Raw genomic sequence first — 71,067 nt, 5'->3', positions numbered from 1 at the left:
GGTGGACTTCAAGTCTGGAAGGAACTAATACTGTTGCATTAATGAGCTATGTTGGTGGAAAAAATACTAAAAAAGTAGCAGACAAACGATTAATTCATTCTTGAACATAAAGTTGCAAAGTTTTATTGTTTTTGCATTAAAAAAAGTCTGATGAGGTTTTTTCAGCCACACAGAATCCATCAGCATCATCACTGAGAAATATCTGCAGACACAAAATGAATGAGCTAAAAACAGGCAACAAAAAAACGGCTGTAAGATTAATTTGTTTGCCTTCTTTAGCTGGTCATTAACCATCTAATTAACATTTTAATTAGCACAGCCAAAGCCCAATGAGGAGAGCAGACCAGACAACAGCTGCAGTCTGATGTGATAGATGGTTAATTAAAGGGTAAAACAGACTGATTAGTTTGACGACAGTTAAATCATCATCTGTGGGTCAGCAGCTCCGCTAATCCGCTTTAAACATCCTCACTTGTGTTTCAGACTTCTTGCTGGACAGTTAATGCTTCTGTTTTCTCCTAAAACCTTTTAATTGAACTTGGGAATGAACCCGTCAGCCTGCCGGGTCGAGCTGTTCTGGAGCTTGAACCCACCTTGGTCGCAGTACAGGCCGCCCCAGCCCTCCTTGCAGTTGCACTGCCAGGGCTGCTGGCAGGTCCCGTGGAGGCAGCCGGGGTGTCGGGCGCACTCGTCGCAGCGCTCGCCCTGCCAGCCCTGCCGGCACACACACTCCCCGGGAGAGCCGCAGAAACCGTGCTTCTCGCTGCACCCCGCGGCACAGATGGCTGATGGGAGGAGGAGAGGGAACACAGCGAGGGGGGGAGGGGGGGACGTCAAAGGAAGAGAGGGAAAGGGAGAAAGGGGGAGGAAGAAGGAGAGAATATTACTATGAGTGCATGTGTGTGTGTGTCTCATGTTCTTCGTTCGAATCACAAAACAACTCCCCTCCCCTCTCCGGGCCTCTCACACACACACACACACACACACACACACACACACACACACACACTAACTCCCCTACAAGTGCTTGTTAAGTACTAAACGAAGCAGCTGGCCTGCACAACAAAAGCAACACATGCCGTCTCTTTTCACGCAAGGCAGCGCACATTAAGCTCCAGCGCGTGTCCCTGTTAAAGCGGGCGGGCCGGGGGCCGACCGGGGGCCGACCGGGGGCCCATTGTTGAGCTCAAAACAAAAGGAGCAGACCTCAGAGCCAACACACACACACACACACACACACACACACACACACACACTGGAAACGACAGAAGCTCTAAGATCTTTTTTGTCCTGCTCAGCCACCAGGGCCAGCGACGGCGTTGACAACTGCTTGACTTAACAATTTCAAGGCCACTGGACAAAAAAATTGAAGCGCCAAGGGTCCCATTCTTCACCCCCCCACCTCCTCCCACCTCCACCTCCTCCCTCCTAATCTGAAGAAACGTTAGAATAGAAATGGAGGGAGAGGAGAGGAAGAGGAGGGGTCACACTACTGTTAAAACACATTTTGCAGCCAATTTTGGTGTCTTTTTGTTCATTTTTTTGCAGCACGCTGAACTCTGAACAGTCACTTCAGTCTGCAGCAAACACTGACTTGGATCAGAGTAATGAAACATTATACTGCACGAATATCACAGCGAGCCGCAGAGAAGTAAAAACACCACGAAGCAAGTCTCAACAAACTCATCACAACAAGCTGCACACAAACTTTAAACACTCCTCAGTATCGTACAGCCGCTTTACGTTCAAACTGAACTAACAAACTCATATCACAACAGCATGATGATGCCTTAAAGGACCATTCTGGTGTTTTTTTGGGCTTGAGATTTGAGAAGAAGTCAAACAGCAAACATGACACTTACGGTCGGAGCAGTACTCGCCCCCCCAGCCCTCCTGACAGTGGCGGTTCCCCTCGTTGTCGCAGGTGAAGTGTCCGAAGGTGTCGTTGCGGGGCCGGCAGTAGGCGGAGCAGGTCTCGCCGTAGTAGTGTTCATCGCACAGTACGTGGTAGGAGTAACGCAGCTCGCTCTGGTTGCCGAAGTGCACGTCCTGGGACCATTCCTCCCCGACTGTCAGCCTGCGGCGGGTCGCCAGCCGGCTGATGAGGTTGTTCTGGTTGTCTGGAGGAAGGAGGGAAGACATGACGTGTGTTTGTTGACATCCTGAGAATGTGTTGAAACACATCCTGCAGAAACCTGTCACACTATAATCCTGCTATCTGTCAGTGATCTGATATATCAGGCAGTATTGATTCTGTTCACTGAGCAGAAAACAGACTTACAGTTTTACAGTTAAAGTCTAAAGATTTAACACTAAAACATCCTTTGTGTCAGAAAACCAAACAACTGCAACTTTTAGAAATGAAACGTTTTAAAACTGCTTCATTAAAGTTGGTTTTCTTTCAGCAAACATGAGTTCTTGTCTCCAGGAGGTGTGTGAGTGTTTTCTGCGGGCGAGCAGCGCCTCTGTCGCCGCCTGGCGGTGGAGCAGCAGCACCGCAGCAGCAGCTTACCTGTAGATTCAAGTCCAGAAGACTCCGCGTTCCACGCTTCGATGATCAGAGAGAAAGTTCCCTGAAACAAATCAGAGAATCGATTAATGATCAGATCCATCAGATGTCCAATGGTTGCACATGCGTGTTCCTGTTCAGGCCTGCAGGACATATTTCCCTGGTTCAGTCATTTTAAAGTATCTCTGCGTCTAGAAAGTGAAAGAAATTCATATCGAGCGGGAGAAGTTGCTTATTAAGGAGATTACAGCCGGTGTCGGTGTGTAATGTGAGTGTGAGTGAGAACAGAGGCAGCTCACTGCAGGACTGAAGGTGCTCAACACCGACTTTTGGACAGAACGCGTGTGATTTTCGTCACCTACCGGCCACTTGAAGTGAAAAGGCACCCTGATGGGCGCGCTCTCGGAGATGGAGTTGGAGTCGGCGCTGAAGATCTCAGTGAGCGCGGTGCCGTAGGTGCACGGCGGCTCCGGGTTGATGACGTCCTGGGAATGCTTGAGACACACGCGGAAAAAAATCTGGCAGTCCCGGGAGGGGGAGCGACAGACACCGCGGGAGCTGGTGAAGGAGTCGATCTTCAGCTCGAAGACCCCGGAGGAGAGAGTCTGAGGGGAGAGGAGGAGGTGTTACACAGAATATCAGCTGATGCCAGAAAATACAGTGATATGGAAGAAAATGCGCCAACACACGCAAATAAGCAGAAACATGCACATGTGTACAGTCATTGCTGCAAATGTTAGAATAAAATGTGACTTTCTCATCGTATTTCTGCAGAAATCCAAGATATCTATGACCCCTGATTCTCTGCACCGCACCGCTCACTAGTAACATATCCATAAATATGTTAAATCAAATGAATAAGTATTAAAGTAATTTCGGTCCCGCAGAAATGAAGTAAAACCGGGAGAAAAGCTGTGCGTAAAAGCGCACGTCTCCAAACCTCCTCGCTCCCAGAAACCAGCAAAAAAAACAAACCACCGCTGTTGTATAATAAATAATAAATAAATAATGTGGACTCCTGTGAGTGTGCTGTCAGTGCAACTCACCGTCTGCGCTGAAACAAACAGCAGGAGACACAACAGGAACAAACGCGCCATGTCGGCACGGAGCGTCCAGGGCAGAAAGCGCCGGAGGTCCAAGGAAGGTGAAGAAGTGCGTAAAATCCAAACGGGTCCAAAAGGAAACGGAGAGTTGTAGAAATAAAAAAGTAAAAACTCTCCGGGATGGAATTAAAAACACAGGTTGAAGGTCAGAGGAGCAGTCAGTGTGTGTGTGAGTGTGTGTGTCAGCGGTCTGGTGAGAAAAAGGAAAGACACGAGAGCAAAGATCCGCTCGGCTGCTGAACTCTGGACTGTGGCAGCTGCGGTTCACCTCCGCTTTATACCGCGGAGGAAGAGAGGGGGGAGGAGGGGGAGGAGGGGGGAGGGGGCGCTGCAAAAAATATCCACCTGAAGAACAATCCCTCCTCCTCTGGAGAGCACGCGCTAATCCCTGTTCATTCAAACCGAAACCTTTTTCCAACGAGCGACACTTCTCGTCAGGCGGGAGGAGCGACAGCAGCCTGCGGGCAGGAATCACCGCAGCGCACACTTTTACTACAAGCCACCCGCACATTCCCATCAGAGCTGACAGGCTTCCAGGACTGTTGTTTTGTTCTGCATGTTTGTTTTATACATTTCCAGGCAGCTGCTGCTTTCTGTTCCTGACGTGCAGCGACATGACGCGTGCAGAAACAACCTGAGGATCACCGCAGTTCATCCTGTGCAGCCTGCAGCGTGCGTAATGTACACCGAAGTCAAGGTGGACGGGGGGCACATTTCTTACAGTGTGGAGAGCCAAGGAGTCTGTGGAGCCGTGCATGAGGAGGTGGCGGAGGAGGGGGAGGAGGGGGGCGGTGGGGGTGTAATAGGGGCCCCTGCTTTGATTCGCTTTCACCACCGAGGGGGCAATTACAGCGGGGCAATAGAACAAACTGTCAGGCGACAGCAGCAGCGGCCAAACGCTCCTTTTACTGCCTCCACCCGGTCACACACACACACACACACACACACACACACACACACACACACACACACACACGCTACTGTACGGAGGGTGTAGCTCAGAATGCCTCTTAAACTCTGGACTGTATATAAATGTACACACATTTACCAACACAGGTCAGAATATGAGTCAAATATAATGAAAGACTTTCAGCATGAAGAGTCAGAAATCATGATAATAAAAGTGAAATATTAAAGAAATAAAATATAAGAACGTCTTTGTACTGTAGCAGAGACGTAACGTTCCTAATAGAGGCGACACACTCACACACACACACACACACACACACACACACACACACACACACACACACACGTATTACAGTAATGATGGCAGACACGTGAACAATTAACGCGCTGAAAGAGGAGAAAGAGATTTAAGATCCAGTCAGATACATCTTTAAGTGTGTGTGTGTGTGTGTGTGTGTGTGTGTTGGGGGTCCCAGCTGTATGATAATGACCCCCCCTCTCCTCCTTCAGGGTGTGTAGCATGATGTCATTAACATGAAGCTCACTTCGTTATCAAACTGTGCAGTGAGGAGGGGGCGGGGCTCAGATCAGGTAGCGCAGAGTAACGTTACTCCGTTACTTTACTTCACTACATCTTAGAGGTGTACTCTTTACTGCACGACACTCATTTGGCAGCTATAGTTACAAGTTACGTTACATCTTTACATTACTAACATGACATACAATCATATAAATGTGTTATTTACCCGGGAATATAAAGTAATCCCATCAGCCTCTCTGTCTGTGTGAGGAGACAGGTGAGACAGGTGAGTCTCGGGGGGGCGTCTGACAAACTGTTGCTTTTTATTCTCTTGGCGCTCCCGACCCACCTCGCCCTCTATTGTCATTGTAATGAGTGCAGCGCGTGCCTCCGCCGGCTCTGACTTTACCCCCCCCCCCTAAACCCCACCCACGGCACGCTTCACACACACACACACACACACAACAAGCCTCCTATTGTCCGCGTGTTTGTATCCAGACGTGTGTGTGTGGCTCGAGACAAAAGCGACACACACATGAATAATATGATATGAGCCCGCACGCGCACCATAAACAAGCATTCAGAACAATGAATGAAAGTTGCCCTCGCGCGTGTCACCGCCTTTTGTTTACTAACAACAACAACATGCAGGTGTGTTTGTGTGTCACGTGGAGATGATCGCGACATAATGATCCGAAACTTCACCTGAAAAACACTCAATTTACAGCTCGAGTGTGTCGCTGCTGGGAGCTGCAGGCTGCACGCACAATTTAAAACTTAATTTAAATTCCTGCTTGAATAAACAAAAATTCGTCTCAATGTAACGTTTAAATCAACAGAGTTTATCATTAATATCTGACGACTACTGTACCAAAATAATCTATAACCTCATCGTGTCGTAGTCCACAGAACAGTTCTGGAGCTTCACAGTGAAACAGAGTTGCAGCATTCTGCTGAACAACTGAAGCAGCTGAGACTTGATTTAAAACAGAGAAACAACCAGAAACAATTAAAGAAACTCCATTAAAACTGAGCAGAATTAGCTGTTAGCACTTCCTGTTAGCAGTGAACATGTGGACGTACAGACAACCGTCACTGCATCACTGTGATACTGAAGAGAACTTAAAAACATGACTTTTCTAAGTCAGGTTCTGCACATGTGAGGAGCGTGTTTCCTCTTCGTGCTCCACATGACTTCACCTGACTCTCCATCAGCATGGAGGAGGTGATAAAACACCTCAGGTGAAGGTGTGTTTACAGTCTATACTGTACTCTGATGTCATCTAACTCACCTGTAAAGTGACACACTTTACGCGCCCCTCCGTCACACATTAATAACAGCTCTACCTGCGCAGCACGTGCGCCGCCCGCTCCCTGGAGAGCGCGGGGAGGGGGGCGCGTGCACACAAACACCAGGAAGCATCGCGCCATCAGCCGACAATATGCACAGATTCGATCCGAGGCCATCTGCTGATCGATCTGCTGCTGCTCCTCCTCCTCCTCCTCCTCCTGATCCGCCTCCACAGCATCAAACCAAGAGGGTTCATGATTTCTTTTAATTACGTTTTAATTGAAGCTTATGTTTTGTTTCTATACAGTGTTGTAATAAAATATATTAGCATAAAATGGAACTGATACTCATCTGTATCATCTCTAAATAATACAGCTGGGAACATGAAGTTACATTCAGTGTGCGGACCTCAGATTAAACTATGAGCCGGTATCTGATCATCAGAACCAGTGATTATTGAACACATCTGGTTCCTGGTGGTTTGCTGGAGGAAGGAAGGAAGAACTCAGAGACCGGATCGGATCAGATTTCTGCTTTTAGATCTTTTATTTCATAACATGAACGAAACACACGACCCACAGAGTCACAGAGTCACTGTGAGACTGCAGGACGGAGACTGAAAATCACCTTTTCCCTTTTTGGTTCTGGACCCTCTGGAGCATCATCACAGACTCCTGGTCCCGTCAGTGGTCCATGATCTGGTCGTCAGAACTTTGAAGGACTGAACTGAGATCCTGTCGGACTCTGATGACATCAGCCTGCAGATGTGTTTGATTTCTTCTCTCTGTTTCCAGTCTGAGAGGTTCCACTTTAGTGTTTCTATTAAAGTTCCTCCTGCTCACATCTTAATGTGGTTTTGCTCAGAACGTCCCACCCGGCGGCCCGGTGAGTTCTGGGTGTTCTGGAGGTGTGAAGCTGGGAACCAAGAGGCAGCGCGGAGCTTTACGAGTCAGAACCATTTACCTTCCAGCAGCTCGGGGAATGTTTAGCTGTCAGATGCTAACAGCAGGCTAGCACGAGCAGCAGACTGCAGGGACTGAAAAGTAGCACCATCAGCACCACCAGCACCATCAGCACCACCAACACCACCAGAACCACCAGCACCATCAGCACCACCAGCACCATCAGAACCACCAGCACCACCAGCACCACCAACACCACCAGCACCACCAACACCACCAGAACCATCAGCACCACCAGCACCATCAGCACCACCAACACCACCAGAACCACCAGCACCATCAGCACCACCAACACCACCAGAACCATCAGCACCACCAGCACCACCAACACCACCAGAACCATCAGTACCATCAACACCATCAACACCACCAGCACCATCAACACCACCAGCACCATCAGTACCATCAGCACCACCAACACCACCACCACATCATCGGCACCATCAACACCACCAGAACCACCAGCACCACCAGCACCATCAACAACACCAGCACCATCAGTACCATCAGCACCATCAGCTCCATCAGCACCACCAGCACCATCAACAACACCAGAACCACCAGCACCATCAACAACACCAGAACCACCAGCACCATCAACACCACCACATCATCGGCATCACCAGCACCACCAGCACCACCAGCACCATCAACACCACCAGCACCACCAGCACCATCAACACCACCAGCACCATCAACACCACCAGCACCATCAGCACCACCAGCACCATCAACAACACCAGCACCATCGGCACCATCAGCTCCATCAGCACCACCAGCACCATCAGCACCATCAGCTCCACCAGCACCGTCAACAACACCAACACCACCAGCACCATCAACACCACCAGCACCATCAACACCACCAGCACCATCAGTACCATCAGCACCACCAGCACCATCAACAACACCAGCACCATCGGCACCATCAGCTCCATCAGCACCACCAGCACCATCAGCTCCACCAGCACCGTCAACAACACCAACACCACCAGCACCATCAACACCACCAGCACCATCAACACCACCAGCACCATCAGTACCATCAGCACCACCAGCACCATCAACACCACCAGCACCATCAGTACCATCAGCACCACCAGCACCATCAACAACACCAGCACCATCGGCACCATCAGCTCCACCAGCACCACCAGCACCATCAGCACCACCAGCACCGTCAACAACACCAACACCACCAGCATCATCAGTACCACCAGCACCACCAGAACCACCAGCAGCATCAGCACCATCAGCTCCATCAGTATTTGTTTGTTAAATTCATATCTAACATGATCTTTGTATCTAAACACATTTATTTGATGGTAAATACTCGTTTTAAACTGTCTGTCAATCAAAGAGTTGCATTAAGTCCTTCACTCCGGAACAGCCAATCACCTTCCAGCTCCTGTCCCTTCAGCTGACAGGGGGCGGGACCAACATGAGCCTTGACTGACATCTCGCAGAGTGAGCTCGTCATCGTGTTCTGATGTTTATGAATTCACCCTCCGTTTGCCTCCTCTGCTCGATCTGCGCATGTCTGCACAGGTGTGAATCTTGACGCCTCGCGCGCATGTACGAGCCCCCTCCTTCACACCTCTGCAGACTTTCCCACGGCTTCGTCTCTGTGACCCCGCCCCCCTCCATCACCTCCACCCTCCTCCTCGCGGGGGCACGCGGCGCTCGCCGTGTGTTGTGTCACCTCAACAAAAGCTCGTGCCGCCTCTCGTCGGACCAGGTGGGCACGTGTTAGGAGACAAACGGTGGATGGAAAGACCGATAGATGAGTGGAGAGCAGAGTGACGTCACTGACGAGTGAAGAATACACGAGCGCAACAGAGACAAATACTTAGTAAAAAAGTAACGAGTAACTGAAGCTGTCAGGTAAATGTAGTGGAGTACAAAGCACTTACATGTTCAACTCAGACAGGTAGGTGTTAGCCCCGCCCCCCTCCCGGTTTCACGCGCTGGTGTCAAACGGCGTCATTAACATCACACACACACACACACACACATTAACATTTAGTTGTTATCACTGATTCAGGAGCTCACATTACATACTCCTCTTCCTGCAGTACTCGAGTAAATGTACTTAAGTTACAATCCAGTTACAGATTGGCCTGAACACTGTCTCATATCATAATCATTATTATTACTGATGCAACAACATCTTTAAAGATCAGTGCGTACGTATGAATTCATACTCTAAATATCACCAGAGTAGCTGCTAACTGCTAGTTAGCTCAGTTAGCCGTGCAGCTAGCAGTCCAGCCTGCAGCGGTCGATATATGATAATAATCAGTCTTAAGTGTGTCAGCTCAGAGACCACAGAGATCATGTCCTGGTGTTCCCGTGTCAGAGGTCTGTCCTGCTGGATTGAGCTGATCTGTAATAATTTGGCTCTTCAACACTTCTAATCTGTGAAAACAGGATTTATAAAGACACTTAAAACTCTGCAAACAGCCGCTGTAATCTCTGAGCTCCTCTGTTGTCTCTGAGCCTCAGCTGGAACCCGTCCTGAGCCGCTTTGCTTCAGACGCTCTGGATAAACAGGATCAGCTCACATGTGTTTGAGTGCGTTCAGCCTCCTTCAGCTCCAACAGAACCAGAGGAAACATCAGCGGTCCGGTCGGTTCATAGAGAACAGATTCCTCCAGGCGTTCTGTCCAACATGCAGTTTATGAGGCCGTAAGACTCGTTTATGATCCGTCATTAATTTCTGTTTTTGTTTGGATTGTGTGTTTTCACTTTCTCTGAAGTTGCTCCTGAATGTTTCTCTGTGCATGAAGCAGGTCGGCTGTTTGAAGCTCAGTCCTTCCTAAAAAGAAATCAAAAAGTAGCAACGATTCAAATTAAACAATACTTCAGGTTGTATTTGAAATTCTTTATGTTGCAACTTTGTATCTTTACTTGACTTTCTGTTTCATGCTGTGACGGTCTGCGCTCTGATCTGCTGAGGAGCAAAGATCACGTTGTAGCTCAAGATAGCCGTTATTTTATTTCATTGTCACAACACGACTGGAAATTTTCTGACGTCTTCTTAAAAATGTTCAGATGTGATGCAACAAACAGGACAGGACACGTCCCAAAGTCCCGCCAGAAATATTTGGCTTTGTTTCCACAAACGCAGCAGATAATATCCCCGACGTCTCGCAGAAATATCATGTTTCGACGCTACAGACGCGACTGAAGACGCCTCGATGTCTCCCAAGAAATATCCAACGACAAATGATCTGATACAGAATTAATAAAATGAAACTTGTTAAGAACCAGAATAACTCTGGTGGTTTGGTAAAGAGCCACAGCTGCTGGTGGAGCTGAGGAAACCCTCCCGCTGCTCCCGTTCTCATATCTGTGCCAACATCAGAACCATTATTTCCTCCCAACACACGACTTGTTTCCAAACCAGCCTGATGGGTTCAAGCGGCGCCCGGCGTCTTTTAATGGTGATAATGGTGCCGACACCTTCACGGCATGGAGAAACAGGTGGTGGTGAAGCTGAGAGCCAACAGAGAGGAGAGAAGAACAACAGATTTACAGGTTGAAGGCTCAGCAGGGCTCCGGCTTTAAATCCAGGAATGTGGAGGATTCCTGAGGTCTGGTCGGGTTTCAACTTTGGGTTTTTTCCGTGCGTTGTATCAAACATACACATGAGAACGTACAGAGGTCGCCTGTAAACTGTTTCTTTAACACGACGAGGAAAACAAACTCCTCTGATGAATGCTACTCACGTTAAATTTTAATATTCACAGTTCAACGAGTTCAAATAATCAGTTAGTCAAAAGAAATGAGATGAAATTGATTGTGATCCATCAACATTATGCGACATCTACATGAGCGTTCTCCTCTGAACCGGCTGTTCTCAGTGAAAGTCGTCTGTATTTGTGATTTTCATTAGAAACATTCAGCGAGGTGAAGGTCGGTTACAAGGGAAACTTTTCTGGTTGTAAACAGAGAGGGAAAATATTTACCTCACATGAAAGCAATTAAAATTATTCACTGCAAATCAACAGGCCCGCTGCCCGCAGAGCAAACTGTCTCCAAGTGTTGTTAACTTCCCTGTTGTATCATGTAACATGTAGAGCTGATGGTGAAATGCTAATGTTAGCTTGTAGCTAGTCCATCTGTCGTCTTTTCAGTCTCTGATCAATGAAGACGTGGTGAAAGTAAAACAATTTACACATTGAACACAGTAACGATGTTCAAGTTTCACACCCTGAGTGTGACATCAGAGGAAAATGGCCGCCGTGTGATTGTGGGGAATTATCGAATTGTCCAATAAATGCACGCACTTCCATATTTGTGATGTGTTTTTATTTTTCTTCAAATGGAACCAATGGTCAGACAGGAAGTCAGACAGGAAGTCAGACAGGAAGTCAGACAGTACACACATTGTTGGTTTGGGTCTTTTTTTACGTGATGTGTTGACAATAAGAAAACGCAGAATAACACCAGACAGAATGGAACAGACGAGGAGGAAGATCTTCGTGTCTTCTGTCCCACCAGTGGCTCGGCTGCCGGTCCAGTCTGTAGAGCCCAGACGTTCTCCCGTCTCCGTCAGCGCCGCCCGACACTCCGACAGCCTCACATATTCAATAAACTCTCCATTACACTATTTATTGTTTATTTCCATTTTTCTTTATAAACAATATTATTTGAACGGGATCTCCAGCAGCCCGTCAGCACGGTCGGAGACACACAGAGGAATACAAATAAAATAAAATACACATTCTGAAGGTTTGGACAGAGCACTGCTGATCTCAGGTCAGATCCTGTGAGTGGCGGGGCGCCAAGCCAGCCTGGAGTGGCGATAACAGCGCTGATCCTGGATCCGCCTCCAACCACCAACAACAAGAGTTCAGCCTGACCTGGATCCTCTGTCTCCTTATTTTTTAACCAATCAGCAGCTTGAGACGCATCAGGTGACACCAAGATGACCGAGGGAGGGGGCCGCCGACACCCCGCCTCCTACAAACCAGGAAGTGCCTCTCTCATTGGTGCAGAGGCCGGCCAATGTTCGAGCGCCACAGACCCGCCGACTGAGACGTGATTGGTTGCTTGTGACGCTCAGCTGCAGCACGCAGGTCTCCCCAGCCTCCCCCTCCGTCCTCCGGCCCCTCCCCTCACCTCGACGCAGATGGCGAGCCGGGCTGCGATTGGTGGAAGTGTGAGGGGGGCGGGGCTCACTGCTGCTTGGAGCGCCAGAACCGCGATGCGATGGTGCCGAGAGAGAGTCCCTGTTTCTTCTGCTGGGAGAGCTCGGCCAGACGCTGCTCCTCCTCCTGCACACAGACAGCCAATCACATGAGACCAGACCAGTCACATCAGAGACGGTCCAGGCAACGGAACCGGGGGGCGTTTGATTTCTCCACCCACCTGTGCCAGCTGAGCCTGTCTTCGTTTGAAGGCGTCGATGGGGTCGTCCTCCAGAGCGTAGTTCTCCAACACGGTGCGGACGTCGTCCACGCCGCTCAGAGCGATGGCTGAAAGAGAGCAGGAGGTCAAACACGTGTTCCCGTCACACATCATCAGACCGCCCATCGTTTTGTCGTTTGTTTGTTTGAGGATATTTTTGGTCATAATTAAAACGAGAAAATTAGAAGAGCTTAAATCAAATTTCCAGGAATTATCAGGCTGTGATTAAACCTCAACAGCCAGAGGAAACTGAAACATTTAAAATGTAAAATGATAAACTGAAAATGCAAAGTGAGGAAAAGGAAACATCTCGTGTGAAACTTGAACAGATGTCATCAGTGTTTGTGACTTTAGTCAGAGGTGTTTAAAAGGCTGATGGAGTCAAATCATTAAGAAAAACACAGTGGAGCTTTAAGTTTAACCAGAAGAATGATTTGGTTCTGATCTTTAACCTGCCAGCTCCAATAAACCTGCAGACTGAGACCTTCATTACACCACAAACTCAACATCTGATTCATGAGTTTTGGGGCTTTAGAGGAGCTGGTTCAGACACTCATGATTCTAAAATCCTGAACGGGGAATTTAAGATGAAACAACAACTATTAAAAACAAGTGAAAGAGCAAACAGAGCGCTGAAAGATGTTTTTGGCGTCTTACTTTTGAGAAAGTTGGCGAGGTCGTAGAGCGTTCGGTCCTCGGAGTTTCCGTCCCACTTCTTCAGCGCCATGCCGTTGAAGGGCTGCAGGCTGAACGCCTCCCGCTTACAGTCCACCACGATCACCTTACTGGTGTCCCGGTTCAGACACGACACGTCCTGAACACAACAGAGACAACAAGACGGGTCCAGATGTTAAACAGACAGAACAGAGAGGAGACCAGTCACAGATCTGAAACATTAAACGAACATTCAGTTTTATTTCACCACAGATAAACAAAATCTAAGAAAAATAAAATTAGAAACTTTGGGTTCCTCCTCCACCTCCTCCCTCCCTCCTCCTCCTCCTCCTCCTCCTCCTCCACCTCCTCCTCCTCCTCCACCTCCTCCTCCTCCTCCCCCCCCCATAATAAGCTGCAGGACCCTGCTGACCTTCTTAAAGCCTAATCAAATACACAACTTTATTATTATCTTAATGATCCTCAATATTCAAATTGGAAGCCGCAAAACACACACACACACACACACACACACACACACACACTTTCTCTGGTAGCTCCAGCTGGTGACTGTCAGTGTGTGTGTGTGTGTGTGTGTGTGTGTGTGTGTGTGTGTGTGTGTGTGAGACAGATGGAGAGGGACGCTGCTCGTTGTCTCTATCACCGGCCTCATCTGGTGCCCAGCCTCCACCCCAAAACACTGTGTGTGTGTGTGTGTGTGTGTGTGTGTGTGTGTGTGTGTGTGTGTAAACCTGAGCGGACACATTCAACCATCCTCCTCACAGCCAATGAATAATAGGCATCTGTCTTCCTTTGGAGTGTGTGTGTGTGTGTGTGTGTGTGTGTGTGTGTGTGTGTAACCTAAACTGAAGTGTCTGCACACACACAGTTGAACATTAATGACATTTAGGATCGTTCTCTCCTGTTTTCACTTCTGATGGTTTAATCCAGCGGGACGTCCACCTGCTCTGTGTTTCCTCTGAAGATGCTGAACTGAGATCAACACGTACATGTTGAGTAGGGGTGGTTAATCGGCCCAATTTCCCGATTCGATTCCGATTATTGAAGTTTCGATTACAAATCGATTTTCGATTATTAACGATTATCGATCCGATTTTCAATTATTAACGATTATTGATCTTCCATTTAACATCAGTCAGCTGCTGAATTATTTTACTTATCTTTTGAGTAACACCTCACAGCACCTTCAATATTGTATAGTGTAACTGTAATATCAAAATGATTATTTTTTACTTTGTTTTAAATGTAGTGTTTCACTGTTAAAAGAAAGTTGCCAAGCTCAGCAGCCGGACTCATGTTAGAAGCACTGTCGGTGACGAGAACCAGGTTGTGTTTCTCTGTTCCCCACTCGTCTGCCATTGCTTTGAGAAACTCACACATATTTGCGCTTGTGTGGCTATCATCCATAGCTCTCGTCTGAAGTACGTAGGTCATTAGCTTCCATTAACTGCTGACATAAGGAGCTGTAACGGTCACATGTGAGACTGTAGCTCTGGATGTCCAGGCATCGCAGGTTATTGCTGCCCTGTGAGCAGAGTTGAGGGACACTTGCACAGAAAGCTTTGTGTCCTTGTAAAGATTTGGAATTGTGAAAAAGCTCCGGGATGGAATAACATATCTTGGCTCCAGACTGTGGACCATGTAGCGGAAGCCAGTAAGAGGAGGACTCCAGTTTGTATTACTATTTAAAAAAAAAAAAAAAAAATGATTTAAAAAAAAAATTAAAATTTAAAAATTTTAAATCGATTTTTGGAAATTTAATAATCGAATCATAATCGTCAATGTTATAATCGCAATTAATCAATAATCGATTTTTTTCACCACCCCTAATGTTGAGATGATTCAGACCGTGAACACAGGATCTCATGAAGTTTCACTTTCACTGAAACGAGCCTCAGAGTTTGTCAAGTTAGCCTAATGCTAAGTGCTGTCGAGTGTTGCTCAGTAAACATCATGAAATGTACCTGCAGTCGTCTTCCGAGTTATTACAAGAGCTGAACACAACATGGCATCAGAAGCAGAGCGACTGTGAGCGACTGGAGTCACCCCGGCTATCAGCCCACCGTCTCTGCTAACATGGTAAATAAAAGGTTTAATAGGAAAGTTCAGCTTGTAGAAAAGGAGGGATGACACGCAGCAGAGCTTCAGGTCGGATTCACACTTTTTATATTAAAAAAAATAGAAGGTTCCAGTTCTGACAGGTTGAGGTGTGAAAGCGTGACGGCTGGACGATGTGGACCAAAAATAATAACAAGGTATTCTCTACAACTGTGACAGAAAATGTAAAGTATCGGTTCTCTTTGCTGCTTGAAAACACGACTGCAAAACATAAAAATGAAAACTGATCTAAAGGACTAACCCAGGACACAAACGACAGCACGAGTATAAAAATATGAATCAGTCCATTTAAAACTCTGTCTGGGGACTTAAAGCACTTAATAAAAACGTGTTTACAATCTATATTGTTCCGTGTTGCTGACATGTTGTATAAAGAAGGAGCTGTGCAGTCGTTGCTGCAGCGTCTGCTCCTCACAGCAGTAGATGTCGTTCCTGTTTCTGATCTCCACATGAGAGGCTGCAGCCACAGATGGCTCCTGCCAATAACATCACACAGCACATTTGACGAGAGGCATTTTCATACAAAGAGCGGAGAGAGAAGTGTGGCGCGCTGGAAGTTGTCGGGGCGCGACCTTTCATTGATGTTACCGAGTGTGTGTGAATGACTGCAGGCAGGAGGGCCGACCACCAGCCTGCACCAACCTCTGCTCTCACCTCTGCTCTCACCTCTGCACCAGCCTGCACCAACCTCTGCTCTCACCTCTGCTCTCACCTCTGCTCTCACCTCTGCTCTCAGCCGGGTTTGGATCACTTATCACAACAACACAACAAATGACTATCAAGCTATCGGTCGGTTACAGCTCGGACAGAACAGAACTTCACTCCAATCTTTAAATCTCTTCTCCTTCTTTTATTCCACTTCTTCTTCTCTCGTCATTATTATAACGATTATTATATGTGTTTAGTTTTAGGCTTGTCGTCTGTAACTGTTCTGTAATCTCATTAAAATAAGCTCTGACAGCAGCTGAAGAGGCTGCACGTGTCTGTGTTGTTGTGTGAGTCGGGGTGAGGACGGGGGGTGATCATTAAATATAAATAAATCAGTTTTCGATGTATAAACTCAACACGCGGCCGACGGGAGGATGAGAGGCACAGAAACCCGCTTTATCTCCTGACAGTAAACCCTGCGTGGACAGCAGGCCAGAATAAATACAACAAAGTTGGAAGGAAGACAGTTAATCCAACTGTTGTGTTGTGTTTCTTATCCCGGCAACAGCCAACAAACAATAAGACGTCTGATCCATCGGAGGATGGCCTGCAGCCGACGCTCAGATGCAGGCCAGCGAACAATAGCTGCATGTTGCAGAAGGGTCAACGCTGGAATTAATATCAGTGGAGCTGTTTGTGGTTATTACAACATTTCTGAACCCATATCAGACGATGGAGACAACACAGCTGGTACACAGAACATCCAGACTGTGGGAGGTAAACTGGAGCGTTCACAGATCTCAAGCTCAACATGAGAGAATGTTTGTGAAGTTTATCGTGTTGAATCTTTAGTGAGATAATTTGACTACTGACCACAAAACAAAATGTGAAGTTTGAGAGCAGAGGGAAGGCCACACTGTGAAACCATCAGTCCTTTCTCTACCTGCTCTGGTCAATCACGACCACAGACTCTCTTCATGGCGGACTCTGGTATTGTGCACACTTATTCAAAGAAGAGGAAGTGTCACAATTCAGTCAAAGGACACTGTGACATCACTCCAGCCGACGCCTCGATGTGGGCTGCGGTGACATCTCTCCATCGTTATCACGCCCTGACGAGCTTCCTTCTCTCCCTCAAACAAGACTATGAAGCGATTACGAGACTCGTGACCTCTACACTCTGGATGTTTAACAGTTAGAGCTCCGTTGTGCACACGCACACGAGTATTTCTAAAAGCTTTCTCTCCGCGTTTTTCCTTTCGTATGCACATTCAGAGCCGCGTTTACGATCTGCTTCCTGTTTACAACAACGCGCATTCCCAGTATACATGAGCGATCATGAGATGTAGTAAAAAATGATAAATGATTTGCACTGCTAACGCCAACATGTGTGCACCATCCTCGTTTTTCCTCCTCTCTCAGAATAAACAGCGGCGGCTGCAGTCACATGAATGTATCGCAGTGCTGACGTTTACTTTATAAAGAGTTTTTGTGCAGAAAACCCAGAAGAGCTTCAACAGAAAGTCTGTTTGCTGCAGACTTTCTGTGTTTCTGTGCGCTGAAGTGGAGTTAATGTTTCTGGATTATCGACGGCAGAGAAAGAACATCCACGCTCACAATCCAAACAACATTTTCAGTATCATGGGGTTAACTTTCTCTGGACATATGCAGCATTAATAACTCTCCCTCAGCATATGGAGCATTAATAACTCTCTCTTGGCATCTGTTGCATTCAGCTCTGTCTTGGCGTTATGGAGATGAGATGATAAGTGTGTCTTCTTGTTTCTGGGAAGTAGGTTAACCAGCTCCTTAAAACCACCAGACTGGTCGTCAATAACACACACAGAGATGACAGTTGGAGGGAGACAGAAGGAAGAAGAGGAGGAGGAGGAGGAGGAGGGGGAGGAAGAAAGGGGAGGAGGGGGTGAAGGGGGAGAAACATGAAGGAGGGAGTGAGAAGAAATGGAGCAAAGGAAATGAGGAGGAGGAGGAGAGGAAGGACGGCGGGGGTGAAGGAGGGTGAACGGGAGGTGAGATAAGAGGAAGAGCGGAGCGAGGGAGGGAGGCAGAAGGTTAATGAGGCCTGAGAGGGGAGACAGAGGGGAGACAGAGGGGAGGAGGAGGGAGGTCTATTGTGGCGACGAGGAGGAGGACAAATCAATGGCAGCGGCAGAAGGCAGCTAAAGAGAGGAGACACGGGGGGCGACGCAGCCTGTCGCTGTCACAGCGCTCAGGTGTCTGATGGAGAAACAACTTCGTCTATTTCAAACTAAACTAAGATTCCTCAGAAAACACGTTTTAGAGATAAACATGTTCAGATCAACAGGTCCAGCTGAGTATCAGAGTGTGTTTCCGATCAGGTTTTAATTTCATTCACATGTGTTAAACGGAGGATGAACAGAACTGGAGACTCGTTGTTTTGTCATGTGGAGTCAATGTGAATAAATCAAAACTTAGTTTGAGTACTTTTAATTAAGGCTTATTCAAAACAACTGCAACTATGTGTCAATACATAAAAGTGATGCATTTTTTATTTCCCTCCTGTAATCAATCACACATCCAGTTATTTATTTTATTCACTCAACACGATAGAAAAGCTGCATCTCCTCTGTGTTCACCTGACACTACGAACCGGTCTCAGAGAGTTTGAGTTGGACCCGGTTTGTTCTGCATGTTTCAGGCTGGTTCTAACAGGAGCTTTTTAAACGTGAGCTGATCATTAACTCTCAGCGATCAGGATGTTTTCATGTAGCAGCTGCGGCTGTTTAAACTCAGTTACACTAAACGTCCCCGAGATCCCCGAGTGAAGAGTTACCTGACACACACACACACACACACAGCGTACCTTCACATGATGCCCCTCCATGTAGTGTGTCGCATCTCTGAAGAGGCGATACATGACGAAACCTTGAGGGTCGATGCTGTCAATCAGAGGATACGCCGTCTGCACACACACACACACACACACACGGAGGAAGAAAGAAAATAAATCATCATCTGCAGCCGTAACACACAAAGGACGACTGTTTCTCTGGTTCGAGCTCCTCTTGTATCATGGGAAATAAATATTTTAAAGTTTTTGGACAGTTGAAGACGTCACCTGAAGATCTTTAAACTATCTTCACACATTTTTTAGATAATACATGAATCATTTAATGGAGAATAACTTAAAGATGAGTGAGTGAAGTTTGCACTGCAGGAGGAGATGTGTGAGGAGAACCGGCTCGGTCCGTCTGCCTCTCCGAGTGTTTACGGCCTTCAAACGACTGTAAACAAGTCGGCACACTTCACACACAAACAGAGCAGAGAGCTGAGCTACGACTGCGTTAGCATCTCAGAGGACAGCAACAATTAACTCTGTTTATTACAAATAGCTGAGCACATAAAACCACAACACCTGTATTCAACTCAACAGATCCAACATGTTAATGATCGAGCTTTAAAAAGGTGAATTTAACCTGCAGCAGCTTCACATTGAATGAATGAACAACTGTTAATAAAGTAAAACAACATAAATAAAACCTTTCAGGCTCTGCAGAGACTCATTTGTTTGGGATTAGCTAATTATTGAATGTGTGTGGTTACTCCTGAACAAGCCCACGGAAAAAGGACATAAAATAAAATCAGCCCACTGACGTCAATTTTAATTTCAGCAACTGTTATTAAAGTGACTTTTAAACGGTGAGATTCCTTCAGGCAGCTGCTGCTCCCGTCAACACAAAACAGCAAACAGCACATCAGCATGACAGAGAAACGTCCGACTGCTTATTTAGTGATAAACAAGACTTCATTATCTCCAGGCGAGTGTGTGTGTGTGTGTGTGTGTGTGTGTGTGTAGGACTCACCATGCCAGTCTCTGCGGTGAAGATGACGATCTCGTAGAGCGGCGCGAGCTGCTGGAACAGGTAGTCGATGCCCGGACGCTTCTTGAACCTCCAACCTGTCGACAACTGGAAACACAGACGGAGGAATTAAAGATCTGACTCATATTTGCTGCAATTCAGTAAAAATGCAGGACCACACATTTAGATTTTCAGACGTTTGGGATCTCACAGAAACTCACATGTTCACATATCATTTCAGAAAACTTGTGTGGGATTTTTTTGTTGCCAAAACAACAAAAAAGCAAATAAAGTGGTGGATGGTCGGGTGGAGAAGCTGGATTCAGCAAGAATTCTACATTCTCTCAGGGAGACTAAAGTTCAGAGTGACAACACCCAGAGCTGCTTCATGTTACCCGAGTTCTTGGTAATCTAAAAGTGTGTGTGTGTGTGTGTGTGTGTGTGTGACAGCCGTTGTTTAGTTACGGTCAGTCGCTCAGAGGTTGTGACCTTTTCCACTCAGGTCGGCTCCTGTTTTGCTGCTGCTGTGAGTTAAACACACACACCATCAACAACCTGAGGGCTGTCAGACGTGTGTGTGTGTGTGTGTGTGTGTGTGTGTGTGTGTGTGTGGACAGTGAGCAGACTGATGTTTTATTTATTTTCAGGACTTGTTGATCATCTGCAGCTATAACATGTTGGTGACAGTTGAAGCAGTTACTGTGTGTGTGTGTGTGTGTGTGTGTGTGTGTGTGTGTGTGTGTGTGTGTGTGTGACAGGAGTAAGATTCAAGTGGGTGGGCAGGTGCAGTTACTTCTGTGTGTTGGTCTGTTTTAACAGGCAGCAGGTGTCGTGTTACGGCTGTTGCACACCTGTCAGGTAGGTGAACAGAGTGTGTGTGTGTGTGTGTGTGTGTGTGTGTGTGTGTGTGTGTGTGTGTGTGGTGAAAGGGGGAGTGTCTCAGCAGACAACAAGAAGTCGACAGGTGGCGGGACACACCTCCCACACACACTCCATATCCTCCACCTGTCCCATAAAACCCTTCAGCTCGCTCCTCCTCTGTTACCTGATTTCTTCTGTTCTGATTTTCGTTTGTTACGAGATGGAAATCTGTTAAATGTTACGCAGGAAGTCTGACTCATAATCTCTGTGTTACGCGTGTTGATATCTTGAATCGGACACATTCATCAGGACAGGTGCAACAACACAGAAACACTGAGCGAACAAAGGACCAGCTTCATATTTGATCTAGATTTAAAGGAACAATTCACCCAAAAGTTAAAGTTCAGTCATCCTAAATATATCCTGGAGGTTGTTATTCTAGCAGTTTGGAGACTGATTTAACTACGAGGATGTTGAAGCAACAGCAACACACAAAAATGGAAAAACAGTATCCATCTCCTCCCTCCATGCTGATGGAAAGTTAGATCTCATAGTCCACAAAACAGACAAAAGGAATACTCCAAAAATTCATTAAAACTTAGCAGAATTAGCTGTTAGCACTTCCTGTTAGCAGTGAACCTGTGGATATACAGACAACTATCACTGGATCACTGTGATACTGAAGGAAACTTAAAACATGATGTTTCTGAGGCAGGTTCTGCACATGTGAGGAGAGACTGTTTTAGGGATTCTAAGCAGATTTATGGAGTCCTCCTCTCCTCCTCCTGATGATATAAAGTCAGGTGAAGTGTCGTAGTCCACAGAACAGTTCTGGAGCTTCACAATGAAACGGAGTTGCAGCATTCTGTTCAACAACCGAAGTAGCTGGAGACTTGTTTTAAAATGAAAAAATAACCAAATAAACCCTCCAAAACTCAATATAAACTTAGCAGAATTAGCTGTTAGCACTTCCTGTTAGCAGTGAACCTGTGGATGAACAGACAACTATCACTGGATCACTGTGATACTGAAGAGAACTTAAAAACATGATGTTTCTAAGGCAGGTTCTGCACATGTGAGGAGCGTCTGTTCATTTGAGGATTTCTAAGCAGACCCTTTTATTCTGAAGAGTTTACTGAAGAGACGTACCGACCACTCCGGGTGCAGCAGGACGTCGGTGAGCTCCAGCACCAGCGTGTAGGGCGGCTGGTAGTACGGCTCCTTCAGAGGGTCGGGCAGCAGCTTCGGGCTCGTCGGCTCGATGATCATCTGATCGTGACGTCATCGACACACACACAGAAACAGCAGGTCACAGTTTGCATTCATGAATACAACATATTTCACAACATGTTCTAGAGTCAGATGAGGAAGTCTGCGAGTCAGAATCAGCTCTGAAAACCCCCAACAGGAAGACGGGATATGCCCACGTTAAAACAAACCTATAGATTGTACATTCATGAAGGTTTTTATAATCACAACTTTCACTGGGAAAACCCCAAAATATACTATAACATAAAGCTTCTGACTGCAGAAAATCTAACAGTAACATTTCCACCTTCATGTGTGGTTTCTACAGGACTGCCTTATTCATATCAACACTATTAATTCTGGTAACTCAAAACAGAACGTGTTTTTTTGTAAATCACATCCCATAGTCGCGTAACAGAGAAGTAAAAGCGAAAGAAAGAAGAAACAGAATACTAAGAAAACCTCCGACCACGTGGACGATTGCGAGAACGAGGACATTTAGATTTAGATCAATCTGACATTTGTTATGTTTTACATTCAGTTCATTGTGATGACGCTAACAAAAAAAATTCATGACGTTAATGAGCGTGTGCTTCTTGTTGTTGCATAACATTTTTATTTATTTTAATTTGTGTCCTCGTCCATATATACAGCGGTATTTGCATATATGCAGTTTCAGGGGCAACGGTAATATATTTATTTTGCATTTAATGCATCATCAATAATATTTCAGTTATAAATTACTACAGTTATGTCACGTAACGTGTCACGATCTGCGTCACCGACTGAAGTGAAGTGTTTACTCAACATGAACACGTTAATATAGACTGTGTGTTTAATACAGCCGAGCCTGTTCTGTGTTCTGTTTCTGTGTGACTGGAATAATCCTCTGAGCACACTTTAATTTACATTTTTTGAGTCACACCATGCAGTCCTTGTTCTGTGAAAGAAAAAGGCTTGTTGTGTTATTACAGGCGACATTATAGAAGCTATATGTCTGTTGTGTTTCATATGACTGAGCCTTCAAATAAAAATATTGTAATATCTCATGATATATAAGCCTGTGATCTTCTGTCCCTCTGCTCATCTCTGCAACCAAGGACATTTATTTATTTAAACAGATCTCGGCAGTTTAATTACTCTATTTTTACTTTAATATTCTAGTTTGGAACTGCACACATGTCTCCCTCTGCCCTGAATTTAAACTGGAGAAGAAAATGTCCTTTTTCTTTCCTAGAACCTGAACGTCAGTTTCATCAGTGGAGGCTTCAGTCCTGCTTCCTCATTTAAATGTTTTAAACTGAAGGATTTGATCGTCCTGGTTCTGGATGCGTGACTCGCTCACCTGTCTGTAGTCCTTGAAGTATTTGTAGGTTCTTTTCAACTGTTGGACGACTGGAGGTTCTGAAACACACAATGAGATTCAACACAATTCATTTTAAAGGACAAACAGTGAGAAAGAAAGCAGGAAGTGGATCTGAGGTTAGATCCCCTTTGACTCAGAGGTGAACCACAGCGAACACAGTTGTAGTCTTAATGGGTCGTAAAAACTACAACTCCCTGAGGAGACGCCATCACTGACAGCTGATAAGATCTGATGCTCGATGAGTCTGTCTGGACAAACAATCAGTGCAGGTGTTTGAAGCCGAGTCATTAAAAGTCTTAATAAAGTGGTCTGTGATGCTGATTATTAAATCAACTTGCTGATATCCGATCAGCCGATGATCGAATGTTCCTTCATTTTTGTCGACCTGCATTTCAGATAACAGAGTCTGAGAATCAGTTTTATCTTTGTTTTAACTTTAAGCGTTTTATTCATCTAGGATATTTTTAGCATCTGCTTCACATTACTGTTTAACCACAGCCTCAGGTGAGCACGCAGACATCAGGGGGAAAAGACAAACTGCAGGAAAGAACCTGAAAAAAAGCTCCTGGCACCCGACAACACATGAGTGAGGCTGTTTCTGCACCATAAAGACACGATGCAGTCGAGTTATGAGAATAAAATGAGATGAAAACATGGCGAGGCCACATTTCCAGCAAGGCAGCGTGGGTAACTGGTGTGTTATGGTCACATGTACCACGATTGTTTGCATTATGCAGTTTTCCAAATATCCATAAACCATAAAAACTCTATTATTATTATCAATCTGTCGAAGTGAAAGAACAGCCAAGCGTCAGGATGCGATCTGATTGGTCGGGGCGAGGCTGAACACAGATATCATCAGAGGTGTCACCTGGTTCGACCTGCAGCTCCAGAAACTGTTCAATGAGCTGCTGATGACGCCGCTGATAAGCCAGCGAGCCGAGTCCTGCTAACAGCACCTCCAGCTGTCAACGCGCTAATGACTAATAAAAATAAAGACTCCGTTTCCCATGGGGCCGCGGGCTCGTTACTGCAAACAGGAGCACAATGACATGATACACACACGCGCGTGCAAGCTTCTCTAGTCGTCCATCTCTCTCTCTCCAAACACACGCTGAAGCTAGCACGCTCCGGTCCCCAGGGACTCAATACCCCAGAGTTCATAGCAGCGTGCTGAAGCAGGAAGCAGAAGCCATCTGCCACGGTCCTGCTGTGAAGACGCGCTGACGCTTTCACACGTGTGGGTGCGTATAAATGTATGTGTGCGTGTTAGCAGATGGGGAGGTAAGTAAAGATCAGAGGTGGAGCAAAAGGTTAGCGAGGACGGATGTACACAAAATCAGTTTCACGGGTCAAAGATGTGAGCGAGCCGAACGCAGAGAGGTTTAATTCTCTCTTACAGAGAACTGGAGCCCGCAGTGAACTTTCAGATGATGGAACAGCTTCTCTACGGAACACAAAGTGAACTTTGAGGCAGCACAACTGAAGAATAGTGTTTGAGCATCAGAGTCGCCACGTTTAATCTATTAGTTGAAATTAATCACCAACTGTTTCTATGATTGATTAACTGGTTTGAGTCCAAATTCTCTGATGTCAGCTTGTTTAACATGAATACTTTCTGGTTTCTTTCCTCTGTGACAGTCGGCTGAATGTCTCTGTGTTGTGGATAAAACCAAACGTTTGAGGATGTCATCTTGAGCTTTAAAAGAAAACGTTTGAATCAAATAATGAAGCTTTGGGGTTACAGGACGGGCCGTCCGCCATCCCAGAGGATCTGTTTTTGAACCTTAAAGAAAAACTGATGGACATGTTGCACCATTTTCTGCCATTTAACAGATCAAACAACTACTCATTGATTGAGATTGATCTTTAGTCGCAGCCCTGGTGAGCACGCAGACATCAGGAGAAAGCTGGAGGAAAGAACCAGAAACAAGCTCCCGGCAACAGAAACAAACAGTTAGTGTTTCTGTTCCTGGACAATAAAGATGTGATCCAGAGGAAAACATGGGGCCGCATTTCCAGCAAGGCCTTGTGGGTAACTGCCAAGGCACCCTAAAGGTAAATCAAGTCAGTGGAACAGGGTTTTGTTTGGGGAGTGTATACCTGATATTTTCAGAGTGTAGCAAAACCAAAACACTGATTGTTTTTATAAAATGCCTCGTTACAGGTGAGATGAACACTGAAACACCGATGTTCATGTTATGAGCTCAAACTTCTCAATATGAAAATAAGAAACTTTTATATTCCGATTTTATATTTATTCATCATATTTCTGTTATGTTTCTCTTCTCGTGCAGTCATTCACTAAGCTGAGCAGCCAATGAGAGCGTCTCTCTCAGCGTCAGACGCCACAACAACTACTGACTCCTGATGATTTCAAGTGGTCGACTTTTGAGTTTCACCCACTTTCACTGAGACACTGCAGAGCTCGTTTCTGCTGCGTCATCCGAAACAAACAAGGAAGAAATAAATAATACAAGGGATGTGTGTGTGTGTGTGTGTGTGTGTGTGTGTGTGTGTGTGTGTGTGTGTGTGTGTGTGTGTCTTTTGAGGAATGAGATACTGAGCAGGTTTGACACACAAACGCGTGCAGGCAATGATGGAGTGTAAGCGTGGCTGTCGAGTAACCTCTCCCCTGGGAACTAACCACACACACCCTGTAATAGGGAAGCCGAGAGTGTGTGTGTGTGTGTGTGTGTGTGTGTGTGTGTGTGTGTGTGTGTGTGTGTGTGTGTGTGTTTTGGGGGGGTTCAGATTAAAGCTGCTTTTATTATGTTAATTGTTGGAGACTGGGGGTGGAGGTGAGGTGGTGGTGATGATGGGGGAGGATGGAGGAGTGGAAGTGATGTCTCAGGGTGGCTGATGGGTGGATGAACAGAGGATGACGGGGAGAAGATGGAGAGGAAGAGGAGGAGGAGGAGGAGGAGGAGGAGGAGGAGGAGGATTTGTTATCTGGTCAGCTTCCACGACTGAGTGAAGGAAGTCGGCGATGTTTAAAATGTGTCCGTCTGGATTTTCTTCCTCTCAGGAGTCAGAAAGTCTCTAATTTGTGATTCTTGTAGTCTTATTATTCAGATTTTCTTCAACTCGAGTGAATCTTTTGCTCGTACCGCTTGCTTGTAAACAGGAGAGGAAGTGAATGGCCTCACATCATGCTGATGATATTCTGGGAGTGAAGGACGAGAGGCCACCTTCTCCTCTTTCTTCTCCTCTCTTGTTCCTCTCCTTTCATCTTCTCTCCCTCTCTAACGGTCTTCCTTTCATAGTCAATGTCGGCTCTTTGTGCGAGAGGCCTCGCTCAGTCGAGCTGTCAGATCAGGGCTGTTTGTGTTTTCCTTGAAACCGGCCTGGGTGGGCCGACGCGGGCCAAACAACTTTCCCTTTGCCGTGAAACTGATCTGGTTGATGCTGAGGTTAAATATATCCTGGCGGAGGTTCTTATACTAGTTAAGCACAGAGTTTTGGCTACTAGTCACGGCGGCGTGGAGGCTAATTTAACTACGAGGAAGTTGAAGGAACATAAACACATAAAAATGGAAAAACGTAATTATCTCCTCCCTCCATGCTGATGGAAATTCAGGCTTCATAGTCCACAAAACAAACAGAAAAAAAAAAGGAATTATCCAAAACTCCATTAAAACTTAGCAGAATTAGCTGTTAGCACTTCCTGTTAGCAGTGAACCTGTGATGTACAGACAACTGTCACTGGATCACTGTGGTACTGAGGAAACCTTATAAATATGATGTTTCTAAGGCAGGTTCTGCTCATTTAAGGAGAGATTGTTTTGAGCAGATTTATGGAGTCCTCCTCTCCTCCCTCCATGCTGATGAAAGTCAGATGAAGTGTGTTAGTCCACAGAACAGTTCTGGAGCTTCACAGTAAAACAGAGTTGCAGCGTTCTGCTAAACAACTGAAGTAGCTGAAACTTGATTTAAAACAGAAAAACAACTATTTCCATGCCATCAACATGGAGGGAGGAGATGATGACTCCATAAATCTGCTTCAAAAACCTCAAAACAGACGCTCCTTACATGAGCAGAACATCAAGTTTTTATGTTTTCTTCAGTATCACAGTGATCCAGTGATGGTTGTCTGTATGTCCATAAGTGCACCGCAAACAGGAAGTGCTTTGATGACTTTACGTCTGAGAATAATCAGATCAGATTTCGGCCATTAAGCAAACAAGTGATGCAGCTTCAGTTTCTATAAAGTGTTCGTACATGCCGACGTTGTGCAGAGAAAAAACATGTTCGTGATCTCAAATTGCCAAATGAAGTAGAAGCAGATGATGATGGTCACTGGAAACTGGATTTACAATGTGGGAAAATCTAATAATATTTCAATCAATCACAGGAAGCAGCTCCACATGCTTTGAAAGTGAAGTAACGCTTTGATTCTTCTTTGTGTCACATGTGTGGCGGTGTGGGGAAATATCTCCTTTTAAAAGCAGCAATAAGCTGTAAAGAGTGGATGAAAAAATGAAGGAGAGGATATAAATAGAGAGGAGGAGGAGGAGGTGGAGAGGAAAACAAGCTGACAAAAGCCAGTTAAGGAGGGAGAGAGGAGGAATGAAGGAGGGAGGGGCAGAGGAAAATAATGAGAGAAGAGATGAAAGGAGAAGAGAAAAAAGAGGAGGAAGATAAACAGAGACAGTTAAGAACGTAGGAAAGAGGGGAGGAAATCAGGAGAGAGGAAAAGGATGGAGGGAGCAGGACAAGAAGTAAAGGATAAGAGGAGAGAATGCAGGATGAGGCAAAGGAAGGAGATGAGGAGAAAAGAGGATGAAAGAGGGATGAAGAAAGCATGTAAGTGCTGGGAAAAGAGCCGAAGAAGGGAGGACAAGGTGGTGAAGAAAAGGAGGGGAAATTAGAGGAAAGAGGGATGAAGGAAGAGGTAGAGATAGAGGTGTGGAGAGATGGATGAAGGGGCCTCCGTCCCAAACAAAAGCGGCTGTGGTCAGGCTCAGCATCTGCTTCACAACTCCTCCACCTCCCTCCTCCTCCACCTCCTCCTCCTCCACCACCAATCGTTTGTTTTCTCTCCGGGTGACAAACGGCAGCGTGGCCCAGCTTCTGTAATGTTTGGATCAGAGAGCCTGTGTGTGTGTGTGTGTGTGTGTGTGTGTGTGTGTGTGTGTGTGTGTGTGTGTGTGTGTGTGTGTGTGTGTTCTGGTTGGTTCTGACCCACTGTCAGCCTCTGATAAACGTTTAAAATTTTAACCTTCTTTCCTATTTCTTAACTTGTTTTAATATTTTGTATTTTTAATGTCTTCCAGCTTGTTTTTAATGTATTTTAATGTATTTTAATGTATTTTAATGCTCCTGTAAAGCACGTTGAGTTTCCTCGTGTCTGAATCGTACTAAACAAATAAACTTGTCTTGTCTTTTACTAGCAGATGTGGATTCTGTGTTCTGTCGCACGATGTCTTGTTTTATTTCTAATTGTATCTGTTTATAAAGCCTCCAAAGAAAGAGCGGTAAGTATTCAGAGGGCTGAAGGAACAGCAGGATTAATCATTATCATTATTATACTTTTACTTCAGAAGAAATCCCAAAATGTAAACCTCGACTCTACTCTGGATTATTGTGTAACACATATTCGTCTGTTTTTGCGTCTGGATAAATGTTAACCTGTGAGGATCAAGGGTCAATCCAAGGGGAAGGTGTGTGTGTGTGTGTGTGTGTGTGTACGCTGTCTCACATTTCCTGGTTGCTATGGTATCCGACGCTCCTCTGCATCACGCACACGAATGCCGCCACTTGGCACACAAACAGAGTCTCTAGCCAAACACGTCCCATAAGACCCATCCATCCATCCATCCATTCATTCATTTATCCATCCCTCCATCCCTCTGCTCTCCGTCTGCTGCTCCCAGAGGAGGAGGAGGAGGTGAAGGAGGAGGAGCGACAGAGGGGAGGATAGAAGAAGAGGATGAGAGAGAAGAAAGGCAGGATGGATGAGGAGAGGAGAAGAAAGGTCGAAGGCGAAGATAGAAAAGTTTGAGAGGATGGAGAGGATTGGAGGAAGAGGAGGAGGAGATGAAGGAGGTGAAGACAGTCCCCGAGGGGTCATGAACTTTTACCCCGGTCTCTAAGCTCATCAGGGAATATTTGTCTGCGGCCCCCGAGGTCCCTAAGAGGTCCCCGAGGTCATGATTGGCCCTCATTACTCTGAAGAGGGCTGATGGGAAATGAGCAGAGGGGCGTTTAGATCAGAGCGATGTCGAAGTCAGCGGGTAATAGTTCAATATCATTTATCACCTCTCAGTTCAAATCAATATGTGATGATGTAATAATCATACGGTGACGTACCGATCATGTGACTGCTGAGTCGGAATGAAAACAAACCAAATAAACATCATGTTGTGGGTTCAAATCCAGGCCGATGACATCACACGCCACCCGCTCTGTCTCTCGCTACAACAACTCATAAAGACTAAAAAGCCTTGAATGTAACGATCCACGTACGTACGTTAATACTTAAAAAGCAGCCGTTTGTGTGAAACTCATCCACCTACAAAAGAAAGATGCTGTAGGACTTTTACTGTGTCAGCTGATAACTAATAAAGACAGTTATTTTTTAATCATCAATGATTTCACTCTTCATGTTCATCAATTCATGTCTTTTTTCTTTTCTAAGTGTTACTTAAATGTCCAATGTGTAAAATAAGTAGACTTTTGAGACTCTTCACATACAGACGCTTTGGGATTGTGGGTGTCATTCTAGTTCATTTTTTATCTAGGATGGCTCTCAGTAGAGTGCATACCCCCGCCAAGGAACAACAACATGATTTACTTCAATGAAGCCTGATCCAAAAACAAGTTAAACACATTTCAACACACCAGATCCAAAATGTTGGATATGCACCAACGTGAGAGTAAAATCTCTGGATCCGTCCCTTCATACTGATCCGCACCAAAAGTTACTGGGTTCTATTCTGGGCCGAGACACATCCTCCATCCACGTCGGGTCATAATCTGTTCAGTACATTATTTTGTTATCCTGCTACAGGACAACAAACACACACAGGTGTAAACATCACCTCCTCTCCATCACCTGGCCTGCTAACTCAAAATAACTACCTGCAGTGTGTGTGTGTGTGTGTGTGTGTGTGTGTGTGTGTGTGTGTGTGTGTGTGTGTGTGTGTGTGTGTGTGTGTGTGTGTGTGTGTGTGTGTGTGTGTCAGCAGTGAGGGTTTACTCCGGGTCGATCTGCCGCGACAGAACTCTGCCTTTGAATGAATTCTGATCGCCTGCTGATGCCAATAATCTCTTCGTCAATACCTCAGGGTCCCGGAGGTCCAGTCCACCCGGCACCCGCATCGCTCCTTCTGTCCATCAATCAATCCATCTACACATCAACACATCCATCCTTCTGTCCATCAATCAATCCATCCATCTACACATCAATCCTTCTGATCCATCCCTCCCTCCGTCCTTCTGTCCCCTCTCTCTCTCTCTCCTGACCAGACTCCATTCACTTTTCCTGCACTTTTAGTTTCAGTGTGAAATCATCAGCGTTGGTCAGAACCAACAAGCCGCCGGCTGTAAACAGCACATTATCTTTACGGGTCGAGGACCTCGGGGAGCCAGAAACCAGGAGAGAGATGGAGACAGATGGAGAGACGGACAGATAGAGACAGACAGGATGAAAGAGGTGAGGCGGTAATAAAGTTACAGACACAGAGGGAGAGATGGAGGCCTGCAGTCAGAGGAGGACAAAATGGACCTCAGGGAGTATTTTATGATGGATGGAGGGACGGAGGGGAGGATTCAGGAGGAGGGGTGTGTGCAGGCAGCAGACACAGACTGGACCTCGGGGACAGAGAGGTATTGATGAAGTGATTATTGGTAGCAGCAGGCGATCAGAACTCGTTTAGAAGACGATTCAAATCTCGGCAGATTGATTTGAAAGTGTCAGCGAGCCGTCGGCAGCTAAATCATCTGAACTCCTGAAGCTGTGGATCATTTACCAAGGAGATCACTTCTGATTATTGATTATTGATGAGCTGTTGTTCATTCAAAGCATTTTAATGTCTGTGTGTTTGTTGGTCATGTTGGTTTAGTTCATTCAAACATGGTTAAAATTCATCAAACTGATTTTAGGTCGTATTTAGGTACAAATCTAGTCGGATTATTGATTAGTCATTAATAAAATATGAAACACGAAAACTGTTTTAATCACTGATATCTGTGTTTGATGTAAAATCAGAGTCGGCTTCATTTTGAGCTAAAAGAACAGAAAGTTAACGAATAACAAATTAGATAAAACAATATAATGACGTTGTTGTTACAAAGGAGCTTCTGTCCGTCACTTTTCAGCAACTGGCAACTAAATCCAAACAACACTGAGTCGACTAAAAGGCCAAAATGTGATAATATCATTTTGTGTGAAATGTTTTTATAAATGACAGATTAATTGTGTTCTAGTTAAATATTTGTGTTTTATTTGGATATATTTGGAATGCGAGTATCTGTAATCTGTTATTGTAACACATTAATTATATTTGTGTCCCTCTCTGATTGTCGATTAAGTCATTTTTTAAAATCAGTTAAACTCTTAACAGCGATTGATTGATTTATGATAAATCACTAACATGTTTCTGGGCTGCGATCCAATCACAGGAGCATCTCTAGTTCATCTTTGTCTTCTCTTTTAAACTCAAAGAAAAACATCGAGATATTACTTTTAAATTCTATTTTTATTGTCCTGTTTTTCACCTGTGACATCATATCGAGGTTCAGCCACAATTATTGTTTGAAGAAATCAATTTCTTCTCGTCAATTCTCGTCTTAGTCGTACAAAAAAGGTTGGAATTGAAATTTCTTTAGAATCTATCGGTGTTCTCCAGGACGTACTGAGCGGTACTTTTCTTGGACTTCCCCGGAGTGTTTTTCAGAGTTGCTGACAGTTTTAATAATAATTCTGCTTTTCAGTCGGTACATTATGAGTGACCTCTGACCTCTGAGGCTCAGTCTGCTGCCGAGCTGCTTTCTCTGGATAAAAAGCAGAATGTAAACACATGTGTGTGCTTTGTGCTTTTTTGGGCAGTCAGACAGGCAGTTTGGGGGGATGAATGATGGGTCGGGGGCATATGGGTGGTTGGTAGCAGTTGGCAGTGCCACCGACACTCTGTGGACACATCCATCATTCAGACAAACACCGACATGTCGCTGCCAGGGTGTCAATAAAAACACACATGTTCAGCAGAAGACGGAGGAGGACTCATCTGGAGCGTAAAAAGCCTCTTTCAGTCTGCAATCTGCTGCCGCTTGTTCGACAAACATGAAATCTGACTGGAGACGTTGGCAGAGTGACGTTTCAGCTACATTTCATTATCAATTCATCTGCGGATGTATTCGATATATAAGCTGGGACGAAAACAAGAACTTTTCTGCTCATTTCGTTCCTCTCATGTTGCTGCAGAATGCAAGCTAAAGATATCTTTATTTTTGATTTATTTATTCTGAGAAAGCCTGATTAGGGTTTTCACATCTTTTCTATCATTTTCCAGAACTTTTCCAGGATGTTCTCAGTGATGATCTTGCTGGTACGACAGACAGCGACTGGGCCAGTACCCAAATATATTCCTTAATTCATTAATTTACAACCCTTACGCCTTTTTCTCTTGCGAGTTGCAGTGTCTGACCCGCGGCTGCCAACACTAATAACCGAGGGCTGCTGAAAGTTTTCCTTTTCTAAATATACAAAAGAGAAACATAAGATGAGTCTCTTAAACCGAACAACTCGCTGGTTACCTTTAAAGAAAAATCTAAGATTTTATAACACTATATAGTCTGCTACTAACACCAGACTGTAGTGAGTAGTTGGGAGAGTTTAAATAATGTTCCAGGTAAACACAAGATTTTCCAGGACTGGAAAACTGGTAAACCGCGCGGGAACTCAAAACACAACAGACGGCAACAGCACGTTACAGATGAAACATCTTGACAACCAGGAGAAATTAAGAAAATGCTGATCAGACATAAACTTGCAAATAAAACTAATCTAGCTCACACCCTAAAAAGACACTTAAATAGGAGCTTTAACAATGGAGAGCAGCTAATCTGTCGTCACACGTTGTGAAAACACAGTGAAGTCGTGAACAGGTAACCATCAGTGACGTCAGTGTGTTCACACTCACCTCTGTCGAACTCGTCTGGAATCTGTCAGAGACACAGAAAAGAGAAGAAAGTGATTAAAATCTCTTCACACAACAGTTGGCTGACAATCAATCAATAAATCAATCAATAATTAGGGTTTTGTGTTGACGGCAAGCGTGTCAGCATCACATCTGGACCGATCAGAGCGTGTGATGTGACGACTCAGCGCTTATGTTTGCCGTGATGACAAAACACAACAAATCAATCAATTTAGGATTGATAAGAAGGCAGCGAGAGGCTGCAGGGCGGCAGGAGGCACCGCGGGATGAAGATAAGAAGAAGAAAAAGACGAAGAAGACAAGAAGAAGAAGACGAAGAAAGACCGCTGATGTTTCATACGACAGTGTGGGAATAATGAGAAGCATCAGCAGCTGCACACGTAATGAACAGAAATGAAAACAATAAAACAAATCTAAAAATAACAAAATGCGTTGCAGCAGGAAAGGAGGGAAGAGAAGAAGAAGAAGAAAAAGGGACAGAAGAAGAAGAAGATAAGAAGAATGAGGAAGTGGAATGAGAAGGACAGAAAGAATGAGGAAGATGAAAAGAGACGCTGCCGGAAAAGGAAGAGAAAACAAAGTATAAAAGAATGAAGAAAAGAAAAAACGGGAAGCTGGAGAGAGGAGAGGAAAGTGAGCTGGAGAATCATGAATGGATCTGATGGAGCAGACAGGGACGGAGTTGGGCTCCACCTGGTGGCCATGAAGCAGAATGACAGCTGAATCAACACAGTGAGATTTTACTGATTTCACAATAAAAATAAGGGAGTAAAAGACACGAAACCTGATGAATCATCTGCTGGTTGAACAGACTGAGAACAAAGTGTCCTACAATAACAATAATCCATAAACACACCTGGCTGCTGAACAGACTGATCACTCTGAATCTATTAGTTTTGCTGTGATCTTTGTCTTTATTGCTTATTTTAATCAGTGAAATCAATGTTTCCTCTCTGGTTCAAAGGGTTTGTTGTACCTGGGTGGTTCATGCATCAGTGTGATGTCCAAAATAAAAAACTTTCTGACTCTATTAGATGAGAAAACATCTACCAGTGATAGGAATAAATATACAACTGGGTGTGACTCGAGTGTTTAACCCCATAAAAAAAGTTCTCAGTTCTCTATCAGACTGTACGACTCAGGAAAAGGTTTTTTTCTGTTCTCTTTTACAGGGAACTCAAACAGAAGAACACGACGCTACGAGAACGGTATGCAAACTGACGGAGCAGTGAAAAGAAGTCATTAGAAGGGAACCAGCAGCTCACACTCGGGGGTGAATTGGTGCGAGGGGCCGAGCTCAGCTGCTGCCGGTCGTGTTGTGATGTGTGGCTCGGTGTGGACGGAGGTGTGAAACTGGCCGTTAAAAGCTCATCGACACCTTGAGACGACTGCAGATCTGCAGCCGGGAGAGCAGCAGGGGGACAGGTTCCCACACAGCAAACACCAGCCAACTACAGGACCATTAAAGCCAAGACAATCAAGAATATCTGGATAAGAGAGCTAGACTATTTAGATGAAATATGTTTAAAGATGGAAAGAATCATTCCATGTTTTTTCAGCCTCCTTCACCCTAAATTCTGCCTCATGATCGATCACCACACGTCGTGTCGAGTCCTGCAGCGACACCTCGGAGGCTGGCACACTTTGTCGCACCTCCCTGACACAAGTGTGCACTTTGAAGAGGAACAATTGTCCAGCTCGGACACATGGAGTGTGAGAGAAGTGTGCCGTCTCCACAGCACCTCCGACATCCGCCTCGAGACTAAAGACGGGAAGAAGTTCGACACAAGTATCTGAAGTAGAAGAAGACAAAGGCCGCTCATTAATCAGTCAATTAATCACTGATCAGAGCAGCTGGTCGTCACTTTGGTCTCTGAGAAACTTCGAGGCTGTACTGAGACCAGTATTCCCTTCAGATGGAGCTCAAGCGTGTCCCAACTTCCCACACTTTCACCTCACAGCCTCCGGAGAGGAGTTTGAAAACAAGAAGATTTAAAGCCGATGTGTCCTTTGAAGAAGCGTTTCCCAGAGTTTCTCCTCTGACAGCTGGGACCCGAGGGTGAGGACGGCGGGGGCAGAGGTGGGAGAAGTGTGCCTCGACTTTGAAGTGCTTCAGTCTGCCTGTTGGCTAGACAGGATACAACCCGAGGGGTTTATAATGTGTGACGACGGGAAGGAAAGATCTTTACAATACAGCACGGAGCAGAGGATGAGTGCTGGTTCCCGCATCAGCACAACACTTAACAGCACTTTGATTAATTGTGTTGATTTCACGGCATCTGCACATTAAAACTTGACCCGACATTCATAATGAAACAAGCCATTTATCTTAGAATTGCAAAAGAAAGTCCAGAAAATATGCGACCTCACGACCGCTGCAGTGTTTTAGTTGAAGACGTGTCCCTGATGAAGAGGCCGTGATGGAAACTAATGAGCGCCAAGTCAAAAAGTCGACGAGGACATGTCATGTCTCAGGACGGGCCATGATTGGCTGTTAATCTTTGCTTTGTTAATACTCAGAATCACATGACCGCCTCCCCTCAGAGGAGAGGATAAGATGATCCCAGCGTCATAGAGGAGCGAGCAGAATCAGAGGTGCCCATCGTCCTGAACTCGTCTCTGGTGGAAATCAATTTCCATCTTTCCCGAAGGTTTCTGTGTTTGGCGTGAGAGTTCAGCACCACAGACAAAGTTCACATGTTCGTTACTTCCCCTGCTCACGCCTGAAAAAGTTAATATGATCTAATGTTGCTGTTTTAAATCATTGTTTGAGTGGCATCATTATATAATAATGTTTCTCATATTTAAGAAAAATGGAGCTCAAAATACTGAAATGAATCACAAACAGTGAGAGCTTCACATAAACTGCAGCAGTGCAGCCATCTTGTGGCAGAAAGTGGTACAGCAGTGACGGCGGTCACACACTCAGTGTGTTTACATGACACTCAAGAAAACTGAATTACTGTGTCAGTCCGACTATGATTGGATCTTTAAGATGCATGTTTACACCTTAGTCTGACTTAAATCAGACCGGATCGGATTTCTCATCGAATTAAAACACCCAGATTATTGATTGATAGTCTCATTACTCCTGCATGTATACGTTCCATCAGATCAGATCAGATTTTGAGTTCTGCGCAGGCTCGACATTTCTTTCCCGGGGCCGTGAGCCGGAAGTTGAAGGACGGCGGCAGCGTCTTTCCTCTGAAATCACCACAAGAAAGAGAGAAAGAGCTCCATTGTGCATCTAGTTTGTGTAATTATCATGTTCACCATATATGAAGTGTACAAAGATGGAGCTTCGTCTCGCTCTTCCTACACCATCTTTCTGGAATGTCGAGGCAGTTTGTTGTTGCTGGTGACGTAAAGAGGTCAGCCGGAGGTGTTTCTGTTACCACTAGTTGAAACAGCGTACCGGGTATGACATGCTGACAGGACAATAATCCGGTTTTCTCACCAGCATTTATACTCGGACAACTGCAGTTGTCTGATTGAGCAGCAGAGTGGAACTATGGCTGTAATCTGACTAAACTGTGCATGTAAACGCACTGAGTGTCATCTGTCTTCAGGATAAAGCAGGAAAACTTGGACAGTTTCAAACACACACATGGGTAACACATACTGAACAGCTTATGTGTGTGCGTGTTCTGATACCGGACTAATACTGAGCCCGCTCCACACAGAGATGATGGAGGAGACTGATTGTGGGTTCAGAGAGCTGCTGTGGACGACAGCAGAACAGAGGAGTGTCTCTCTCATCAGCTGGAGCTCGTTACAGCGGCCTGACCCGACTGTAACTGACGCAGACGTCTACCATGATCAATATTCAGCTCACTTTGCCGTCATTGACAGGAGCTGCAGAAAATCCTGAATCTAGAAGCTGGACAACATGGCTGAGACCACACACACACACACACAGACACACACACACACACACACTCCTGGCACTGACTGTATCCTTTGAACTACGTTTCCCAGACTAACAGCTCATAAACAGCTCCGACACATGTTGCGGTCCCGTTTAGCATGAGAAGACGAGGAACAGTCTGAGGAGCAGGAGGTGAGATAAGTGTGCCGTTTGAAGGCCCTGATGAGCGGCACAAGACGGCTGCAGCGCCGCCATGAGAAGTGTGTCGTCTGATGGGAGCTGGATGCTCCCGACAGGAAGTCCAGGTGAGATAAGTGTGCTCTTTGAAAGGACGGGAACAAAGAGGAGACAAAAGACTGCTCAGCTTTCCCACAACACATCAGAGCTGCTTCAACTGGACCCCAAAAAGGATTATGAAGGAGACAGAAGAGGAAGAAGAAGTAGAAGAAGAACGGCTGAGTACTTGTCTTGCTTTTGTCTGTTCAATAGAAGAATAAAACATGGTCATGATGTCACTGGAGGCTCCAGTTTGAGGTCATTCTTCTTTGTTTCTCTCTGGACGACTCTTCGTTCCCGGGCTGGCTGCTTCAAAGTCATTATGACAAAGACCACTTAGCAGGAAGCCATCCCGACACGTTTGGCTCTTTGGCACCAACAAAAGGACGCTAATGTGAGAGAAGTGTGCCCTTTGAAGTGGAACGTCTTCCCACAGCAACACCTCCAACAGCAGATCCTGTCTGAGAGCTGAGAGCCTCAGAACTCAAGATCTTATCTGAATAAAGGAATCTTTGAGAAAAATGGAACAATTTGGACGATTAGTTTGGATATTAATGAGTTGTTCACTTCTTTAAGACATCCTGAAGAAGCCTGATGACGCAGAAGCAGTTAATGTGGCTCACATTAACAGAAGTACAGTGAGAATCTGATCCTCAAAATAATCGCTCTAAGGCATCGATGTCGCTCCCCGTACGCTGGTCGTCAGCCACTGTTACTGTCCATCTTAAAAAATGTTTTTATGGTCCACACGGAGCCCAAGAAGTCACGATGTGCTGAAACTACAAACACACATGACGTATTTCGCTTTCCTCGTGTGGATTTTAGCAAATCATGACGCATTTCTTCAGTCACATCATCCTAAACTCGCTCATGTAACATTCATCTCTAAAATCCAAAATCAATAAAACCACAGCAGATGAATAAAGTCGGTCCTTTCAGACATTTCCCTCAACTTGGCTCCACATTTTGCTTCCGGTGTTCAGAACCAGCGTAGAGGTCTCAGATCAGTCTTTGTTTTTCATTTTCCAATCTCTCCAACCTTGTGATTTACTTCAGTCTGCAGGAGACATTTCCTCAAACATGTTTATAATGACTCTTCAGCTGACTACAGAGACGGCAGGTTAAGTGTCCGGGTGGCACACTGGTCCATACAGTAGCACTGGTGTGTGGTACATGAGGAAGTGGTGGTCATTAGCGTGTGGAGGTGGGATAATTGGGCTCTTTGATGTTCTGACTCACAGCTCAGACGGACCTGATGTCTCAGCTACCTGTCGAGTGTGCTGCGGCTCTCTTACTGTATCACAATGAACAAAAGGAGGCCGGCGAAGGTGACGTAAGTGTGCTCCTTCCTTTCCCACGCAGACGCCTCCGACAGACGGACACACGTCACGGCCGCCTGTGATGTGTGTCCTTTACAACAGGAAGAGGATCTCCTACCTGTGAGGTGAGCGAAACGCCACCACACATCAAAAAGGATGAAATGGGAAGAAGAAGGGCGGCTGAGATTCACGTGAGCGCGCCGAAGTGTGCCGACACAAACCGACCCATCAGCTCGGCTCGGCACGTGAACGTCCCATCAGAGACCGAACAGACGGCTAAATGTGTCCTCACTGTGTGGACACAAGCTTTAAAACCACCGTCACCTTCAAACAGTCAGACACTGACAGGTAATGTGTGCAGAACCACACCTGGAGGAATGGTGTGTGTGTGTGTGTGTGTGTGTGTGTGTGTGTGTGTGTGTGTGTGTGTGTGTGTGTGTGTCAATACAACTTACCATGTTTCCTTGTTCGTCCACTGAATTACTGCCTGAAACAGAAAGAAACACAAAAGTTGATCAGCTGTGTGGAAACAGACATCTTCATTATTTTTCACTGAGTTTGAGCTCGGTACCGAACTTTTATGGTACCAATCAAAATGTCTCCACTGGACCGAATATCAAACACTGAAGTACTGACAGCTGTCATCAAACGTCTCGACTCTCGAACTAACAGACTTGTTCTTTGATCAGATAGTTCCTGATTTAACTGACGATTACTTTCATCGCCGATTGTTTTCTGGATTAATTGATTAGTTGTTTGGCCTATAAAACATCCTCAAATGTCTTGTTTGTCCACAAAACAAAGACATTCAGTGTACTGTCATAGACGAGGAAAGAAACCAGAAAATATTCACATTCAGGAAGCTGGAATCATTAAAAAAATCATCAATCATCAATTAGCAAAATAGCTGACAGTCATTTTAGTAGTTGACAACTTACAAACTAATCAATTAAACTCTGCAGCTCTGAACATCTGAGACTTATGGAGGAGAGTTTAAACAGCACTAATAAAGACCAGATCTAAATAGTCTATGAATCAATTAGTCAACAGGAAACTCACTGGCAACAACACGAATCATTCATCAATAAAACATGTCAAATATTAGTTAATTGCAGCGTTAGACTGGCTTCTTTTCTCTGTTTTTCATCATTGTAACCCGACGTTGTCTCAGTGTTGTAATGTTTGTCACATCTGAAGAGCTTCCAAACTTTCTTTTTAAGATCTTAATCAATAATGAACAATGAATTATGAGTCATACTTACAAGAGAGAAAAAAGGACAAAACAATAGACACTGAAATCTCCAGAAGCATCTTTTCAGTCTCTTCTTTTTCTTTAGTGTTTCCTCAGTTTCATCACTGTATGAACGAGCTGACGCGACACTTACACCTGCAGGTATTAACTGCATGTCACCCAAATCTCGTGACAACAGATAGAAAACAAAGTATTTCACAAACCTATCTGCAGGGAAACCACACAGGAAACATGTGGACGTGAATATTTTCCAGTACTCGTCAGGTTATAATCCAAAAAAATCTTCCTTCTCCAAAGGGTAAATCCACACAGAAGAAATGTGATTAAATTCCACAAATGTACAGAGCAGATTCTGATCCGGTTCTCCAATCGTGCAACAGAATTATTCCACAACACAGACGAGATGAGGAAATAGTGACAGGAAAAGTTAAAAAGATGGTAAATCTCCAAAAGATCCAAAGTAGTATTTCCATCTTGTTTGCGCTCCATCTTTCCTGCCATCACTCACTCCTCTGCAGACCGAGCGGCTGCTAACGAGGACGGAAACAAACCAACTTCAAATAAAAGAGTAGAAATCCAAGCGTGACTTCATACCAGAACAAAAATGTAAACTTCAGGGCCTGACAATCAAAAAGACAGAAGCAGCAGCGGCTTCATGAGCGCAGCAGATGAAGCTGACAGACCCTGTTGAGTTTCTGTGATGAGTTTCCTTCACCGACTGCTGCTGAACGCCAACACTTCCTCTCAGCTGCTGGGAGAATCTGCTCACTTACTGACTCTTGTTTTGTGAAGAAAATTTACAAAAAAGTCCTTCAAACGTCTTCGTTTTAAAAAAAAAAACCCCAACAAAACAAATTCCTGAAACCTCAGACAGCGGCTCTTCTTCCTCACAGGAAGTTCAAACTGAAATCTTTCTGCTTCTCTCGTCACTGACTGAAAACTCAACCAGCTCGTTCAAACTTCTCCTGACTCACATGAGTGTTTTTCTATCTGACAAACTGAAGATTTAAGCCTCTTCATTGCTCTCAGTCCGACTCATCTCTGCTGCTCACCTCGACTGACAGCTGCTGGCTCCACCCACATGTGGGCCGTCCCTCCAAACAGGAAGCTGGGGGCGATAAACTAATCACACCCAGTGCTGACAACGTCGTCTTCTCCTCAGTGATGGAGAGGGAGCTCCTGATCGGATCAGCTCAGTCACACAGTTCTATTTTCATTACATTTGTCTGGTTGCAGTTTCATGTCTCAGTAAACTGATTCTTGTGGTTTTGGACAGTTGGTTGGACTAAACAAGATGAATGAAAACGTCACTTTGGGCTCTGAGAAACTGCTTCTGCCTGTTTTTCTAACTTTAGTAGTTCAAATAATTATTCGATTAACTGAGAAAATCAACAGCTGATTATTTAATCATGAAAATAAGTATTAAAAAAGAGGTGAGACAAAGAAAAACTGTCAATACCTAAAACTGAAAAGCCTTTTTTCTTTTAAAAATTACACTAAAATTGTTATATAGCTAATTACATTTCTGTTGATAGTCTGACTGATTAAGCAGCTGATCATTTAAACTCTGAATATGGCGCCTCAAATATTGATGCTTAAACTTTACAGAACAATAAATCCAAATGATTCTGGATGATCCACAGCAGCACTGGCACTGTTTTGAGATCTGTTCCAGATTAGAGTAAGTGGTGAGAGTGCAGCCGGTCCAACCACGAGGCGTCAGCGGTGAATTACAGAGCTGAATGGACAGACAGATAAACTGACAGCGTGATGTTTCTGTTTGACCTGCAGTGACTCTTCTGTTCAACAGAATCACTGTCTCACAATCTGCATGTTTTCCATTAAGATGCCACATTAGTCTTTATACAAACTGAGCACGTCTGAGATCAGAACACCTGAATATTTCACTGGCAGAATGATCACTTCAGACACTTCTTTTCTGATGAGTTGTTAGATTAAATGTTTCACCACTCACCGAACACGTAGACCATCCCGACCGCCCCGCCGAGGCCCATCAGACCCGCCAGCCGCAGCACCATCTTCTTGGCGTAGGCCTTGTTCTCCTTGTCCTTCTGCTTCTTGTCGTCCTTCTGTTCTCCCTCCCTCTCACCTTCACCTCCCTCAGGAGGAGGCTGGCCCTGGACCAAAAGGGACATGTGACCACCATTAATGTCTATATCATCAGTGTATTATCCCAACGCCAATCACGGGCGTTATGTTGAACTGCAGGTTGATTATTACCTGATTATTGTGATGTCAATCAGATCATGACCTGATCAATGATAGCAGAGCTGTAACTAGCGATTAGATTGATTAAATATTAACCTCTCATCACCTATTTTGAGGTTAAACAGTTCACCTTTCAGTCTATAAAACTGTTTCACCAACAGTCAGAAATGTGCATATTAAAATAACTAGATTGCTTGTAACCAGTGACTGTCTGGTATTTTTACTTACTGAATATCAAACAAGAAAGTGAGGAAAGGAGTCGCAGTAATAAAAAAGTCACTAGTATTTCTCTAAACCTGAGAAAACAAACACAGTGAGCTGCAGAACAGTGTGAGCTTCATGCAAGCTGATCAAATCTCTATCAGTATATCAGAGGTTATTTCAGTCTGTCCATGTTATTTATAGATCATCACAGATATTCAGACACTAAACAACATCATCGTTTTAAAGAACAACATACAGTACATCCTCTGACTTTCCATGATATTCTTTAGCAAATACAATATTTTGTCATTAATGCACAAGAAGTTTAACCTCCATGTTATTACAAGCTATGAGGCAACAGACGTTTGACTCAGTGGGGAGATTTCCACCTGTTTTTGTGGCTGTTTTTAAACCAAACCATGATCTTCTCCTCACCCCAACAACTGCTTAGTAGAGAAAAGTACAAAATATACTTTTAACTTACATGTGATTTTCCAGAAACATACTTGCCTAACATTTATTCTGGTGATTGGGATGTTTATTCTAATCAATTAAAATATAAATCCTCTTTATATGGTGGATGACTCCATGTATAGCTGTGTGTTTAAACAGGTTTCTGCCAGTCTTTCCTGATGGAGCTCCTCATGTTGACATTTTGTGGCTAAGATTTTATTATTGTGAAACACAGAAATATGTAGGTCAGTGGTGCGGTCAGGTTTTTTCATTCAGCATCAGTCTGTAAGATAGAGAGTGTTTTGTCTCACTGCGTTTTAGCAGCACGTCAGACACACATGGTGTGTGTGTGTGTGTGTGTGTGTGTGTGTGTGTGTGTGTGCTACAGATTTGGGCTTCAGTGAGGTGGATCTGAACGTGGGGAGGAGGAGGAGGAGGAGGAGGAGGGGGTCTGTTCTGACCTTCAAACCAAACAAACCTTGGCTGCTAACACAGTTTATCTAACAGCTCCTACAGATAACACGGAGCTCGGTGAGGCTCGGTTAGTTTAGTGTGTGTGTCTGTGAGGAGCTGATATAACATCAACATTACAGCGAGCCACACAGAGATGACACAGGTTACAACAGCAGGGCTGATGCTAGCTACATACTAGCTGTCACAGCTAGCCATGATAAGAAACCACACGCAAACTAACAGATATTCCGGTTAAGTAATGTAGCGACTGAGCTCAGGTAGCGGATGTCAACCAGGTGTGTCTCTGTCATGTGTCACAGAGAGACATCCAACCTGTCAGTCCAGTAAAAACGCATGCTAATGTTAGCTAGCTAGCCTGTTAGCTAAGCTAATTCCAGGTTCATTCATTCAGCAGAATGCGGGACATGCGCAGTACGGAGCAACAATCTGACACTTATGAAGTTGACATTTGTCGTGACACAAAGAATATTTAACACAGTCCCGCTGTGTCCGCCTGTCAGATACATGTTAAGATGTTAGCTAGCTTTCAGGACAACCTGAGGGGGGAATGTCACAGAAGTGGCTCCGATTTGATTGAGAAGGGCAACTCGTGTGGGCGGGGTTTACGTCCAAGCCACGAGCCGCAGTGTGTTCGCTCTCCCCGCCAACATCGCTGGCTGCTGGTACGCTACACAAATCGAGCGCACATACGCGGGCTAGCTTCCTCACCTGACTCTGCTGCTGCTGCTGGAGCCTCTCCTGGAGGATAGCCTGAGCCAGCCCGCCCGTCGCGCTGCCTGTCCCGGCCGGCGGCTTGTCCGTGGAGAGCGTCCGGACGATATCCACCACGGCCGGGGAAGAGGCACCCACCGCCCCGCTCCTGAGCCGCAGCAGGCCCCGGCTCGCCCGCACACACATGGGGAACACAGACGTAGCCGACATGTTGGATAGCAGCTCAAGCTGCCGGCGGACGTATGTGAAAAGGACAAAAGCAGCCGATTGGCTGGGGCCGGTTTGAGTGGCAGGCAGGAGGAGCGCTGAGAGCAGCGAGAGGCCACATGGAGAGGGAGGTGGGCGGGGCGTAGAGCGTCTGGTCCAATCAGAGGCAAGAGTGACTCTGACCTTCGGTTGCGACAGAAAACTGCCATGATGGTTGATGGCAAAGTGCCCAAAGTCTGCTCAATTATATCACCTGTATGAACAAACATGTCAGAAAAACATCCTGAAACAATTTTAATATGTCAACACAGGAAACATAAATAAACACCTGAACTCATCCTGAGTAGAATGAGTTTCTGATACAATTTTTTATTTTTTTTTATTAATTTTTTTTTCTTCTTATTTGCCAGGTATGAAACAAGCAGTTTGACTCTCAACATACAATTTTCAATAACATACATCTTGAAATATAGCGAAGATGAAGCTTACAGGTCACAGTGCTGTAATAACACTGTATGAGTAATGTGCATACATGGGTCAGAACATGTGTTTTGATTATGAGCTGTCAGGCAGGCTGATTCTGCTAAATTAAAGGCATTTTCTCTGAAATCACAATCTTAATTCTCTGGATATTTGGGAATTAGTTGTCACTAAAGCCTAAACTGAATTGGTAAAGAAAGCTTCCAGGTTTTCTTCACCCTCTGTATGGAACAATCTGGAGTGATCTCATTGCACCACTGAACTCTTCTTAGTCGTTGTGTTTATTTGTGTGTGTTTCTCTGCATTTTTTTCTGTTGTAACTCTGTGTTGCTGCCATTCTCAGACAGGTTGTAAAAGAGATCCATCCTCTAAATGGGATTAAACTTGTTAAATAAAGGCTAAATAAAAAATAAAAACATTTTAAGCCAATATTATTGGCTGCAAGGGTGGAAAATAGTGTCCAGTCCATCTAAAATATGTATACTAAAGTCCCACTACTTAAAGTTATTTGATACAATGAACAAAAATGTGTAAATAAAGGTTAAAGTTCAGTTTTTAAACATGAGCATGTCGTTTATCTGTTCCTGTGGCTTTGTGCTCGTTTTATGTATTTCTACAAACGTTCTTCTCACGAACACCAAATCATGTGGACACTGTTTATATGCCTCAAATTAAAATGGCTTTCATTTTGTAAAGCTGTCTTTTTATTGATTCAACAACAAACTTTCACTATAGGATAACACCAGCCTGTCAACATGTTCACGTTTTCACCCAACACAGCCATCTTTGAATTATGAACTTACAGCTGTAAGGTTTAGTGACTCCAAGTTACATGGTTGTATGTTTCCACAATGACACAAACACACACAGACTCACAAAGCAGAAAACATGTGCGTCATGGCAGACATGCGTACTTGTCTTTGTTAAGTTATTTCAGGAAGTTGGCAAAATAACAATTTGAGAGCAACAAATTTCTGAGTTTTGTGAAAATGTTTATGAAGACTTTCCACAGTTTAACTAAACAGGAGACTCCTATATAAAGAGGGTACAGTTTGGATACAGTTTGTAGGCTGCATACATTTGCAGTCTTCTTCTTTTTTTCTCTCTCTTTAAAGTCGCTGAGGGTGGATTTGATCTCCTGAAGTCATTTTGTCTGCGCTCTCATCAGACTGGTTCAACCAGTTCAATTTAGTGTTTCCCGGCAGACTGCACAGACAGACAACTCAGAAAGGATACGCAGTGAATCTCATCATTGATGATGGATGTAACTTTTCTTCAGACTGGCGGGATTGTCCTACAAAGATCACCGTGACGCTCCTGTCTCAGGCAGACATCCCCAGAACACAGATGACCTGTTGGAATGACGGACATTCACAGGCCCAACTTGAGTGAGTCTGATTCTGTTTAATTTGGGGAAATCCTCTTTATTATTACAGTCTCTTTAGCTCAATCATATTTTGTTCTTTTTGAGTACAACACACTAATTCATGTAATCTTCAATCTAAAAACAAAGACACTTAATGGTTAATGGTGCAGAAGCTAACATACCAGTACTTTCTTTTTCTATTTTTACTTACAGGTGTGGCAGCATGTTCCAGCTGCAAAAGGTACAGTCAGCAGCAGTGATTACAGTTAACTGTGTTTCACATATGAGTGTTTAATATGGTTGGATTTAGCTATAGTGGGACAAGCAGGTTAAATCAGTACGATACGATATGATATACTTTATTGTTTCGTTCAGGGAAATTTGTCTTGGACTCAACAGCTGCGCCATAAATGCCTTAACAGCCACAATGACAACAAACAATACATCATCAGCCATACCATCACTGACAAACACATCACAGTATTGCACATAGCTATCCCATAACATAACACATACATATGCTATACATAAATAATACATGCTAAAACGATCCCCATAATAAATAATCAAAGCCCTCTAAAACTTATTGCACAAATATCGGCCTCAACCAGCATTATTTAGGAATTTGATGGAGGTTGGAACAAATAACTTCTTAAAACGTTTGAGTTTACAGTGAGGGACTCTATATCGTCTGCCTGAGGGTAGGAGGTCATATTCTAAATGAAGACTATGGAATGAGTCAGTCACTATTCTCTGGGCTTGCCTAAGAACAGTTTGTTCATAAGTAAACTGCAAGGTCTGAGTCACTTTTTCCAATCACCTTCATGGCCGTGTGCCGAGGCAGTGTGTTAAGTTTTGCAGTGATGTTGCCATAACAGGATGACATCCCATATGTGACTAAGCTCTCTAGTACTGCCTGGTAAAATAAAAACATGATGTTTTTGTCCACCCCATACACTCTCAGTCTGCGCAGAAAATACAGTCTCTGCTGTAAACGAGAGCACAAACTTTCAACATGCACATACCAACTAAAAGTGTCATCTAAGTGAACTCCGGGATACTTGTATGAGCTGACCTGCTCAATGAGTAAGTCACGTATGACAACAGGACTATGGTCCCCTACTGATCTCGGGTCTAAGACCATCTCTTCAGTTTTTTTTAACATTCAAAATGAGGTGGTAAGCATCACACCATTGCACCAAGTTTTCTATTTCAGAAAAATAGGCTGAGGTGCTAGAATCTTTGTGCAGTAGACTGAGGATGGCAGTATCATCAGATAAAATCAGAAAAAAAGGCTTCAATTCAAAGTCAAAGCTGGTTTTTTTCCTCTCTTTGTCAGCACCCAACACAAGAGACCAGACTCCCCTGAACCCAGCTGTGTGTCCTTGAAGAGTGACCAGTCTATGCGTCATTCTACTGCTTTCAAAGATGGAAACGTCTCTACTGATGAAAAGTAAGGATTTAAAGCTGAGTTTCAATCACTGAAATGCACTGCTTTTCGTAGGCTACAGCAAGGTGTGGTCTGGTTTTAAAAGTTGTTTTTCTGCCAGTCTGTACACGCCTGGCTTCCAGAACTTACAGCTGCCTCTTATCCCCCATTATTAACAACATCTGTTATTTGTCTGTGCCCTCCTCATGCACTCAAATGAGCATTTTCTGATCTGACAGCCTTATTGACTAGACTAAACCTTATCATTAAAAAGGAATATTTATTTTGGTTCCATGGTGGTTGAAAATCTCTCACTGTTGCCCCTTTTCCACCAGCACTGGACTGGTTCCATTCTGGTTCATGCACCTTGTCTTGAACCATTCAGAGCATTTCTGCCAAAAATAAACGGGTTGATGGTGCAACCTTGATCACAATGGTTTTGCTCACAACTGGAGGAAATGTGGGCTTGCTCCATTCACAAGCACCAAGATTTAAAGAATCTTGAACAGAATTGGTAGTAGTGGTGAGTAAGTAGATCATGATTATGGCAATAAACTTCTCCAGGTATGGTTAAGGTTAGGCTAATTCAAACCTGGTTAGTTAAAGAATGTGGTTGTGATAATGATACTTGATAGAATGAAAACTCTGATCTTCTGCTTTAAAGTTCAGTGAGCTATATTGATCCAATAGTTATGTTTTTCTGTTGTTCTACAATGCTGTTGTTTCTCGGGGAGGACAGCCTCTCTTTTTAATACGATCTGTAGGAGATAAGCCAACGCTTGAAGCTACTGAGATGCTTCCTGTCGGATGATTTAATTGACACGCTAATTAACTCGCTCTGATGGATTCACACTTCGACACTGTTTCTCTTTTGAACACTTTATCCTATGTCCATTATAAGTGTTCTGTCAATGAACAACGTAAACCTTTCCTTTGTAAACAAACAAACAACTTAAATCCTCTCCACTTGTCTCAGCTTCAGCCACAGCGTGAGAGTAAGTGATCAAAAACTATTTACCTGTCTGGGCGGAAACACCTACCCGGGCAAAAGGTTGGTTCCTATTTATAACATTGGAGCCAATTACAAAGAGCAACACCAGAAACATAAATTACAAATCAAACGATATTATGGTGATCATTACTGTTTTGTCCATCCTGGTATACTTTTAGAAACCAGCAGGAGAGGCCAGAGTCCCCTGAACCCACCTGTGTGTCCATTAAGAGTGGCTGCTCGATGGGCCATCCTATTGCTTTCAAAGATGGACCCGACTCTACCAAACCGTGCTGTGTGTCCATGAAGAGTGGCCACTCGATGGGCCATCCTATTGCTTTCAAAGATGGACCCGACTCTGCCGAACCGAGCTGTGTGTCCATGAAGAGTGGCCACTCGATGGGCCATCCTATTGCTTTCAAAGATGGACCCGACTCTACCGAACCGAGCTGTGTGTCCATGAAGAGTGGCCACTCATTGGGCCATCCTATTGCTTTCAAAGATGGACCCGACTCTGCCGAACCGAGCTGTGTGTCCATGAAGAGTGGCCACTCGATGGGCCATCCTATTGCTTTCAAAGATGGACCCGACTCTACCAAACCGAGCTGTGTGTCCATGAAGAGTGGCCACTCGATGGGCCATCCTATTGCTTTCAAAGATGGACCCGACTCTGCCGAACCGAGCTGTGTGTCCATGAAGAGTGGCCACTCGATGGGCCATCCTATTGCTTTCAAAGATGGACCCGACTCTACCAAACCCCGCTGTGTGTCCATGAAGAGTGACCATCCGAAGTCTAAATGCCTCACGTTAAAAGCCAGGTGCCCTCCTTCTAGACAAGGGTAATTATTCAAAAGTGCATGCATGAGATACAATTTAACAACCCTTATATGAGTGTGCTCGTTACACATTATAAATCATATTTCCTCCACAGAGACTCTCAAAAAAAGTCTCATGTTTCCAGTGTCGAATATGCCAGGAAGAATCAACCAGACCTGAACTCCATATTTACAGTATGCACATTTACAGCTCTTCTTAAATCAACATATAACAACCATGCCACTTCAAATCTTCATGCATTACTGGGTCATCATCAACTCATGCTGTCTTTTGTGGATGTGCCATTCCACAAAAGACTGCGAAAGGTGTGTCAAATTTTAAATTTGTGTAATTTTCTGTTTCAGTTGCTCGAGGAGAACATTGTCGCCTTTGTAACAAATGAGCTGAAGAGGATTCAAAGGATTCTCAGTCCAGATTACCCAGACTGTTTAGAGGTTAGGAGTGAGGAGGAAGAGGAAGTTGGAGACAGTATGGATGAACAGCAGAGGAGGAGCTGCAGAGAAGCATTTCTGAACATCACACTGCAATCTCTGAGGGCAATGAAGCAGGAGGAACTGGCCAATTCTCTGCAGAACAGTAAGACATTTTAGTTTGCTGAAACAGTTGGTTAATTTCTACAACCTCCAATTAATGTGTTCTGAAAAACTTGCAGTGACAGCCAGAAATGTGTTAAATATAGCTCTGATACTGCTAACCAACCATCCTTGACTAAGGACTCGATTTGACCTGCCAAAGAAAAAATGACTTAAGACCTGCTTGTGATTTGTCCCAAATTACTTGAGTCTGATGTCTGTTTATTTCATGGTAACAGTAGAGAAACTTTAGAGCATCTACAGGAAGTGCTGGAACAAGATCAATCCATAGACGCCCCAACTCACAACCTACAGGACTCAAAGGGTCTGTCACTAACACTGCCAGACACCAGAGGACACCTTCAGAAGTGTGAAGGCCTCAATGGGTCAGAGCCTGGTCCAATCCACAGTGGAGCCTCCATGGGTCGGACTTGTTCCATCATGTCCCATGGATGCTTGATCAAACTGGGATCTGGGGAATTGGAGACCAGGTCATGCATTCAGCTGTTTGTAATGTTTCCTGGGCCATTCCTGAGCAGTTTTGGTGGTGTACCAGGGCACAGTGCCCTGCATGAGGGGACAATTTAACATTACGAGATACTGAATCAAATGTGCCTCAACTGAGGACACTATGTCTTTATTTAATTGTGACAGTAGAGAAATGTCACAGCATCATTCGGAAGTGTTGGAACAAGTCTGATTCATGGAGGCCCCACAGTGAATTGGACTTGGCTCAGACCCATTGAAGGAGTCCTGTGGGGTCTGGCAAGAGTGCATTGGATCCGGTTGTGAGATTGGGCCTCCTTTTCTGGCACTTCCCACTCATACTCATGGGATTGGGATCTGAGGATTGGGAAAGGTCTTGGAGGCCATGTGGACACCTTGATCTTTTTGTCCCAATCCTCTGGTGTTTCTTAAGAAGTGGCACTGTGCCTGTGTTGGGTGGTTGGCATGTGTCAAATGGCATCTACATTAATGCCAGGACCTGAAGTGTCCCTGCAGAACCTTGCATTATATCAATATGGCACTGAAGGTTAGGTTTGCCAGGACTTTCCGATCTATCACATTACTGCCACTTGTATTGTACCATCCACCAACTAATGTTGTTGTTTCTTTGTTTAGAAACTCATGTCATCATCTGCCAGCGTAAACTCAAATCTAATCTGAAGAAGAAGTTCCAATTTTTGTTCGAAGGGGTTGCTAAAGCAGGAAACTCAACCCTTCTGAATCAGATCTATACAGAGCTCTTCATCACAGAGGGAGGGACCGGAGAGGTCATTGACCAACATGAGGTCAGACAGATTGAAATAGTTTCTAGGAAAACAACTACACCAGAAACAACAATCAAATATGAGGACATCTTTAAAGCCTCGCCTGGAAGAGATAAACCAATCAGAACAGTGATGACAAAGGGAGTGGCTGGCATTGGGAAAACAGTCTTAACACAGAAGTTCACTCTGGACTGGGCTGAGAACAAAGCCAACCAGGACATCCAGTTTACATTTCCATTCACTTTCAGAGAGCTGAATGTGCTGAGAAGGAAGAAGTACAGCTTGATAAAGCTTCTTCATCACTTCTTCTCTGAAACCAAAGAAGCAGGAGACTACAGCTTCAACAAGCCCCAGGTTGTGTTCATCTTTGATGGTCTGGATGAGTGCCGACTTCCTCTGGACTTCCATCACAATAAAATCCTGACTAATGTCACAAAGTCAACCTCACTGGATGTGCTTTTGACAAACCTCATCAGAGGGAAACTGCTTCCCTCTGCTCGCCTCTGGATAACCACACGACCTGCAGCAGCCAATCAGATCCCTCCTGAGTGTGTTGACATGGTGACAGAGGTCAGAGGGTTCACTGACCCACAGAAGGAGGAGTACTTTAGGAAGAGATTCAAAGACACAGAGATGGCCAACAGAATCATCTCCCACATTAAGACATCTCAAAGCCTCCACATCATGTGCCACATCCCAGTCTTCTGCTGGATCACAGCTACAGTTCTGAAGCATGTGTCAAAGACCGGAAAGGGAGGAGAGCTGCCCAAGACCCTGACTGAGATGTACATCCACTTCCTTGTGGTTCAGTCCAAACTTAAGAACGTCAAGTATGATGGAGGAGCTGAGACAGATCCTCACTGGACTCCAGAGAGCAGGAAGATGATTTTATCTCTTGGAAAACTGGCTTTTGAGCAGCTACAGAAAGGAAACCTGATCTTCTATGAATCAGACCTGACAGAGTGTGGCATCAATATCAAAGCAGCCACAGTGTACTCAGGAGTGTTCACACAGATCTTTAAAGAGGAAAGAGGACTGTACCAGGACAAGGTGTTCTGCTTCGTCCATCTGAGCGTTCAGGAGTTCTTAGCTGCTGTTCACGTCCATCTAACATTCGTCAACCATGGTGACAATCTGCTGCTTGAGGTGCAATCCAAATTCAAATGGTCTGGACTATTCAAGGAAACATTTGCAAACCTCTATCAGAGTGCTGTGGACAAGGCCTTGCAGAGTCCAAATGGACACCTGGACCTCTTTCTCCGCTTCCTCCTTGGTCTTTCATTGGAAACCAATCAAGCTCTTCTTAATGGGGTGCCAAAATGTAAAAGAAGTAGCTCACAGAACAACCAGAAAACAGTCCAGTACATCAAGAAGATGATCAGGAAGTATCGGTCTCCAGAGAGAAGCATCAATCTCTTTCACTGCCTGAATGAGCTCAAGGACCACTCTTTGCTGGAGGAGATCCAACTGTACCTGGCTTCAGGCCGTCCCTTCACAGATAAACTGTCTCCTGCTCAGTGGTCAGCCCTGGTTTTCTTCTTACTGTCATCAGATAAACATCTGAGCGTGTTTGACTTGAAGAAATTCTCTGCTTCAGAAGAAGGGTTTCTAAGGCTGCTACCAGTGATCAGATCTTCAAACAAATCTCTGTAGGCACAAAGATAAAACAATAATTATTAGGGATGCATTGATTTATCAGCCAAACATTGGTATCAACCAATATTCATCTTGTAACTGCTATTGGGCTATTGGCAATTAAGATGATGTTCATTAAAGGTGTCAGTACTAAAAGAAAAGTCATTCTCATTGTATAGTTGTATGGTGGGTTAAACAGGCTTTTAAACAGTTACTTTGCAAAAAAGAATATTTATAACAAGAATTTCTTTCTTATTAGATGACTGTAAGCATTGAGTTCCGAATGAATTGCTAGCATCCATGCTGTTCTAGCTCTATCAAATAAATGGCAAATGATATTGAAGACGGCATATTGGATAGGGGAGATTTCAATCACAATCACTTACGACTCCATTCTGAAGGGAAACCGGGCATTCGCAAACAAGGAGTGGAGATAAAACAAGCACAGGACTGTAACACAGGTGACAGCTTTTTGTGTCCTGTGTGAAACCACAACTGTGAGTGATTTTTTCTGACAAATGTGGTTAACTTATGACACATTCATGACAAGTACGTCATGAATGATCGTACTCAATTTAAGTTTCATATGTAACATATGTATTTTAACCAAAATCGTGATGTTTTCCAAAACCTGATCAAATAGTTTTAGCACCTTAACCAAACCGAACAGCAACAGTACAACAAACATTCACTAACAACAAAGGTCAAGAACAATAAAAACAGCGTTGGCTGCATTGGCAATTGGCTAAATTGTTATTTTAAACATTTGTATCAACCCAGAAAATTCACAATCAGTGCATCCCTAATATATACATCAACATATGAATACTCAAAGATTTAACATATTTTAATGTACAGATGTGTTTTCTACCTATTTTTCTTCAGGCTGAGTGACTGTAACCTGTCAGAGCAAAGCCTTGCAGTCCTGGCAACTGTTTTCAAATCCCAATCTTGCAGTTTGAAAGAACTGGACTTGAGTAACAACAACCTGAAGAATTCAGGAGTGGAGTTGCTCTGCACTGGACTGAAGAGTCCAAATTGTAGACTGGAAACCCTATGGTGAGATAAAGTTATTGTGTTGTTTGCATTCTGTTTTGCACAATCACATGTATTCCTCGTCTAGAGAGAAGACTGGGTTACAGTACAAATCATTGAACTCTATAACTTCCTGTCATGTTGCCCCCTGGGAGCAAGTTTGTCCAGGCTACTTTTCAGCTGAAAGGAAATTGTTTCATCTTACCTGTAGGTTGAATCAAACCGGTCTCACAGAGACATGCTGTGACGATCTCTCATCAGTTCTCGCCTCCGAGTTGTCTACACTGAGAAAACTGTACCTGAGTCACAACAGACTGCTGGATTCAGGAGTGTTGATGCTCTGTGGTGGACTGAAAAGTCCACACTGTAAAATGGAAGATCTCAGGTTAGATCAATTTGGATTTTCCCTTATATTAATGTCTAACCTGCCTCTCATGAGCATGTTCATCTGAAGCATTGTTTGGAGCCCCTGACCTGGAGTTGTATTGTATAATGGATATTTTCATAACTCAGACAAATGTTAGATGATTGATCTCTTCACCTTCATAACAAATCAGAGGAGGGGTACATTCAAACTAGACATTTTTTCATGTTGCAGCTTAATGTTTTTAGGTTGAACTTTCAGTTTTATGTTGTGACCACCCTTTGCTTATGGTCTGGTATGGTTTAGGCACAGAAAATGTGGCTAATGATCAGGAAAAGGTAGTGTTCAGACTTAAAATACCTGGTACCATAGCGGGATATGTCCTGCCATTTCACTGAACAGATTAAGTGGTTTCGGGCCAACAGATAATGAAATGCGATCTTGACAGTTGGTCTCTGACTGGGCGGTCTTCTTGCTAGTGACAGAACAAAAGATGCAAAATCATTTTCTTTCTTAATTTTTCTCCTTCAGTCTGAGTTCCTGCAGTTTGTCAGAGAGAAGCTGTGTATGTCTGGATTTAGTTCTCAACTCTGGATCCTCCAGTCTGAGAAAACTGGACCTGAGTATGAACTATCTGAACGATTCAGGAGTGAAGCATATCTCAGCAGGACTACAAAATCCGCGCTGTAACCTGGAAACACTCAGGTAAGGTTACACAGTGTGATCACTACAATATTGGTTTCTAGATTTCTCATGTTGGTTTGTTTATTCACTTTAATCCTTGATGAAAAATATTTTATTTGATTCTTTCAGGCTGGAGTTCTGTGGTCTGACAGAGGAAAGCTGTGGAGTTCTGGCTTCAGTATTCAACTCTAAGTCCTCTCGTCTGACAGTGCTTGATGCAAGCAACAACGACCTGCAGGACTCAGGAGTGAAGCAGCTGGCTTCTGCACTAGGACGTCTTGGCTGTCGACTGAAATCTCTCAGGTGACAGTTCCTGAAACTGAACAAGAATAGAATTAAAACCTTAACCTCTCAAACTACATATGCAGTAGTGCTCCCCAAGACTGGTTTACACTGCCCTGCTCATAACTCACTGTTCGCTGACAAAAACTAATTCTGTCAACTTCTTTTATCTGACATTATCTGATTCAATTTTGAAAACATTGAACTGCATTAACACAAGTTAACCAAGTCTCTGTTGGTTTCTTTGTAGCCTGTCAGGCTGTCAGGTAACAGAGAAAGGCTGTGTTTATCTGGCTTCAGCTATGAGCTCCAACCCCTTATATCTAAAAGAGCTGGACCTGAGCTACAACCATCCAGGAGAATCAGGAGTGAAGCTGCTTTCTGCTAAACTGAAGGACCCACTCTGCAGACTGGACACTCTCAGGTATGCTGTTATTCATTTTTGTCTGTCATGTTTGTAGCATTTTCACCACATACACTGGATATTATTAAGCACTCATTAGAAGACATGAAGAAAACAATTCAATGCTCATCTTTCTATGATGAAATATATTATGATGTCTGACGTTGTTTACCACTCGCTTCAGGGTGGACAATGGAGGAGCCCAAAGGCTCATACGCCATCTGAGGAAATGTAAGTATTTCATGTTATTTGTGTGACTTCTCATTGGAAAGCCACTGCTGAAACAGTGATATCATCCATTCAAACCTTGATCTGCTATTGATGATGTCGCATCATAAAGGATTTAATAGAATAAATGATCATACTTCCAGTAAATGATTTTTACCAAAGTAACCAATTTTCCTGATAGATGGAGCTTTAGAAACATCTATTGATAGACAGAGGAAACTGATGTCAAGCCACTGCTCGTTCTTACTGATACAGCAACTACAACATGTATGTCATCACAACTAGTCCAGTTGGTTAGCGCACAAATTACATATTACCGTTACCGAGATGATAAAAGCACCAAATTTTACATGAAGCTTCTTTAGGATCTCCTGAATGATTTCAGCCTAGGAGCCCAGCTGAAATATTGAAATTTAGTGTCAAATCACTCACAAAACAATATCCAAGAAAAACGTTTTTTTGTTTTTTCCTCTCGAGTAAAACTTTCATGGTAATGGCCATTTAAGACCACTAAAAAAGCTTCCTTTTGTTAATTTGTGCTCTGGCCAGTAGATCTTCCAAATTATAAGTGTAAAATTGAGTACCAAGACATCTTAGACCCCAAAAAACCTCAAAAGCCCTGTATAATATAGGCGAAATTATAGAAAAAAGGCAGCAAAAATTGCTTAAATGTTAAGAGATCTTGGGTTTTCTCTTTTATTTTTTAATTCAACTTTAGGTTATTCATTTAGCCATCTACTGAGTTCATAGTTTGGCCATTAGTTCTGCATCACATCACATTAAATAGTATAGACAGTACATAGCTAGACGCACTGCCGTTGAATCCGGAGGGGAAAAGCCCATGTAATGATGAAATGCAACGACTGAATATTCACAAGTGCTTCCTCTGTGAGGGTGGCATAGATCATAATTCACATAACATTACACTCTGAGTTGACATTAAAGGTTACAAAGGCAAGTACCATATCAAACTATGACTATGGCTAAATAATACAGAGAAAGGAGTATAATACAAGTTACAGTTAGAACACATAAGTCCTGGAACAGATTTTAAAACAGAAGTATACCCAAAATTATCACAGCAGAAAACTAGAAAACTTTCATCAAGCAATAGCACCTTAGCACCAATAGTGCTGCATGTCGCGCAGATGCCATGTGATCAATCTTGAGTAGTTGTGATGACCAGCGGCAAAGAAATAGGGCAGCATCTCTTCAAGGCATGTTGTTGTTGCAGTAGCCAGTCACCCTCTCTTTCTGCTCGCCAGAACTTGTGAGCTATTAGGTTTGGGGTGATGAAGCAAAGTAGTCTAACTTCTTTTGGTAGCTGTGGTAACATTAAGGTCAGTGTAAAGCAGAAATGAATTTGTGTTATGAGTTTGTCATACCACAGAAACATGTGTTATTGACCACTGAGCCAAATTTGAAAGATCCAAACAATTGCCAAGTATATAAAATTAGGTCTGAAAATCATGGAAAAACAAGCACTTCTCTCTGCTGTGAAACGCTGGGGGCGTGTCAGTTAGAGGCGCTGGAACCACGCCAACACACGGGAGGGGATCCTCCTCCCTGTACTGTACAAGGACCTAACCTACAGTAACAATGGAAGCTAGCAGCATCATCGGACAGACCCAGCCCGACCTGTTTGAGCCATCCTAGCCAGAAACTGACTCTGAGTCAGACACTGATAGTGCTCAGCCTTGTTCCTCACAGTCCATGTTTTACATAACACACCAACATAAAACCCCAGTCTACATATAATTCCTTGTCATAGCTATATTGGTGCACATAAAATATTACCTGTAGATTATCACTGTGCTGTCAGATGGACTCCGCTCAGGGAATGAGGCCAAATCATGTCATGATTAAATGCAATAACATTTGCTAACATTACATGGGCATGACAGGATGCACGATGTAACATCACTTTCAGGATTTGCACCTTCAGCAAAATGCTTTTAGTTGCCCAAATGTACAATATTTATAACATACATGAGCACACACTTACACTTAGAGCTTAGATCTGGCCTAATAATCAAGCCCGACCCGACCTGACCTGAGCCCGTGCATGTTATGTCCGAGCTGGCCCGGGTTGTCAGCCTGACTGGTTGACTGGTTAGCTAGCTGCAAACTATTCTAAGAGATGCTATGACTCGAGATTGAGCGGAAAAACCTCCGAAACTAATGCGCTGAATGTATTTATATGGCTTCCGCAGCAGGGCCGGGTTTGTGCAAATCATGTCCGTGTTACGTATGCGGCCATGATTTCTGACCCGCCCATTAAATCCTGAACACAGAAATCGTGAAACACAGTTTGTGAGCCTAGCTCCAAAATTAAATTCTAAATGGTTGAATGGCTTTTTATATGTTTTAAGGAAATACATTTATGACCTGTTTAATGTGTTTTGAAGAAAATGGCTAAATCTGCTTTACACAGACTTTATGTATGCACTACATACATACTGTAATCACTGTTATTTGCTTCTATTTGATCAACTTACTTGCATTGAGATGATATGATCCAAATATAAAAAGCTCTGTTTTGTCCATCTTTCCATCCAGCCAGTATTCTGCCTGATGCAGTTACCACAGTGACAATCACACAAAATTGAGCAGCCAAAAAATGCAAGCAGAACTGAAGCAATTTGAAGAAAAATTAGGTCTCAACATTCACACCAGTGACATTGTGCTCTATTGATTCTGAAATGCAGGTCCAATGTATTAAGCATATAAATAACCTCAAAATCGACTCAAAATTAATAAAAATCCGTCCACCGGGAGTTGAAATATGGCCACTTTTGGTTTAAATTGTCATTTTGAATTTTGAAAATGTCAGAAATGGATTCAGCATTCTTAATAACCCCCAAAACCACTCCAATATTGTCCAAATCGGCCAAGCAGTTGCTGAAATATTGCCCATATAGGCTAATGCTAATTAATGCTAATAATGCTAATTATGCAAATTGCCCAACATATACAAGTTAGCAACCAGCAGTTTCTTAATGCTGGGGACCCACACTGTACATTTCTAATATGAAACTTTGGTGTACTCAACATTTCCGGGTTCACAATGGGGCTCTATGTGATGGCAAGACTGCTCACCTCTTTGCAAATGCACCTGTAACGACTCATAATTATTAATTACAGGGCCAATAAAGATTATACTTTTTCAATACTTGTCATGTATTGAAGCTTTAGTAATGTAAAAGTTCATACACATAAATAAAACTATAAAATGTTAACTTTGGGATTCATTTGAACACTTTATCTTGTGCAGGAACTTGAAAATCACTGTGTTTTAAGCATATTTCATTGATATTGATATACTGCTAATATGAAGTTTTTTTTCTGAGGGCTCCTAGGCCAAATTTACACTATAGACCCTAAGGAAACACCATGCAAAATTTGGTGCTTTTATCACCTCTGTAACAGTAATTTCATTATGCCACCGGACTAAACAAGGTTTCCCCAGAGTTTAGAGTAGAGGCGTCCCACCTCACCTAAAACAAAGAGAACCTCTTCCAGTATCAAGGGAAAGAGCAGGGCTGCGTTCCTTTAGCAACATATCACAGCAACTTTATTCACTGTCACTTGGTGTTTTTCTCCTTCAGATGCCTGCTATCTCACACTGGACCCAAATACAGCCCATATTGACCTCATTATGTCTGAAGATATGAGGAAGGTGACAGGAGCAAAACTTTTACCGCGGCATGATCATTTCACAGGCCAAGTGCTGTGTAGAAACGGTCTGAGTGGTCGTTGTTACTGGGAGGTCAAGTGGAAAGGATATGTGTCCATCGGGGTAACTTATAAAAGAGTCAAAGGGAATGGTGAGGACGCCAGGTCCTGGTTCCTGGTCTGCTATAAAAATAAGTACACTGTCCTGCACAATGGCAAAGAAGCAGGGCGACACAGTGCTCCCTTTGTGCTCAACAGAATTGGAGTGTATGTGGACTGGCCTGCTGGCATTCTGTCGTTCTTCGAAATGTTCTCGAACACACCGATGCACATCCACACCTTCCGCTGCACATTCGATGAGCCTCTCTATCCCGCAATTAGGCTCTGGTTCAATTCTGAGATGTTGGGGTGTTCAGCATCTTTGCTTGACCTGTAGGGAAGAGAGTGAGCTCTGAGCTAACCAACAACTATTGACAAAGTAGTTTGAGATGTACAGAGCGCGTATAAAAACACTGTTAGATGACAAATGAGCCAAAACAACTGTGTATTAAAAGATATCTTTCATTTGTTTAACCTGGTACTATCTTTATGGTGACTTTGGCTTTTGGAAAGAGGCTGCATAGGGTTTGAAGGGTCAAGAAAAATATGAGCAGTCAGGGGATGAAGTAGGTAGAAATAACGTTAAAGCATATTTGAATGAGAAGACGAAGGCTGTTGGTAAAATTATAACCCAGTTAACATCCAAAAGTGTCCCTCGTAAACATCGTGTGGGATGTACAAGCTGCCCAATCAGAGCAGACAGTGTTAAGGAGGAGGGGCTTTAAAGAGGTTGTTTTTTTAGCATTAAAGCATTTAAACCTTTAAACTTTAATACATAGTTAAAGTTTTCAACATATTTCATTCAACTTTTATGCAAACATATATAACAACACGCTGCTATCCTGATCAGTGGTTAGCGCACATAGCATGTGTAGCACATGTAACACATGTCCAAACAGCTTTTTTGAGCCACAGGTTGGATGGTTTGATACATGGCTGTTTAGCAGTCAAATGGAAGGTTGTTCATTCCTGCATTTCAGCACCAAAATGTATTTTATTGTATTTCAAGCTGTGCTATATTTTTTTATTACTCTTTGTAAGCACATAATTCTTATGCCATTGTAACAAGAAAAGTGACATCTGCAAACTAGCTAGCTATCTGACGTTATGTTGTTATTGCTGATTTGTGCTGATATGACAGTGTCACATTTTGATGTAATTTCAATGTTTCATTTAAATCTTTGTCTCAGTTGTAAAATGTCATTTAAACACAAGCAACTGCAAATAAGTGTTTTCAGAGATCACAGTTAATGTCTGCAGCCCTTTAAACTTTATCTTATTGTATTTTTTTGTTTATCCATTTATTCTTTGTTTAGTTATTGTGTCCTTAGATACCATGAAAGGTGCGATATAAATTAAATGTAACATCATTGTCATCATTAATTTTAGTAAAAATAATCTTACTAATCACAAAATGAACAGTGTTGGATAACTTAACCATGTTTAACTTCTGTAACATGTGATGAACAAGTGTTCAAATGGCCTGATGGTCATCAACTCAATGCTCAAATCCATGTTTTTTATATATTTGATGTTGTAGATTTGTTTTTGTTTTTTAAAAAATGTTATATGACATTTACTGGGATTTATGACGGGAGGATTGATGGTCAGAGTGATTCTGTGGACTATTATGACTGTTTGTCCTGTTTGGGATCAGTGAGTCTGCTATTAAAGTGCTATCTTTGTGACCACACTGTGCATTGTGTTGACTGTATATGTCAGTTTGGTCTTCTAGTGATTATTTATTTAGTTAATCACTTATACAGAGTTTCACACCAGCCTCCGTAGGACAGTTTAGAGTGAGGCAGAGAACATAAAGCTGGAAAACGGAGATGCAAAACAGCTGCACAGAGTGTGAAGGCGGAAACAAAAGCTATTTAATATTTCTATAGCTTTCAAAATATACAGTATTCTTACACAGTGCAACCACCAGACGCCAGTGTGCACTCATGGTAATCAATAATAGATACATTACATGATTATAAACACTCTCATGGCAGTCAGCTGTACCAAATCAGAGCAGGTTACACACATTTGGTGCATCTGATTGCATTAAAGCATTTGCATGTCCATACTGTCCTCAGGTGGCCACAGAGCAACACTGCACCCATTTCAAAATAGACAAAGATGTCGTTACAACGTTTGACCACCAGAGGGCACTGACACACATGAATACAAACTCTCATGGAAACCAACTATACCAGGTGAGAAAGCACCTGTGTGTAGTTCAGGACTGCAACTCCATGGTTTCTGTATCCATTGAATAAAAGCAGCAAACAAGACAATAAAACTAAAAACCCAAAGAGAAAAAAGAGAATATAACATTTTCAGGAATACTATCAGATGGATGTTGATCCTGAGCCACAGAGACGTGAGGGTAAATACACAAAAGATTCAGTCACCAGAATATAAACTAGGATGTGAAAAAACAATGATCCAAGATGAGCAAGAAAAAGTAGAGTCAGGGTTTATTTACTGCCAGCCAGACTGATGAGCTGATGGACTGCAGGTTCAGCAGGTGTGTTTCATCAGTAGAGATCCAGAGGAGATACAAGGGACACAACAGTTTTTTCTTTGGTTGTGACAAACTGAGACAAAAGACAAGAAAGTAACTGATATTGACAGACGAGTTAAATCATGACTTCCACACAGGATGACCATGAAGTTGGCTATTCAACCGAAACAAACATAAAGTTGCAACATAAAGTAATGTTTACTTTTGAACTTATCTGTTGTCCTGCAGAAACGCACTTAGTTAACATTTATTCTGGAGATTTGATTAATTCAAATTCAGAAAAATGGAGGAAAATATCTTTCCATGTTCACCAAAGTCCAACCTACTGACAAGCAATTTTTTGACAAGAGGGCAACCCAGCTACAACGTGTCTGTGCTAGTCGGGCCTTTAAGAAACTGGGTCACTGCTCTCCTGCAACTCACAGGATCTGTAGAGAAGCAGGTTCTCTTGACTCCGCACCAGGTCTGAATAAAGGGAAGATCCTGGTCTTAACCCTGAGCGCTGATAAAAATGATAAACTACACAGACGTGGTGGACTTTCTGCAAAGACACATCTCGTAAAGGAGTAGATTAGAGTCCTATCATCCACGTCGTAGAAACAGACCAAGCCTCCTTCGTAGTCCACAAACACGCCGACCTTCTCAGGGTTTTTAGACAAGGACAGGACGACAGGAGGATTAGCGTTAGCCTGGCAACGTCCCCAGTACGACCCCAATGTCCAGCATCCGTTTTCAGGGCTGAGGGACAGAGCGACATCCTTCCTGCTGATGGACTCTCTCGTCACTCCGACCTCCCAACCTTCTTGACCTTTTAGCAGAACTTCGTAGTAGAATCTGCCGGAAGAAAACCCCTCGTTTCCGAGAACATAATGATAAAAATCAAACCTCACTGGTTTGTTGGGGACTCTCCTCTTCGCGCCTCCATCTCTCACTTGTTTCCTGTCCTCTGAGAGGATGAGGGAGGGGTGTGCCGTGTTGGGGTCCAGGTTAACATTTATTGCAAACTGACTCGGGATTATCCCAAGATCAGCATCAAACAACTTCTCTGCTTGCACTGGTTTCTCATTGGTCTCCTCTTCATCTACCAGACTGAGTTCTCTGATAATGTTTTCCATCTGTTCATCAAGAGTCTCCTCCATCTTGGCCACCGCGCTCCTCACTCTGTCTAGATGCAGGAGATGGTGTTTGGTCGTTGAAGGGGAGGAGATGGATGGAAGGTCCTGCAGGAGCCTAAAGTCGTCCTCGGTCTTTGAGAGCTCCTGCAGCCAGATTCTCGTCCGGTTGTCCTCTGCGATCTCCAGCTGCAGTTGTCTGATGAGTGCTTTGGACCGCCTCTCTGCTGCTCTCTGCTTCTCCTCCAACAGCTCCATCAGCTTCACCTTTCTGGACTCCAGTGCAGTGAACACCTTGATGGTTTCTGCTTTCGTTCTTCTCACTTCCTGCTGATCTTGCATCATTGAGCTCTTAATCACACTGACCTTGGTGCACTTCTTGTTCAGCATGCAGCTGACTTGTCTTTTCATACGCTGCAGCTTTGTCTTCCTCTTCTTAACCTCGACCTCTAAAGAGACGAACTCATGCATCACGTGGTCATTCTTCAAGCACATGACGCAAACACAGCTCTGCTCTCTCCTGCAGAAGAACTCCATCACCCTGTTGTGTTTCTTGCACACCCTGTCCTCCAGGTTCGACACAGGGTTGATGAGCTGGTGCCACTTTAAGGCCTGGACTGTGTGATGAGGCTCCAGGTGGGTGTTGCAGTAAGAGGCCAGACAAACCAGGCAGGATTTCAGAGCTTTACCCTTTGTCCCGTGGCAGAGGTCACAGGGCATCTCCCCAGGCCCGGCAGGTGAAGCGCCGAAATCACCTGAAGCTCCCATCCTGTAAACCTCCACCATGTCTCTGAATTCTGTGTTGACTCGCAGCTCGGGGAATCCAGGGAAGTCCTCCTTGCACAGCGGACACTGGCTGACGTCACTGATGGCCCAGTAGCCTTCGATGCAGGCCTTGCAGTAGTTGTGACCACAGGGGGTAGAGACGGGCTCAGTGAAGACCTCCAGACAGATCGAGCACAGAAACCGCTCTGCAGCCGGGGAGGTGTTGAGTGCTGAGGCCATACTGGAAGAGAAGGAGAGAGTAGAAACGTGGTCATAAAGCTGATTTAGTTCATCCTGAGAGGACGTGAAGGAAACTAAACCGTCCATCAAGTGTTTGATTCGAGAAGTGTTCGTGTTTTATCCACATCCTCCAGTATTTGTTCCCCTCGTGTGTCCTGACTTAAGTTTCGTTTCTCCTGAAGTCGCTCACTTCTATTGTAGTTCAGTTCTGCTGCACTTTGAGCTCAGTTGTGTTTACACGTCTTTTTTTGGTTAATAATTACGCCTGTCTGTCGCTGAGACACCAGAAAAAGATAAACTAAGGTACATGTTATAATGAGGAAAGTTTAGCGTTAAAAGAAGATATATTGATGTTATTAAAACGTACAAATGTATTATATCATAAAATAAAAACCCACTTTTGTTTTTGTTTTGCTGCTTGACCCTGAACAACATCTGATCGCGTCACCACGGTGCTCAAACATGAATCTCACTGTACCCACACAGAAAAAACTAAGTTATCGTTCAGGGAGTCCAGCCTGCCATCAGCTCCAGATTTATTGATTTCATGATCAATGAGTAATCTCAGTATACATTCTGAAATAACAAGAAGTGATTTATGGCAAACATAAACACAAAACTCACCTGATTGGACGTCACAGCTGCAGTTTTCTGTGGATTAAAGCAGGAATGTCAGCTGGACGGACGTGTTCTGTCTCAGGTTTGTTTCCTGACGGCGGAGTGGACACTCCTCCCTGTTCTCCGCACTGTACGTCAACATTTATTGGACAATGGGAACTTTTCAAGAAGCCTAAACCCTTGAGACAACTGACGGGATGTTTTCAGAAAGTAAAGACAAAGAAAACAGAAAGATAAATCGAATAAACACAATTTTCAATTCAGGAAAATCTCTAATTGTGACATTTTGGTGGAGTTTTGTTATCTTTAGACAATGTAGGATTGTATTTAACTTTAGTTAATATTTATTTCACTGTTAACAAGCAATTAAGGATTTGGAAAGTTTTGCACAGTAATAATTTTTGGGGAGTCGAAATAAAAAGATTGTAAATGATTATTATTTTTTTGTTCTGTCTTTATCAGAATAATAATGTTACTGCGCAGCTTTTATTCAGGAATCTGTTCATTTATTTTGTGTTGTTTGTGCTTTATATCTTAAATATAATCATCGCGTGACGTCAGCACGCTTCAGTGACGTGAACTGAATTAAAAGAGAGAGAGAGAGAGAGAGAGAGAGAGAGAGAGAGAGAGCATCAGAGCATCAGTGTTGTGATCGGAGGCTCAGCACAGAACAACCAGCGGCTTGTCTTCAGGTAAAAACACCTTCAGCTCTCATGATTATTGTTGATGATGAAGATATTGATGATGAAGATGATGATGATGATGATGATGATGGTCTGTCGGTGTCTCGTGCTGTTTCTGTTGACAGACGTGGAGACTGACCGTGTTTCTGCGCCTGATTCTCGTGTTTGTTGAGACAAATTGATCATCTTCAGTTATTTTTCGTATCTGTCTGATTTCCACGTGATTCCTTCGTGTCTGCGGTGTGTGCGGGGCTCGTGTGTGTGCGGGTCTGCTGTCTGTACGTGCGGGGCTCATTGTGTGGCTGCGGGGCGTTTTTCCTCCATCCTGCTCTTCACTACGCACATTGGCACAAAACAACCCGCAGCTGTCGCAGTTTGGATCTTCGGTGTTCTGGATGATAAATCGTCTCTGTGCGGGTTTGAAGTCGAGCTGTGCGGGACGCTGCCCGCCTCCTCTCTGCGGGTTTTTGCGGTATTTTGTGCGTCAGGTTCGGTTTGTTGTAAAATGGAGGCTGGATGGAGGAGGAGGAGGATGCTGCCATGGCCTCCCTCCTCCTCCTCCTCCTCCTCCTCCTCTCACAACCTGCTGTACACATCACATGGCGATCACACACCGCAGAAAACAACATAAATCTTCATAAATAATCAGTTTATTGATCATATTGTGGATGTGTGCGGGTTGTGCGGGGCTCAGAGTGTTTCCAGTTCTCCCAGTGAGCCTGAGTCTGTTCAACCAGAGGACTGATCCACCACAAGGTCACTGTCAACACACAACCTGCAAGAATAATATATTATAATACAATAATTAATCATATATATTAGAATATATATAAATGCGTTCAACCTATCTGTCAGTTTTAAAGTATTTGTATTTGTATTTGTATTTTCTGCTACCTCATTTTTCCACTACACTACATTTACATTTATTTGATTACTTTAGTAACTTAGCAGATTACATTCTGCATCAGAGCCAAAGTAACTCATTGTAACAATATATACAAACATGGAAATATGTTTAATTTACTTGTACTTGTATTTTTAATCATACTCGAGTAGAAGTAAATATGTGGTGTTACAATATTAGTTTGATAAAAGTGAAAGTCACCCGTATGAATAGTAATCGAGTAAAAGTCTAACAAGTATTTTATATATATATACTTCTACTCAACTACATTTTGCAGCAAATATTGTAGTTTTTACTCCACTACATTTATTTGATTACTTCTGTCAACTAGTTACTTGGCAGATTAATATCAGATACTTTAAGACTTTTACTCGAGTACATTCTTACGGGTGACTTTCACGTGATATTTTAACACCGTATCTTTACTTTTACTCGATTATTAATGTTAGGTACTTTTTTACAACGCTGATTGTTGCTGTTTTGGCAGATTACTGTGTGGATTACTGAACAGTAATGGAAGAAGTAATATTAAAATACTCTATTACAAGTTAAAAGTCCTTCATTCATTTTTACTGATGTAAAAAATATGAAAATCACAAAATGTGCTTAAAGTAACAAAAGTATAAATACTCATCAGGCCTTCTGGAGGTGTCATGTAATGTAACTAAGGACATTTACTCAAGTACTGTATGTTAATATAATTTTGAGGTTCATGTTCTGCTACATTATATTTCCTGAGTATTGGACCCTGAGATGGGTCGACCCACAGAACAGAACAGAACAGAACCTCCTCAGGCTGAAGGAAACTTCTCACAGGTGTTTAGAGACACTATGATTGATTTTGATTTGATTGTTCTTTTAAATGATCAAATATTAATATACTCCTGTATCGATCGGGCATAGAGTTGATTTGTGTGTGTGTGTGTGTGTGTGTGTGTGTGTGTGTGTGTGTGTGTCTGTGCTGACTCACACCGTCACGTTGCGTAACCTTTGTCGTGGCCTCAGCCGAGTCCGTTCTCAGCTGACTGTTGTGTTCACATGCAGAACTCAACCGGCCGAGACACAGATTACATAAACAACACACACACACACACACACACACACACACACACACACACACACACACACACATAATGACTCTATAAAGGTGTCAGCTGGAAGTTTTCATCAGATGTTTTTTGTCATCGTTCTCACGTGTGCTGTCGCTCCTCTTCACCTGAGGATGTCGAGCTGATCCTGAAACATCTCTCTCATCAGGACCAATCATCCTGCAGCCGTCACATCTCCATCTGCAGCCTGACAGACAGACAGGAAGCTGCGTCTGTCAGACTCATTGTGATCTTGTGTTTCTACAGATCAGAATCCTGATGTCTGATGCAACTTATAGCAACTGTTAGCTTAGCACGTAGCCGCGGCTGCAGACAGTAGCGGCGTCAGATTAAAGGACAACAGAGCTGCTGATTGTGTGGATTAAACTGAACAACTCAGACTGTAGAGACGTTTGACACGCCTCATCTGACCTGTTGATCTGTGTGTGTGTGTGTGTGTGTGTGTGTGTGTGTGTGTGCACTAAGCCTCTGACACGGGCAGACAGATGAAGAGGATGTTACTGGTTTCACTGGCTTCTTGTCTGAGCTGAGTGCTGCTGCTGAGTGTGTTTCTCCTCTGTGTGACTCATATCTGATGGTTTCTGATCTGATCGTCGCTCTGACACACTCGCCAGAATAAATGTTGGCAACGTGCATTTCTGCAAACCACAGAAGTGTTTACGTCTGATTCGAGGGCCGCACGATGACTTTGTGATATCGGTTTTTGATTTTATCAGCCTTCTGTGTGTGTTCTGCTGTAATCAGCTGCTCGAGACAGTTTTAAAAGCTGTGTATCTAAATATTAAATTACCGTTAAAGCTGATGTTTCACTGATCAGTCAGAACTTTGTGATTCACTGGAATGTCAGCTGGATTTATTCATCTCGGCTGGGTTCGTATCTGACTCCAGTGGATGAAACACATCAGGTGTGGAGTTAATCTGCAGACTCTCCACTTCAGGATCACTGTGTTGCATTGCACAGTATACCTGCATCTGTTGCATCAAACATGGCTGCAAAATGTTCAGGTATCCAGAAGTTTCACACCTTTAAATGAGAAACACTGATCCGTCCCCTCCAGCTGCCGACACGAGAGTCAGCTCATAAACGAGTAACGAGAGCGAGATGTAACACGTATCGTAGAGATAAAGGTGCGTTTGTTGCTGCTGCACTCAGATATACAAGCTGTTATATAAATCAGTTTCATTTCTTCCATCAGGGCCGCAGCTCATCAATATGTTCCCTGTCGATCGATCTGTCAGCGTCTCGTCCTCCATCACAGAAACATTCAGTTTGCCGTCACAGAGGAAGAAAGAAACCAAGAACATATTCACATTTAACGAGCTGGAATCAGAGAGATTGAAGATTCATTTAAAGATCAGTTCATTAATAGAATAGTCGGTGAATAAGTTAATATTTGAGAACTAATCGATTCATCTCTGCGGCTCACGCTGCTGAATGATCCTCGGCATCGTCATCGAGAGCTGTCTTGAATTTATCCGCCGTGTCACGAGACATCGAGTGAAACTTTCACTTGAGGAAATATAAGTGCTCATAAATTCATCTGTATGTTTTCTCCCTCCCTTCATTCCTTCCTTCCGGGATGTCTGGTGATGGAGGAGGAGAAGATGGATGGTGGGATGATGGAGGGAGTGGCTGCTGGATGGATTTCAGCGTCTCGTCCATTTGCTTAAGTGGAGAGCAGATTTAATCCAGTGGAGCCTGTCGACGGCTAATGATGGACAGGGAGTGTTAGCATTAGCCCTCTTTAGCCACTGCCATTATCAGTGCGATGCTGTGGGTCCATTAGCTTCTTTTATCACACACACACACACACACACACACACACACACACACACACACACAGATCTAAACATAGCGCTCGTCTGGTGATGCAGAACAGGAGCAGAGGGAAGAGAAGAAGAGGTTCAGTGCAGGAATAACATCTGTGACTGTGTGTTTCTCTCTCAGGCCCGCAGCATCCTTCATCATGACTAAAGAGGAGAACCTGGAGGTGCAGGAGAAGGAGAGGCACGACCGGGAGGAGCAGGAGGAGGGGAGGGTCCAGAGAGAGGAGGAGGAGGCACTGACCGAGGAGGAAGAAGAGGAGGAAGAGAAAGACGAGGAAGAAGAGGACGAAGACGAGGAGGAGTACGAGCTGAAAGAGGAGAGGGAGGGGGAGGACAGAACCGAGGTGGAGGACGAGGAGGAGGACGAGCAGGAGGACGAGCGGGAGGAGCGGGAGGAAGAGGAGGAGCCAGCGGCCGGGCAGGAGCCCGAGGCCGACCCGGAGCCGGAGCCGCTGTCAGTGTCCGAGTACCAGAGTCCAGTTCACGAGCCGCGGCGCCGAGCCATGGTGCACCCGTCCGCCCAGGCCCCGCTGCCCAAAGACTACAGTACGTCATTCCACCTTAAATACACACTGTCATCCTCCTCCACCCAGGCCCCGCTACTGCAACATATCATTCCACCTTAAATACACACTGTCATTCTCCTCCACCCAGGCCCTGCTGCTGCAACATGTCATTCCACCTTAAATACACACTGTCATCCTCCTCCACCCAGGCCCCGCTGCTGCAACATGTCATTCCACCTTAAATACACACTGTCATCCTCCTCCACCCAGGCCCCGCTACTGCAACATGTCATTCCACCTTAAATACACACTGTCATTCCACCTTAAATACACACTGTCATTCTCCTCCACCCAGGCCCCGCTACTGCAACATGTCATTCCACCTTAAATACACACTGTCATCCTCCTCCACCCAGGCCCCACTACTGCAACATGTCATTCCACCTTAAATACACACTGTCATTCTCCTCCACCCAGGCCCCGCTACTGCAACATGTCATTCCACCTTAAATACACACTGTCATTCTCCTCCACCCAGGCCCCGCTGCTGCAACATGTCATTCCACCTTAAATACACACTGTCATCCTCCTCCACCCAGGCCCCGCTACTGCAACATATCATTCCACCTTAAATACACACTGTCATCCTCCTCCACCCAGGCCCTGCTGCTGCAACATGTCATTCCACCTTAAATACACACTGTCATCCTCCTCCACCCAGGCCCCACTACTGCAACATGTCATTCCACCTTAAATACACACTGTCATTCTCCTCCACCCAGGCCCCGCTACTGCAACATGTCATTCCACCTTA

At 44.1% G+C, this 71,067-nt stretch overlaps 5 protein-coding genes and 1 long non-coding RNA gene across 7 annotated transcripts in view; 2 read left to right on the top strand and 4 right to left on the bottom strand.

The window, feature by feature from the left end:
* LOC115571897 (delta-like protein C) overlaps positions 1 to 3,871 on the bottom strand; it is a 17,136-nt gene extending 13,265 nt beyond the window's left edge. The window contains exons 1-5 of the mRNA XM_030401526.1: positions 3,556 to 3,871; positions 2,872 to 3,114; positions 2,513 to 2,573; positions 1,863 to 2,120; positions 594 to 785 (exon numbers count right to left, since the gene is read on the bottom strand). Coding sequence (XP_030257386.1) covers positions 594 to 785; positions 1,863 to 2,120; positions 2,513 to 2,573; positions 2,872 to 3,114; positions 3,556 to 3,606 — 805 coding nt within the window. The 5' untranslated portion in view covers positions 3,607 to 3,871. The remainder of the gene's footprint in view (positions 1 to 593; positions 786 to 1,862; positions 2,121 to 2,512; positions 2,574 to 2,871; positions 3,115 to 3,555) is intronic.
* Positions 3,872 to 11,589: 7,718 nt separating this feature from the next.
* timm50 (translocase of inner mitochondrial membrane 50 homolog (S. cerevisiae)) lies at positions 11,590 to 44,694 on the bottom strand. Its single transcript, XM_030401572.1, has 11 exons — positions 44,414 to 44,694; positions 42,321 to 42,483; positions 39,549 to 39,580; positions 33,613 to 33,634; positions 23,447 to 23,505; positions 22,003 to 22,122; positions 19,996 to 20,100; positions 18,996 to 19,094; positions 13,367 to 13,523; positions 12,671 to 12,777; positions 11,590 to 12,576 (listed from the first exon to the last, which is right to left on the bottom strand). Exons 1-11 carry the CDS (start codon positions 44,624 to 44,626, stop codon positions 12,478 to 12,480), a joined length of 1,176 nt encoding a protein of 391 aa, XP_030257432.1. The 5' UTR covers positions 44,627 to 44,694; the 3' UTR covers positions 11,590 to 12,477.
* A 1,783-nt stretch (positions 44,695 to 46,477) lies between these two features.
* On the top strand, positions 46,478 to 61,667 carry LOC115571887 (NACHT, LRR and PYD domains-containing protein 3-like). Its single transcript, XM_030401515.1, has 14 exons — positions 46,478 to 46,491; positions 46,683 to 46,710; positions 47,809 to 47,922; positions 49,069 to 49,728; positions 49,821 to 49,899; positions 50,071 to 50,302; positions 51,421 to 53,218; positions 54,090 to 54,263; positions 54,451 to 54,624; positions 55,135 to 55,308; positions 55,417 to 55,590; positions 55,820 to 55,993; positions 56,157 to 56,203; positions 59,809 to 61,667. The coding sequence occupies exons 3-14, from the start codon at positions 47,873 to 47,875 to the stop codon at positions 60,309 to 60,311; spliced, it is 4,239 nt and encodes a 1,412-aa protein (XP_030257375.1). The 5' UTR covers positions 46,478 to 46,491; positions 46,683 to 46,710; positions 47,809 to 47,872; the 3' UTR covers positions 60,312 to 61,667.
* A 1,133-nt stretch (positions 61,668 to 62,800) lies between these two features.
* Positions 62,801 to 65,400, bottom strand: LOC115571914 (E3 ubiquitin-protein ligase TRIM39-like). The gene is made up of 2 exons (XM_030401558.1): positions 65,231 to 65,400; positions 62,801 to 64,607 (listed from the first exon to the last, which is right to left on the bottom strand). Exon 2 carries the CDS (start codon positions 64,604 to 64,606, stop codon positions 62,909 to 62,911), a length of 1,698 nt encoding a protein of 565 aa, XP_030257418.1. The 5' UTR covers position 64,607; positions 65,231 to 65,400; the 3' UTR covers positions 62,801 to 62,908.
* A 407-nt stretch (positions 65,401 to 65,807) lies between these two features.
* The window catches only part of clip3 (CAP-GLY domain containing linker protein 3), a 20,565-nt gene continuing 15,305 nt past the window's right edge, over positions 65,808 to 71,067 (top strand). For both annotated transcript variants that reach the window (XM_030401548.1, XM_030401540.1), the window contains exons 1-2: positions 65,808 to 65,916; positions 69,869 to 70,293. In XM_030401548.1, coding sequence (XP_030257408.1) covers positions 69,888 to 70,293 — 406 coding nt within the window. In that variant the 5' untranslated portion in view covers positions 65,808 to 65,916; positions 69,869 to 69,887. The remainder of the gene's footprint in view (positions 65,917 to 69,868; positions 70,294 to 71,067) is intronic.
* LOC115571943 (uncharacterized) overlaps positions 70,431 to 71,067 on the bottom strand; it is a 1,109-nt gene continuing 472 nt past the window's right edge. Inside the window, exons 2-3 of the long non-coding RNA XR_003982007.1 lie at positions 71,003 to 71,067; positions 70,431 to 70,551 (exon numbers count right to left, since the gene is read on the bottom strand). The exon at positions 71,003 to 71,067 is cut by the window's right edge and continues 301 nt beyond it. This is a non-coding gene — a long non-coding RNA (uncharacterized LOC115571943). The remainder of the gene's footprint in view (positions 70,552 to 71,002) is intronic.

This window comes from Sparus aurata, chromosome 2, assembly GCF_900880675.1.
Source record: "Sparus aurata chromosome 2, fSpaAur1.1, whole genome shotgun sequence".
NCBI lineage: Eukaryota > Metazoa > Chordata > Actinopteri > Spariformes > Sparidae > Sparus > Sparus aurata.
The sequence above is the reverse complement of the archived record's forward strand: the minus strand, read 5'-3'. Positions and strand labels throughout refer to the sequence as shown.

Bases quoted from the DNA above. Each gene is read 5' to 3' on its own strand.
- timm50 (XM_030401572.1), bottom strand. From the start codon at position 44,626: ATGTCGGCTACGTCTGTGTTCCCCATGTGTGTGCGGGCGAGCCGGGGC. The intron at 19,095-19,995 runs GTGAGTCCTACA...GTGTGTGTGCAG, and splicing joins TCACCGCAGAGACTGGCATG to ACGGCGTATCCTCTGATTGA. The intron at 12,778-13,366 runs GTAAGACGCCAA...GCTCTCTTTCAG, and splicing joins CCTCGCCAACTTTCTCAAAA to CCATCGCTCTGAGCGGCGTG.
- LOC115571887 (XM_030401515.1), top strand. From the start codon at position 47,873: ATGCGTCATTCTACTGCTTTCAAAGATGGAAACGTCTCTACTGATGAA. The intron at 50,303-51,420 runs GTAAGACATTTT...TTCTTTGTTTAG, and splicing joins GGCCAATTCTCTGCAGAACA to AAACTCATGTCATCATCTGC. The intron at 55,591-55,819 runs GTGACAGTTCCT...GTTTCTTTGTAG, and splicing joins TGTCGACTGAAATCTCTCAG to CCTGTCAGGCTGTCAGGTAA.
- LOC115571914 (XM_030401558.1), bottom strand. From the start codon at position 64,606: ATGGCCTCAGCACTCAACACCTCCCCGGCTGCAGAGCGGTTTCTGTGC.